The sequence below is a fragment of the Cajanus cajan genome, chromosome 10, assembly GCF_000230855.2.
Source record: "Cajanus cajan strain Asha chromosome 10, NIPB_CcT2T_4, whole genome shotgun sequence".
Lineage (NCBI taxonomy): Eukaryota > Viridiplantae > Streptophyta > Magnoliopsida > Fabales > Fabaceae > Cajanus > Cajanus cajan.
The window spans coordinates 41704752-41776840 of NC_138526.1; the positions used below are offsets into that span (position 1 = coordinate 41704752).

The 72089-nt window shown below is 31.8% G+C and overlaps 4 protein-coding genes across 8 annotated transcripts; 2 read left to right on the forward strand and 2 right to left on the reverse strand.

Annotated features, from left to right (window-relative positions):
* The first annotated feature begins 4004 nt into the window (after nt 1-4004).
* On the forward strand, nt 4005-20548 carry LOC109816517 (serine/threonine-protein kinase EDR1). 5 transcript variants are annotated; one of them, XM_083065920.1, is made up of 17 exons: nt 4005-4362; nt 6466-6863; nt 7922-8125; nt 8602-8790; nt 9070-9311; nt 9928-10035; nt 10258-10347; nt 11624-11719; nt 12132-12230; nt 15375-15492; nt 16939-17170; nt 18281-18404; nt 18504-18523; nt 18782-18938; nt 19784-20072; nt 20156-20228; nt 20317-20548. In XM_083065920.1, the coding sequence occupies exons 2-17, from the start codon at nt 6615-6617 to the stop codon at nt 20397-20399; spliced, it is 2373 nt and encodes a 790-aa protein (XP_082922046.1). In that variant the 5' UTR covers nt 4005-4362; nt 6466-6614; the 3' UTR covers nt 20400-20548. The 5 variants fall into 5 exon arrangements, with proteins under 5 accessions (XP_082922046.1, XP_082922045.1, XP_082922043.1 ...); XM_083065919.1 differs by having other exon boundaries at nt 10270-10347; nt 16882-17170; XM_083065917.1 differs by having other exon boundaries at nt 4006-4362; nt 16882-17170.
* Nucleotides 20549-24453: 3905 nt separating this feature from the next.
* On the forward strand, nt 24454-26949 carry LOC109816491 (trihelix transcription factor ENAP2). Its single transcript, XM_083065756.1, has 2 exons — nt 24454-25457; nt 26676-26949. Exons 1-2 carry the CDS (start codon nt 24581-24583, stop codon nt 26687-26689), a joined length of 891 nt encoding a protein of 296 aa, XP_082921882.1. The 5' UTR covers nt 24454-24580; the 3' UTR covers nt 26690-26949.
* A 9612-nt stretch (nt 26950-36561) lies between these two features.
* Nucleotides 36562-41223, reverse strand: LOC109816514 (protein LIGHT-DEPENDENT SHORT HYPOCOTYLS 10). Its single transcript, XM_020381560.3, has 2 exons — nt 40517-41223; nt 36562-36971 (listed from the first exon to the last, which is right to left on the reverse strand). Exon 1 carries the CDS (start codon nt 41071-41073, stop codon nt 40549-40551), a length of 525 nt encoding a protein of 174 aa, XP_020237149.1. The 5' UTR covers nt 41074-41223; the 3' UTR covers nt 36562-36971; nt 40517-40548.
* A 22696-nt stretch (nt 41224-63919) lies between these two features.
* On the reverse strand, nt 63920-70056 carry LOC145952502 (uncharacterized). Its single transcript, XM_083064873.1, has 4 exons — nt 67568-70056; nt 67193-67364; nt 64539-67093; nt 63920-64415 (listed from the first exon to the last, which is right to left on the reverse strand). Exons 1-4 carry the CDS (start codon nt 70054-70056, stop codon nt 63920-63922), a joined length of 5712 nt encoding a protein of 1903 aa, XP_082920999.1.
* Nucleotides 70057-72089: the final 2033 nt, after the last annotated feature.

A 72089-nucleotide genomic window follows, 5' to 3' on the forward strand; every position in this document is an offset into this window, starting at 1 on the left:
AAGCTTGAATGTAATGTACCAAATCATATAAGCTTGAATGTAATGTACCAAATCATAAGGTTCACCACTGTAAGGTGATGGTTATGGACCTTATGAGTTCTACTAAGGATGAAAATGAAGATGAACGAAGGGATTGCGAAAATGTGTCATTATTATTAAATCCTAAAAGACTATAAGGGTGGAAAGCTCAATGAGTAGATATACAAGAAAAATAAATTTCAAGTCATAGAAGCTAACAAATACCTTGTTAAAGAGAGTATTGACAATTATGGTTAAAAACTAAGAAAAACATATGGATAAGAAATAAAAGTGTGAAAGACTACACAATATACTTTATAAAAAATTCCTTTTTAATAAAGCAATTCTTATATATATATATATATATATATATATATATATATATCCGTTTATTTTAGGAGTAAGTTTATTTATTTAGACTTACTCTGTTAAATAACTTATATTTTACATCAAATTTGAATGATCTAATCATTAAATTTAAAGTTTTTAATGCGTAGATCAAGTTTACAAATTTTTTAAAAATTTGAAAATTATTTGATATTTTGTTTCATTAATTCAAATCAATATATAAAATGATTTTATGGTTATTCGTCAATTTGAACTAATAAAATAAAGTATAAAATATTTTTTAAAATTTTTAAATATTTACAGATTTGATCTATAAATTTATAATTTTAAATTAAACAATTGAGTCATTAAAATTTAATGTAAAACATAAATTATTAAATAAAAATAAATTTAAATTAGAGTAAACGGAACCTTTTTATATAATACTGATAATCATCATTTTTTAATTAGGTCATCAATGAACCATAAATACCTTGATGTAACTTAAGGGAACTATAAATACATGCAATGCATGTTTGATTTTATGTTTAAAGTCATTGGTTTCATGTCAACCAATCATTATAATTTGTAGCTTGTATGTTATTCTTCTTTATGTAAGGTTTATTTGCATAAATTTAACGAGAAGTACATCTAATAGAAAAACAAAATGGGAAATAAAATAGTAATTACTTTCTCCACAAATTAAAACTAACTTATACACAAGTTAAAATACCGGAACAAACTCCCAGTCGATGCTAAGGGGCAAGAGTGGCCTGAGCCCTCCTTCTAGCGCCAATAACCGTGACATACCGGAACAAGCCCCCCAGTCGATGCTAAGGGGCAAGAGTGGCCTGGGCTCTCCTTCTAGCACCAATGTTTCTACCGTAAGTCCGCTGTCATCGTTAGGGTCACCGCATCCGAGGTATTGTCTGCTTTGGCGCTCGTTGGACCGTCACGGTTTTGTCCTTGAAAAGGTGCCTCGGTGGGTTAAGGAGGAAAGATGTTTATAAACTACCCTTAGGATCGACTCCTAAGCGATGTGAGACTTTTAGGCATACCGGAACAATTAATAAAAGAGAATTTTTATAAATTGGTTATAAATAAGTTGATTTTAACTTGTAGATAAATTTATTTTATTTTATTTTCATTTTTCTCTCATTGAAATGTTTTTAAAGAAGTTTTCCAAATTGATAGACAGACTTTCATTAAAAAAGTCTATTTATTATGCAAAACCAAGCACACATGATTAATTTAGAATTCATCTGTTATACATTATTTTGTTTAGCTATTCATAGAAGCAACAATATACCTGGACCAACGCTGCCTGCCTAATTTTGAATATGTGCAGCTTCAACTTTACCACAAAGGAGAAGGAGTGTGGAGGTGCTTTATTCACATCCAACTTTCCATGTGGAAAATGACTTTGACAACCACACCCCACAAAAGGATATACTTATTATCTGCGCCAGTTTGTTGGCCAAAGCATTGGCACAACACCACCAATTTTCAGTGGCACCTATGCTTAGGACTCCAATTATTACACACTAAAGTGCCGCTATGAGTTGAACTCGTAAGTCAAAATCTACACATTCAAAAAATTTGTAAAAGGCAAAATCAAAAGTTAATTGTTCTGATGTGTCACTCAACAAAGATGACTACTCTTTTCCAAGTAGTTGCTTTGGAATTTATTCCCTTTCAAAAGATACAACTAAACATTGGTAAAGCTTAAAAGCAAATTTCCATGGGTTTGTAAGCAAAAATTCAAGAGAAAAAAGTATAATAATGGGTTTTGGATTCAAACAACACTATTTTTGATGAATTTTTGAAAATAAAAAAATAAATTAGAGTGATGAATACCAACATAGCAAAATGGTCAAAAAAATTAATCGCAATTATTAAACGTGAATTTCATAATTTTATTTTATTTAGTCAAACTTTACCGTTGTGATGCATTATCATATAACCAACACAGCTTGATGACTACGAAAAGTCTCAACAAAAGTGAGCATATTCTATATAGCTAATAGCTACTATTTTATGCTCTTTGATGGAAGAAAGGAAGCAAAAGCATATTCCGCACAAATTTCGTTTCCATAATGATTATGCGCTTTGCCTTATATCAATAAATTTCTACCATATACATATAACATTAATATAGGCTATTATTATTTTTTTATCCAAACATAGGCTATTCTCTAAAAATATTCTCATTAAATAATTGTTTCAATAAATATCTTCATGTAATATATTTACTCTAATTAATATATATATAACAAACAAAACAAATGAAACTAATTAATTAATTAATTAATTGTAATTTGTATAAAAAATTAGTTATTTGTAATTAATAATGTCATAATTAAAAAATTTATTCTAAATCTTACACCTTAAAACCTAAAATTCTAAACTCTAAACTTATATTTAATGATACTACTCAAAAGTCAAGGAATACTATTTTTAGAACATGATTTATAATATTAGTTGTTTAATAAATACTTTCACAAAAATACATAAAAGACTTATGAATAAATCCATAATAAAATTAGGATATAAAAAAATACCAATTAATACATTTAAAAATAGACACTTTTTTTTTTATAATTATGACAAAAATAAAACTCTTATTTATGTATTTTTCTTTTTTCTCTTTTTCCTGAAATTTTATTTCTTATATATAAGAACGTTTAATTTACATGTCAAGTGAATATTCGGTAATTAATATCATTAACATACACCATTTTTTTTATATTAAAAGGGAAATTTTATTAGTACGAAATTATACACTACATAATTTGTATAAAATCTTATGAAAAAAATCTATTGCGTAAAAAAAAAAGTTAGATTGTAAACTACTCATTATAAATTAAGGTTTACTAAATCTTAGAAATTGCCCTATATTATCATAAAGAACAAAAATTAATAGGTAAAGAAATGTAATAAATGATCGAAAAATTAAAACTATTTAAACTTATTTTATTTAATAAATTATATTTTATATCAAATTTTAATTATTTAATTAAAAAATTTAATATATATTTTTATAATTTTTTTAAAAAATAAAAATTATTTAACATGTTCTTTTGCACACACATAAGTAATTATAATTTTTATTAAAAATATTATTGATACGTTTTCATCGTATTTTTCAACATAAACTATTTATTTATTAACTATTTAACTAATATTTTAAGACATTGATTAATAAACATAAAAGGTCAAATATGACAACCAATAATTTGTTCCTATATTAGTTCCCCACGTGCGTTGCAGCTCGATCAAAGTTTGAATTGGTTGGAGTCCATTGACCTCAGGGTCCACCAAGATTTTACCTAATAGTAGTACAAAAAATTATTCTTATACACACTCTACGTTTTTGGCAGTATTTGTTTAATTATTATTCTTTTTTAGATAAAATGAAACATATAAACACAGTGAAAGAACTATTTATTATTTAAATTTCCAATCTCAATTGAAATTATGTACCAAAAAATTGTCAATTGAAATTAAAAAAATAGTATAGTGTGTAGATTGATAATTATTTATTTATGGAAATAAAATAAATTAAAAAAATAGAGGAGGGAAAAGGGTAGAGGGAAGAGGGTAGAGGGTAGAGGGTAGAGGCACAGAATAGAGGGAATAGCATAATAGTTTTGACGCGTAAGAAGTTGTGGATGTTGGTGAGCCAACCCTTTTGCTAGCTGGCTGTCGGGGAGAGGTCCCCAGATCCCTCTCGCACTGCACGTGACTCACCCCCTCCCTCTCTCCCTCTCTCCCTCTCTCCCTCTCACTCTCCTTCTCAACTCTCTGAAACAAAAACCGCATCATCGCTTTCTTCTTCCATCACTCAAAACCCGAACCTCAAATCAAATCCCTCTCTCATTTCCTCACACTTTCATCTCTCTCTCTCTCTCTCTTTCTTTGCGTAACGATGATTCCGCGGTATTTTTAGCTATTTCAGATTCAAATGCGATTGGACGCCACGCCAGATTCCAACTCGAATGCTTGGATCTGCTGCCGGTGATTTCGCTACTCTTTATATCTCCTTGATCGTTTTCTTTCCGCTTTTACTCCTCTTGTTGCCGCCGATTTCAGTTTTCTGTTTCTTTCTCGTTTCCGATGGCCTAGGCATTCCTCTGTCTCCTCGCATTGGATGTTCGATGCGGTTTTCCGAACGAATCGGTTTTTTATTTCTGTGATTTAATGTGAATGAAGTTGAGTCTGTGCGCGATGCGAGTAGGTCCTTTTTTGATCTGAATGTGTTGTCCATTGTTTTTGTGAGAATATCGGTTTTCAGAATTTTGATTGGAATCGTTGAATTGGAGGAACTCGGGATTTTGCACTGTTAGGTGGTTGAATTGAACTGTACAGGCATTCTGTTACGGAGTTTATGGTATTTGTTGTGAAACTGTTAACCGCTGCTGTGATTTTTCATGCGGAACTGGATTTATCGGAGCAAGCTTATTTGTTAGGAGGTTTCTGAGTTGGATTTCTGTTGTAGGAGTAACTAGTTCTGTCCCTGTGCTCCCTATCGAATTGTTATTGACTTATTGTTTTCTGTTTTTGTCTTTCTCGGTAATACTGATTAACTTGTGGAAATACATTATTAACCTAATACAGGGAAATGGTTCATAGCAAGAAAAAAAACTCGAGCTCTCCCTTTTCTTTGTTTAAAACAAATGTAGAAACCATAAAAAAGGGACAAGTATAAATACAGAAAGTGAAAACAAATCTGACTATGGGAAGAGAATTGACGTGGTCTTGAGTAGTGATAATCAATTTAGGTGGAAAAATGAGGATGGAGATTGTACAGTTTGTACCAATAGTACAGGTCGAAATGAACATACTTGAAAGAAGCAAGGATAGGAGAGAATCTTTGGTATATGAAATGAAGGGTAATTAGGAATACTTTTGGAGACTTTAGTTTAATGCCAATAATTTTCCTTTGGATGTGCAATGTATAGTATGACAACAAATTGAAAAGAGTGATGAGGGTACTCATGATATGTCTTATGCTTATGCCCTGGCTGGCGTTTAGTCTAAGGTAAAAGATTCCTTTTTGCTTCAGTGGGGTTACCTATAGCATTTTCATACAGACCATTTTTGGTCAAATATAAGGTGACTGAGTTACTGTTTGCCTTGTAACTCTAGAGGAATATATTATGGACTAGTAAACACCAACAAAAGTCTTATCCCATTAGGTGAGGATATTATGAGCTAGTAAACAGTCAGAGTATCTAAAACAAATTAATATAGAAATTATAAGAATTTCAATGTGGATGCATTAACATTTGAAGTTACAATTGTAAGTAATGAGCCTTTCAAAAAAAAAAAAATTGTTAAGTAATGAATACAGTGGAAATTTCTGTCGTCAGCACATTATACAGATGTGAACGACAGATATTTGTCTTTCACAAGAATGGTTTGGTATATGAATATTCCTGTTACACAGTATAACTTTGTCCTCACCTCCAATATTGAAGATATGTTCTGCCCTTTGATCTAGATATTTGATTTCTCATACATGTCTTTGTCATTATCTGCTTCATTGATTTAGGGGGATGTATCATGGTTGTTCCTTTGTGTTCCATTATTAATGGTGGGAAGTGTTGTGTTGGAAATGGTCTAATGGTCGCAATAGTCAACTTTAGTCATGTATTTTCTGTTTCCTTCTGAGTGGAGATAGGTTTCATTTCATAATTATGGGTTCAATATCTGATTTATAGGTGTCATATGAATAATGATTTGTTGGAAATGTGATAACTTGCACAAAGAGTCTTACTCTTGTATTATGAATGGTTTGGACTGAGATAGACATTGCTTACTTGTGCCTTGAGTTTACCAGTGATAATATCAGTTCTGAAGTTTATCTCCTAGGGTTGGTGCGGGGATCATATAAGTGAGTGATGCATCAGTGTCATGGGATTCATGCACGATAGAGCTAGGCCAATAACAAATTTTCTACTTTTATTTTTGTATAGTAATTTTTTTGGCTCTTGGTTGTAATGCTTAAGTTTCATGTGTTATGATTTTGAAAATTTTCATTCCTTTTTTATCTGCTGTTGTTTAAACATATCTTTTGCATTTTTAATATGCCATATCCTTGTTATTTGGTTCATACAGGTTACATGATCTCCAGCTTGAAGCAGTTGGTGTTACTGAAATATATATTTCAATGATTTTGTATTTTAAGAACTACCTTTAGCTTGGATATGTCTCTTATGGGTTAATAATTGTGGCGAAATGGTTTTTCATTCCAAATATATAAGAACATGGAGGAGACACGAGAAGATGCAGGGCCGGCAGAGCAAGGGCCATCTAATGTGTCGTGGTGGCCTTCAGATTTTGTTGAAAGATTTGGATCTGTTTCTTTGGGTTCTCAAGATGAGACCTTAAGTAATAAAGAATCTCCTCGGCATTCTGACAAGGATGTTTTATCTTCTCAGACAGCATCACAAACTCTCTGGCGCACTGGAATGCTTTCAGAACCAATACCAAATGGTTTTTATTCAGTCATTCCGGTGAGGATTGATTTATATATTACTTTCTTAGTGCTGCAGATGTCTATTTGCTAATTCTAGAGTTGCTAATAATCTTTTGTTGCATACAATTATTGATGATAAATTATACTTTAAGAGAGATATATCAAAGTTGTAAGGTTTTGTATTTGCTTTTGCTTTGTTGCATATTCCAAAATCTGCATTCTAACATTGATTTATTCTTTTATTGTGTTAGTTCCTGTGCTTGTTTTCTTTGCAATTTTTAAGCATGATAAATTCCTGGTATGATGCTTGGAGTAGTTCTGTTTTCAACTTGACTTCTTGAATTGAACATATAACTTCAAAATGATTTTCATTTAGGCCAAAAAAAATGATAAACTGACAATTATGTTTCACTAATTGAGAATAATTGAGTTGAGTTGAACCTTTTATATACATGGAAGATCAAATGCCCATTTGCAATAATTTAATTCTCTTTTGGTATTTTTTTTGGGTATCTTACAATGGGAGGGTTCGAATCTTGACTTTGGATATGAAATAGACTATGTTGGGAGAGAAATACTTATCTTGTGTGCGCTTACAATACCCATATTGTTGTTTAACCGAACATTTTAAATGTGTTGATTACTGAGACCAAAGTCATCTCTTTATCTTGTGCAAAGTAGTTGATGTTTATAATATCATTAAGAATATAATAATTTTATGTTGTGTGGAAAGGGAAATTCAGTATAATCTGGAATTTGATGTTAACAACAATAAATATATATTATGTATTTTATTTGCAAGTGTTATTCTGTAAATTTTCAGAATGTGGACCCAATCTAATGAAATTCATGGCTGGGAGCTGATCCTATTTCTGCATGTTCTGTTAAATATATGTGTTTTGTCATGTTCTTATGGTTATGTAGCTGTACCAGATAATTTTTACTTAGTGTTAGAGTCTTACTATGTGTTTCAATAACCTTTGCTCATTCATGGATCTGGACTTGTGTTGTTGATGGTATCCTGGTTCTTGGTGTGTGACTAAAATGATTTTCCTATCACACTCTATTTTCATTAATTAATTTTATAACATGCAGGAGACAAGACTCAAAGAACTTTTTGATAGTATTCCTTCATTGGATGAGCTTCATGCTTTGGGTGGAGAGGGTTTTAAGGCAGATATCATTCTTGTGGATTCAGAGAAAGATAAAAAGCTATCCATGTTAAAGCAATTGATTGTGGCATTAGTTAGAGGATTAAACTCAAATCCAGCTGCAATAATTAAGAAGATAGCTGGATTAGTATGTATTTTACCATATCTTATTGTGTAGCCATTGTTTTGTATACAAGGATATCCTAACATATTGTTGCTTATTGTCATGCTTAGAACGTGGGAGTTAATTTTTTCCTTGTACAAAATGTATTTTACAATTTTGATGCATATTGTTTCAGCAAATGTTAATGATTATTTTCCCATACAATTTCTACAATAGAAAAGGTATAAAATTTTCAAGAAACATGTTTATTTTGAACCTATTTAGCTGGGCTGTATTAATATTATTTGCTTTCTGATGTTAGTCATGGTCAGCTACAACTTTGTTTTGAAGAAAACATTTCATTATAAATATTATTTAGAAGTCTGTTGGTGGGCATTACCGGGATAAATCAATTATGTGTGGCACCTTTCTTTTTATTGACTTCATTTATTATTTAGTTTATTTTCTAAGCATAGTTAAAGATGTTTTATGCTTATTTTGACCTCTATTTCTGAAATTAGGTTTCTGATTTTTATAAGCGGCCCAATGTGGAAAGTCCAGCAAAAGCTGCACTAGATGAAACCTCTCACTTGTTTGAGAATCGAGGAGTCCAGATGCTGGGGCAAATAAAGCACGGTTCTTGCCGTCCTCGAGCTATCTTATTTAAAGTATTAGCTGATACTGTTGGTCTTGAAAGCAGGCTCATGGTGGTAAGCTCTGATTTCTGTTGATTGGCTCAGTTGCTCTCTGCAACACTGTCTATATTTGACTGCCAGTTTACTAATATTTGAATGTATTTACTAATTTACAATGCATTTAGCAAAATAATTAATGGTGAACTAAAGTCTCAATGCTGTATACTAGTTTGCCACTCTTTTCTCACCTAGTGGGATAAGGGCTTTGTTTGTCGTTGTTGTTATTCAATTTTGTTCATCATCATAACTAATTTTATAAGGATATATATCTTGTACTACCATTCTCTTTATCAGGGCTTGCCAAATGATGGGGTTATTGAGTGTCAAGACTCTTACAAGCATATGTCTGTGATAGTTGTATTAAATTCTGTGGAAATGCTGGTTGATCTTGTGCGATTTCCGGGCCAGTTGTTACCACGATCAACCAAGGCAGTTTTTATGACTCACATTTCTGCAGGAGAGAGTGATTCAGCAGAAAACGATTCTTGTGATTCTCCATTAGAACCAAACAGCCCCTTATTTGGGGTTTCAGAGAGGTTAGATCCTAACAGGTTTAAAAACTGTTGTTATTGTTGTTTGGGCTTGATTACACTTTTGTTCCCTTTAAATTTGATTATGGTCGCCCTAATTTTAATTACAACAATGTTATGGTGTCGTTAGTAAATTGCTGCAATAATGTTGGAACACTTATTTCCTGATGTAGTATTGTGGCAATTCATCTCCAACTCAGCAAATTCAATAACAATATGAGTTATCATATCATGAAGTTTTATGTCATGTTGGAAAATGGGACGACCACATCAGCATCAAACTGATGGGGACATGATTTTATCAACTATCAAATAGAATAACATTGTTGCAATCAAAATTGAGGGATCAAAATTAACATAACACCGGGATCAAAAATGTTATAAATCCATTATCTTTTTTTTTTTTTTTTTTCCTTTTTCTTTTGATTATGCATTTGCCAAATAATTGTCAAGTTGATCTTGCACTGAACATTTGATCAAATACAACTTTTCTGCATTCTCAATAATAAACAAATTGTGAGATTATAGGTACAAAATTTTTAGACCTCTATCTTTATCTCTTTTCTTCCGGTTACAAGAGTTGTCATTTGATTGATATTGATTTCGTTTTCCCCTCTGACAGTGCTGAGAAGGAGGAAAACCTCCAATTCCATAGAAGATTTGATGCATCTTCAAATGTATCAGGCATTTCCTTGAGAAACATGATGTTACGATCAAATAGCAGTTTGAGGTAATACTTTCCATTGCTTATCAGCCATTTTCCATGGTGGCTTTTTCTCATTGTTTTCATTTCAGTTGCAGATGTTCTATTTTTTTCTTCACCTTAGATTTTGTTATATTAGTGTTTTTTTTGGCGTATACTTGGTGAAACTTTTTGACTGGAATCTGTAGAAGATGTACACTGCTAAGTACCGACTGTTTCTTGTTTGAATGGTTTTGCCAATTATCTCAGTTTGTCTCATAGTGAACCCAACATTGCCACTGCATTTGGTCGGCGTAGTCGGAGAAAGGTCATTGCTGAACAGAGGACAGCTAGTTCAAGGTTATTCATAATTCCTTCTTGTTTTGAAGTGGTGTGGGTTTCATAAGTTTGGTTTAGGTTCAAAAAGCACGATCTATTGATCTTAGTTTTTGTTACTTTGTTGATCATGATGCTTAAAACTTATCTTTTTGATTTGTTTGATAAAGCCTTTAACTTTGATGGCTAATTGAGTGTTTTCTTGACCTTGGTTTGCACTTCTCTTGGTTTCTGTCTGTATGTGAAGGTTTAGAGTCAGGATGAGCTAGAGCCTATAGTGTTTGACACTACTACAAGGCATAGCTGTAGATATGGTTGGCAAGAACAACTATGGAATTTTATATGAAATTGTCCTGTACCCAATTTGATAGGATAGATTTGCTGATTACTCTTTCCAAATATGGAATGTTTGTTTCTCATATTATATATTTTCACAAAAGTAATGGTTTTGGTCTGTGAAATTTACTATTGCTCTATCATAGATTTCTTCTTCACCTTTGCTTGGAATTGACGTTGGTTGCATTCTTCCACTACCCAATGATTCTTGGAAGTAACATAGTTGAATTGACTTGACATATTTAATTATTGATTTTGATTACACATGAGGCTCTTTGTCTGGTCAGACTGAGTGAAATTCAGTATAAGTGTATCATAGTTATTTGTGATAGGAAGAAGATCAAGAACAAGAATCATATCAGGAGAAAGTGATCATAAATTGCACATGATTATTTGTTATAAAGAAATATTTCTTGTCATTAGTATTGGCAGTTTATCGGTAGAGACTTATTACTCATTGATAATTTCATGGCTTCAGAAAGTTGATGTTTGGTCTCTATAGTCTTCATAGAGTATTTGGACTTGTAAAAGTTATGAATTTATGACTAAAGACTTTGCTCTTTTGGGTGTGGTACTAGATGACTACCCTAATTCTAAACATGCACTAGTACTTCATGACAATCATTGGATTAAAAATAGTTTCTGAATATGTATATGTATCATTTTGAGAATTTAGTGGCGAGGATATCTGATAAGAACTAATTATTCTATCATAATCTAACAGAACTCCTAGTACTAATTTAAGGGCAGATGCACTTTACTTGTTCACTCTAGAGGAGCTTTTTCATTAATATTTTTGGTTAAGACTTGGGGCATGCCAAGTTTGTCTTTCAAATTGGTCTATGTATATTATCCTTTTGCATTTAGTTGCAAAGGATATCTAAACAATCTCCAAATTCTACATACTAATTTTAAAAACTTATTCTCATCCTTCTCTTCTGTTTGAAATATTTCTGTTTTGCAGTCCAGAACATCCATCATTTCGAGCACGCGGACGGTCCATGCTTAGTGGTGATAGGACGGCATTTAGAGATTTTTCTGATGACCAGGCCACATCAAGGTTTTAATCTTTATTTTATCCCTTAATATCTGCTTTTGCTCTGTTATGTAAAGTTATAGGGCCTTGCATGTTTTTGTAAGTATACCGTGTCATTAATTGCTATCTGCTTTAATTATTTACTAGGGAGAAAGAGGCACTCTGTGCCTCTCTGTTAAAAAATATAAAAATAATATTCAAAATGATAAAGTGATAGTGTGTGCTGATGTTAACTTTATAATAGTGGTTAGTTGTTTGTAGATTATAGATTATAAATTTATTGCTTTTGGGTTCTCCCTACATTCTGAATAAAAATCACTTGCTAATAAATTTTTGTTTACCAAAGCTTGTGTTGTCCTGTCATGTTTTTCACTTTCATTAGTATTTATTATAAAACAATTTATCGGTATATGTACCTGACTTTTATATTTCTCAGATCCAGCTATAGGTCAGATGGTGCATCCTCATCAGAAGCTCGTAGGATACGAAGAAGAAGCATCAGCATTACACCAGAGATTGGGGATGATATCGTAAGGTTGATTGTTGTTCTAAGATACTTCTGGATTTATGCTTGCTTCATTGTGAAGTGTGCTTTCCTTGGTATAATGTGTTATCTACTTTGAAATGTTTCAATGTTTGAGTGTGAATTGCCGAATTTCCATTTTCAAGCATTTGTTCTTTCACGTGATTCCTTCCTTTTGGGCATATGCATGCTCACATGCTTTCCTGAATATGTTAAAGATGATAGCTTCCCTGGATCATTCTGTTCACTGAACATATATTATTTTTGGTAGGTGTCTAGTTAATCAACTTTTTTTGTTTTTTAAAATATTTTTTTTCAGTTTTTTCTTTCATGTTATTTTCTACATTTGGTTTTACATGTTTAGAGAGCTTGATTTTTTATTTTCTCTTTTTGTTATTTAGCTTTGTTGGTTAACTGACTTTTTTGTTAACTTGAGACTATTACTCAGTTTCATTAGTAGAAAATGGTGTTGCAACCGCAGCCAAACTCATCAAGTAAGGGTTTTCTATATATTTATCTTAAAATCTCATGAATGAATATCGATGCGCCGGTCAGAACTGGTAGTTAGTATTTATGGAGGTTCATAAAACTTGGTCCAGTTGTAGCAAACATAACATCTTTTGGCATTTGAAGCTGGATGTGATTATTTGTGGAGCAATGATAACATCTTTTGCAAGTAGAAATTGGATGTTATTCATTTCATTTGTGGCTTTTTTGGGTTATCGTTCTGTACTATGATATTTTTCAATCCAGAGGTAAATGAATTGTGCTGTGATATCATTATTTAAACTTACCCTTTTAGAGGTTGAGCCTTGTGCAGGTGGGTTCTTACAACTGAAACAGTCTCTGCTATTGGGGAGGGTTGATTAATAATACATTTGACCTGCAGACCTTTAAATGGTGGAAGCCTTTTTCACCGGGCTGCCCTTTTTCTGGTAGTTTTTGGCCTAGCTTGTATTGTATGGGCTTCTCTTTATTTCTCTTTGAAAGGAGAAGCTGGGTCAGCAACAATTTTACAAAACTCTTAAAAATAGAGCTTCTAATGAAAGCTAATTGTCGGAGCTTCTACATTTAAGAAGATAAGCCTAAAAAGATGGGCCAAATACTACCTTACCCTGCCTGTTTGGATATGCTCTTCTTTTTTCTTTTTTTTTCTGTCGTATATGGAGCATTTGACTTGAATGTAATGCAAAGAGGTAATTCCTTCTGCACCCTTTTTCAACATAGGGTTTTGGTGCCCCTTAAAAAAAATCACCAATGACATTTGGACATGCATATTAGTTGTCCACGTCATGGTTACCCTTGAATTTTTGACCGGGTCTCATTAATCTGAATAGGGTGGTTGTGTCAGATTGATATTGAAATTCATGATTGCAATCTGCTGTTAGTGTTACACCCCCTTTGCAGGCACCATGAAATTGCAGTCTCCGATGAACCAAAAATTCTTTCTCAAAGAATAGCATAAAAAAACTAGTGAATTTTTTTGTTTGAAAGAATGCATCTAAACTTGGAACAAACTTTTACAGCCACCATTTCCTTCGCAGCCACCCTGAAATTGTAGTTTCTGATGGACCAAAAGTTCTTTCTCAAAGAAAAGCATGAAAAACCAATGTAAAACATGTAAACCTGAACAAACAACAGCAGATTTGCATCAACAAAATAATTCAATAAGCATCAATAGTGTAAACAAAGAAGAAATAGAGGAGAAACAAAAAATAAAAACTACAGAAAAATGAAAAAATGCTGGAAACCGCTATGAAGTCTCTGCAGCGATTCCCAACCATTATAAGTGGTAGTGTCCTTTTCTCCTCTCTCCTCCCTTTCTTTCTTGTTTTCTCTTTCTCCCATGTCTTTACTTTTTCCGCTCTTACTCACACCACTACCATTCCTCTCCTTCCACCCTCCTTGGTCACACCGCTCTGCCCAACTACATGTCTATATCTGCAATTTCAATTGCTGTGAAGGTCGACAAGTTTGATGGCAGAGAAAAGGAATCCGTCATTGGTGTTTCACAAAGCAAAATGTGAAATGAAAGAGGGATTCAGAACAAGGACAATGAAGAAGTCTTTTAAGGGGAAACAGTGGCTGTGAAGGGGGTGTGACGGTGGATTGTGCGGATAGTGGATTTCAAAATCAATTGGATATATGCTACTCCATTTGGGTTAATGAGACCCAGTCACAAATTTCAAGATAACCCTGATGTGAACAACTAAAACACGTGTCCAAACATCATTGGTGCTTTTTTGAAGGGCATAAAAACCCTTTGTCGAAAAAGGGTATGGAAGGAATTACCATGCCGAAAATCCTAGTTGCAGACCAGATATGTAGTTCCTCATTTATGGAACAAACTTTGTCCTATTGAAGGTTCAAGGACATGGATAGGTCACTTGGGGGGGGGGGGGGGAGATAGTGGATGATTCATGATTGAACCTTTGACATTGTCATCGCATCCAAGTGAGCCCGTGCTAATTGAGCTAAAAGCTTATTAGCAAGTGTTTCCTTTACCTGATGTGAAAGGGATGCCAGATGTTTTTTTTTTCTTTATTGTTCTTTGCTTTTTTTCCCTCTCCGTTTTCAGAGGAATCCATACCCTTTGTGTCATGTGCATTTTTAATTCTTTATAGATTTTTTTTTGTGTAAAATAATAATGCATTGGGCATCCAAGTGAGCCAGTGCTAATTGAGCTAAAAGCTTATTAGCAAGTGTTTCCTTTACCTGATATGAAAGGGATGCCAGATGTTTTTTTTCTCTTTATTGTTCTTTGCTTTTTTTCCCTCTCCGTTTTAAGAGGAATCCATACCCTTTGTGTCATGTGCATTTTTAATTCTTTATAGATTTTTTTTTGTGTAAAATAATAATGCATTGGGTCTGAATCGCTTGATCAGTTAAACTTTGATTTTATTTTAAGTTCAAAAAGAATTAATTTGATATATTGTTGAGTGGAGACTTGATTTTTTTGTTTTCCTGGTTCTTGTTTTATGTTAAATAACTAACACAAATAATGCATCGTTGTGATATGCACCTGTGTCAAGTACATTAATGATCCTTCCTTTTCAATTTCCTAAGTTATGTTATCTTATTTGTTTAATGCACTGTATGTTTGCTGATAAGCAAGTTGTTTGAATACTGTGATAACCCAGGATCTATTCACTGTAGGGCTGTACGGGCAATGAATGAAACACTGAAGCAAAACCGTCTCTTGAGGGAACGAGGGGATGATAACTCATTCTCCCATTCTCCAAACAATAGCAGTGATGCAAATCTTCAGAAAAATGTATGCATTATTTTGGTAACAGTGGAATATGCTATTATTTAAACCTTCTGCCCTGTCTTTGTCTTGCATTTTTCAGCATCTCATCAAACAACTCTTTATGGCTTGCTTCAAAATCATGACATGTGCAAATTACATCAGTGGCTGGAAATCTCATCTTAAGAAAATCTCTTCTCTGCACTGATATTTCTTGATTTGGTTCAGCCTTGTTTTCTGCTTTATTACTTGTAATATATATGCATCAATATTGATTTCTCGTAATTCTCCTGTTTCTGCTTCATAACCAAAAATATTTTATTTGTTAGTCCATTTGTTTTAAGGGTGAGTACTATTTGAGAAAAACTGAAATATGTTAGGGAAGATTATGTGAAGTATCCCAAACAGTGGCAGCGTTGAAGTAAAATGGATTATACAGTATGTGCAAGAGATGAAATTTTATCAGACTTAATGTGAGAATAAAATCAATAAGGTCTTGATGTTGGGAAAAAAGGGTCAAAGATGATCTTTAGGGTGAGGTTTAAAGGGTCAAAACTCAAAATGGTGCCTGTTTTGGTGGTGTGAGCAGCAACAGCCAGATAGATTTGGGTCTGAACTCTGATAGGTTTTAGGGAAAAATTGAACAACGGTGTTTGGATCTGGTGATTGTTGGTGTCTGCCGAAACAAATTAGGATCAGGTAGAATTAGAATAGAAAAAATAAGTAAAACAGTAGGAATGTAGATCCTAGACATCACTCCTATGGTTTGATTACATCACACAATCATGAAAGCAAGTTATGCTGTCACAATTAAAGTATTTTTTTATGAAAAAATGCATTACAACCATTTAAAATCGACCAGTAATCTATCGCACATGATTTATAATAGAATCCTTTCTCTATAAGGATTGAAACTCTATACTACTACGAAATCTGTAACACCTAAATAACAGAACAAAGCCCATATACAACCCTAGACTAGGAAATAAAATCACAACAAAATTGCCGCCTATAAATATAAAGTGGAATTAAGTAACACCTGTTAACTCTTCAAACTATAGATATTTCATAGTTGTGATCTAAGCCTGAAAATTGAGACAATTTGATTTTAAATGTCACTTTTTTGGACTAGGATGTCCTGCATCAGGTTAGCATATGGCTTCCAACCCCAGCATGTTAAAAATTCATGGTTGTATTAAAGTTAGTGACTTGTGAATCATGTATAATTTTGATGTTGATGGTTATAGTATTAACATGTGTGGCTTGGTCCAAAAAATAATTGGATTAGTTTGTTTCAAAACATGGTTTTTCTTTTTTCCCTCGTTTTTTAGAAGAGGGAGAAGGGTTTCTTTGCTTATTCAGTTCAATTTAAATATATTCCAAGCTCTACATGTGATTCTCATTCTGCTATTACAGGTGGCAAATTTCCACCTTGATGGTCATGATGAAAGATCTGCTTTATATTCTTGTCAGCGTGACCAAGGAACTTCACAAAAGGCAATGTCTTTACCATCTTCACCACATGATTATAGAAGTCATGCTTCTGAGAGAAGTGGACCATCGAGATATGGAGTGCATGATGAAATGGAGTCAACTTGGAATAAAGTACTGGAATCTCCAATGTTCAATGATAAACCTCTGTTACCATATGAAAAATGGAATATTGACTTCTCTGAATTGACTGTTGGAACTCGTGTAGGGATTGGTAAGTATTACCTCAGTTATTAAAATTGCACGATTTATGATCTGCACACATAATAATTTTAAATCATTCATATGCTGTGGATTTCTATATTTCTGTGTTGGGTTGTGACAGATTTGATCAGATGTGTCTGTATGTTTGTGTTTTAGTGACTGATCTGATCCAGATCTCTGACAGCCAATGGTAAAAAACTGGTGTCTGAGAGCCTTAAATATTGTTCTTCCACTTGAAAGAAATGGATGGTTCTTTTCTTTTCTTCTTTTATATCAATTTCAAGTCTTGTGTTTGTCCTTGTCCAGGAATGTGGATCTCATTAGGTGGTGTTTGATATATTTTCATTCTCAACTAAAACACTTTCCTTGAAACGACATTCCTAGCAATAGGATTTATGGGAAATGTTATAGAATGTGTATGATTAATATTCAATTTTCCTAGTAATGATACGTATACTGGCAATTTCCATGGGAAAATTTATAACTTTATAGTCTTTTAGCACAGAAAATTTTATTCCCACTGGTGTTGGTGGAAATTTGTTCTCACCTATTCACAAATTGACATTTTCAATACCCTTTTATACTCGGGAAATATTTTTATTCTATTTACTAAATATGGGAAATTTTTATTCTTATATCACTTTCTAATGTTCATACATTCCTGTAACAAAATGTCACTTAAATTACAAAACTGGCAAGTTTCTTTGCTGATTGGCAAGTTTATAAAAGTAGTGTAACAAGAAGAGGTGTGGTGAAGAATGATGGTTGAGGCATCTGATTGCCTTGGGTTACAAAACCTTTGGAACAAGCTCTTTTGTATGTTTGGTTCCCTTGGGGTTTAATTTAGCTTGAAACAATTAATTTTAAGTTTCTGTGTAGGTAGAAGAGGGGAATATCTTGAGTTGATTTGCTTTATTATGGAGTTTATTTTTTTAGTTGGAGTGTAATAGTGTATATGTAATACAATTTTTAAGTGGAAATGCTATTCAACTTTAGAAAAGTAAAATTGTCTTGGGCATGTTTGAAGTTTATGGTCAATTACTGTTTCAAGGGAATGTTCTTGACAGATGATCTTGTAAAGAAATAGTTGCTTGACCATTGATCTATTGTTCTTTGTCAGGTTTCTTTGGAGAAGTTTTCCGTGGCATATGGAATGGCACAGATGTTGCAATCAAGGTTTTTCTAGAGCAAGATTTAACTGCTGAAAATATGGAAGATTTTTGCAATGAGATATCTATTCTGAGGTATCTTGTCATTCATATGCTGTTTGTTAGCAGTTTTTCTGTTCTATCTAACATTTTCTGACTCTTTCTCTTTGAATTTTGGTATTTGGTTTCCCCCAGCCGGCTCCGACATCCCAACGGTATTCTCCAAGATCCTTACTATTTACTTCTGTAGTTATGACTTTCCCATTGTTCTTGAACATTTTGTTTTCTAGATATGGTATCCAATAGAAATGACTCTGAATTGTTCTCTTTTATTATAAGTATTTATTTCAATAAAGTCTTCCTTACTCAAAAAGAATGAGAATAAAGTTATGCCTACTTTGTATGAGAAATTTCATGTAGCTTTTTTCCTTTGAATTCAACTGTTGTTTATCTAGTAATGAAATTTTATGCAGTTATCTTGTTTCTCGGTGCATGCACAAAGCCTCCACGCTTGTCAATGGTTACAGAATATATGGAGTTGGGATCATTGTATTACTTGATACATTTGAGTGGTCAAAAGAAAAAGCTTAATTGGCGGAGAAGACTAAGGATGTTACGTGACATATGCAAGTAAGTATTCTGGTTATTCATACTTTTTAAAAGTGTGCGAAGAATCCAAACCGAATTGAATCAATCTAAAACTGAACCAATCCAGATAATAAAAACCATTTTGTTTTGAGAAAAACCCAATCCGATTCTTTTGCAGAAATAGTTCGGTTAACCCATCTATATTCTTTATAAAGTGAAATCAGTTATTTTCAGTTTTATGAAAAAACAGAGCCATATATAGTATAAACTATAAAGTGAATAACTAAACTACACCGAACCTATCCAAATTAAAAAAAATCCTATCCGTTTTTTAATAGAAATCAAATTGATCCACTTTATAAAAACTGGTGCAATTAATCAAATCATTTTTATATAATGGGATGGATTCGATTTAGTTTTGAAAAAAATAGATCCATGAGCAGCCCTTTATTTTTTAGAATCTTATCTGTTTTAATTGCCATTTATTGCTGAACGGGTGTTGCACATTAATTATGATGTCGTTGTCTTCCAATAAATCAAAAATTTCCATGCCCATTTACTTTTACTTGAGAAATAGCTGTCATTTTTTGTTAATAATGTTGCATTCTTTATTTTCTGTGGATTTGGTCACAATTAATTATGAATGATTATTTTATTTTATTATTTATTACATCTTAAAAAAATACATTTATTGTTAATTTGTTACCTGTTTTGATAATGATTTAACGAATGAATGATGAACACTAAGTACCTTAGATGAATACCCGATTCAGTTATAAGCCTTTTGAACATTGGTATTACCCCATTTCAAATGTTAATTTGTTCCATGATGCTGGAAAAATTAGACGGTTTCTCAATATTGACGAGAACAACTTGCTTGTGTGTAGGGGTTTGATGTGCATACACCGAATGAAGGTTGTTCACCGTGATTTGAAAAGTGCAAATTGTCTGGTGAATAAGCATTGGACTGTGAAAGTATGTGATTTTGGGCTTTCAAGAATAATGACAGATACTCCTATGAAAGATTCATCCTCGGCTGGAACTCCAGAATGGATGGCTCCTGAGCTTATTCGAAATGAACCATTCACAGAAAAATGTGATATCTTTAGCCTTGGGGTGATAATGTGGGAACTTTGCACCTTGAGCAGACCATGGGAAGGCATACCACCTGAGAGGGTATTTCAACATATTATCTGTTCATGTTGCGTGATGGTTTCTATTTCAGCCATGTTCTTTATTGAAAATTTTCCATTGATCAGGTGGTTTATTCCGTTGCAAATGAGGGTTCCAGATTGGAGATACCAGAAGGCCCTCTAGGCAGGCTGATTTCAGGTCCTGCAACTTTCCTTTATTCCTTTGGATGTCAGAACTTGCAACGAACTGCTTTAACTTAATTGCTTCGTTTTTTTTTTGTCTGCAGACTGTTGGGCAGAATCTCATGAGCGGCCAAGTTGTGAGGAGATTCTTTCTCGTTTGGTGGACATCGAGTACTCCATGTGCTGAAGCAAGATCTTTTGTACATAGAAAACGTTGGGTAGAGTTGTTACATTGTATTATCGGCTGATGTTGTGAAAATTATTTGTGAATTTTGTTCTTTTTCGCAGAACATGCGAAATATGAATCAATACTGTTGTCTTTCCCCTGTGCTGCAACTCGTCTCTTTCTGGGGCAATGAGAAAGATGATCAATCCGTCTCTCGAAACATAGTGTGCAATGACGGGCACAATCCGAGTGTGTAGAATCGTTATTCCCAACTCAAAAATTGGATATTAATCTCGCATTTGTATGTATAAAAGTAAGGTAGGCGAGGAAAAAGAAATAAGCCCAAGAACTAGAATGATGGATTAATTCTACACGATGATGAACAATCTCGTTTGTTACCTCCCTAGGTTGTTGTGTACAAGTTTCTTTTGATTATTATCACAATTAAGTCACCAATTTTTTTGCCGCCTATTCAACGTATTTCAAAGTGGCGGCATAAACTCAACATCATCTCTGTATTCATGTACATCCGAGTGTAGCGGTGCATGATGATCATCTCTCAGCTGTACACCCCTTAGATCTGGTATTTTGAGAAAAGATTCATGAATTGCTGGAGTTTCATTGGAATTCACATCTTCATCTTCGATTTTCATTTTGGTTATTGGTTGAGATACATTCTTGGTGTAAAAAATAAACTCCTTACAATGCCATTCAAAAAGAAAGTTTCCCAGGTTAAATTTCATGTGAGGAGCAGTCAGTACTATAGCCCCTTGCATCACCATAAATCAATTGTATCAAAGATAACTTGGGATGATAGGCTAGAAGCTTAGCATGCTGGAGTTGAATTCGTTCTTTAGCGGTTTTGGCTTCCCTCTGTAATTTCCTTCCGCCCGAACACAAATCCTTCTTTTAGATTGGGGCAATCCTTAAGCCTTGTAATTGTGGCTCTTGACTTCAACTTCCAATACCCAATTTGCCACAAGTGGAGCAGCTTCAATTTTGGGAACAACTCTCTATAGGGACGGTTCCGTGGAGAACCAAAACCCAAAAGGCAAGTGCCCATAATTCAGGTCAAGAAAGGGACCTAGGAGAATGGCCGGGGGAGGACATCCATGCGTCTGAGAGAACTTCATCCATTAGTGTGCCAGTAATATAGTTGATGAGTAGGTAATAAATCGTAAATTTGTTACGGAATGGTAAAGCTTCTTATGATGACTCTTGTTAGGGTTGAGGTCGGACCTTAAATAAAGATATAAAATCTAAGATTGATTTGACATATTTAATAAAAAAGTTAAATTTAAATTTTTATAAAAGCTTATTTATTTTTATAAAAAGTTAGATTTAGATTTATAAAAAAATTTGTTAAACTTATAGATTAGTTTATTTATCTATATGATGCATAATATATATATATATATATATATATATATATATATATATATATATATATATATATATATATTACCTTAACATTTTCATTCTACTTTTACATTCTTTATTTAAGTAAAATCAAGAAATTAAAAATAGAAACTTTAACAATTACATCTTTGTCTACTCTTTTCACTCCTCCTTATAGTTGGTTATTTAGGATACTTCAAATGAGATTAAAAAATTTTTGAAATTTTTTGTGTGGATAAGATTATCTTTTTTCATTACAATTTATGCATGAGTGTATGTTAGTGTATAAGGATATATATGGATTATCCCCTAGGTAGTTTTTATTTTTATTTTAAACTCTAAATTTTAATATTAGTAATAATAATAATAGATTAAACTATTTTTTGTCATAAATTATATAAAAAAATAACTTGTACATGTATTCAAAAATATAATTGTTAACTTACTTAAAATTAAATTTATTGACCTAGTTAACATTGTTAATATAAAATAGTCTTTTAAATAGATTCATATATTAGATCAGACTTTTAAAAATGTCAAGTTAGATTTATGAAAGTTTATACTAAATAATAGGTCTAACTTAGATTTTAATTTTATAGAATAAGTCTGACTTATATATTCAAAATCTAACTTAACCTATTTTATCTCTAACAAGTTAATGGAAATGAGTAGTAAAGAAAGTTGAAATGAATTTCTATTTTCTCCCTTTCATTTCTAGAGGAAGTTCTGTCCTCAAATTCGTAGTTTTTACTAGCAAATTTGATGGTTTCATTGAGAGGGTGTCATGGCTGATAATGCACGACCCAAGCTAACCTTTGATTGAATTTAAGAGGCAATTGCGAAGCTCACCCATAATTGAATCAACATAATTTTATAAAATTGATTGAATATAAATTTAAATTTAAATTTAAAGTAACGTAATCTTTTATTCTGCAACAAATATTATAAAATTGATTTTGACACGAAATGTTGTTTGAAAATTTTAATTTTTTTCTTTTCCTTTTTAAAAACATGTGTAAATTTTTATATATTATATTATAAATAATTTAAAATATATGTATTTAAGTATTTTGGCTCCTTCAAAATATTTTGGAAAGATCTGTTAGTGTTCATCACTTACTATCAATTCTTTTGATAAGATGGGTCCTATGAACTTGAAAATTTTGATGAAGTTAGAAGTTCCATGTTTTGATGAGACAAATGCAACGGCTTGAATTTTAAGATCACATAACTCTTTGATTTCCATGAAACTCTAAAAGAAGGCAAATCAAGGTGGCATTATTACACATGGATTGATCAATCGTCAATTAGTTCTAATGGATGTTTGGGAATAGGATTTTCACAAGGATACCACCAAATACTAATGTGTGAAAAATTTACCTAAGATAATGTTAAGAACCCACTTGGGACATTATGAATGAGGCATTTAAGTCATTTCTTTAGCAATTTGTAATTGTTTCTTTTAATGATATTTTGGTGATTAACAAGGAGTTGGATGATCATGTTAGGCATTTGAACCTAGTATTTTGAAAGTTGTAAAACTAGCTAAATACGCTTTTAGAACGTTTATGCCATGTGATATTAGAAAGGGAAAAAAAAAGAAAAAAGAAGTGGAGCTTGACATTAAGTTTATTATTTGGGATTCCCCCAAACCAAATTGTGTCAAACTGAATTGTGATGGTGCATTTTCTCCTCAAACAGGTTATGCTGCAATTGGAGGAATTATTAGAAATGAGGATGGTAATTTCATAACCGCTATTGCTTGTAATTTAGGTCAGTGCATGAAAGTCAAGCTTTGGGCTATCAAACATACTCTACTTTTTGGCTAGCATCAGAGACTTCCAAGATGTGGAAGTGGAGTTAGATTCTTAGCTAGCTATCCACATGTTGCTTTATTACCTTCCTTCGTAAGCACAATTTTTGTCATGTCTATTGGGAAGCCATTGCCTTGTTAATACTCTCTTTAAATTCAGATTGTCTATGCCTATTTACACAGAAGTGAAGTTTTTTTTTTAATTTTTTTTATGTCACTTTGGATTTTCTTCACCTTCACTTATTGGCCGATTCTTCGACAATTTATTTTAGTAGGTAATTGCTTTTTTTGGGTTTGTTAATTTGCCTTGGAAGAAAAAAATATATACACCACCAATCAAGATAAAATGTCTCATTTATTAGTATCAAAATTTTTATTTAAAAAAAACTTTATTGTTTATTTCATATTATATATTATATAAGCATGCCACTGTTGTTTTTAATCAACTAATATTTGATCTTCTTATTATATTTATATAGTTATTTTAATAGGTAACAAAAGAAAATGAATTGCATAATAACGTACTTCAGAATTGTTAATTTTTTTTTAATAATATTTCAGAATCTGAATTCCAGATATTTACATATTTCTAACCATACGTTCAAGACATTAGTTTTGAAAAAAAAATGACAAAAAATACAATAACGTGCAATGGAATGTGAAGAAAACCCGAAAGTGTAAATAGAATCCACGTTGTTCAATTAACTGAACAAATTTGGACCAGTTCAGGCCCAAACTCAGAACCTGAAGCCCAAAACATTCCCCCCTTTTGTCCAAAAAGCTGAACATGGGTCGAACAAATCGAAAATGATCTGGGCCCACAAACATTCCCTAACAAACCAAAAAAAAAGAACAAAACAGTGCTTCCCGCACGTTAATCGCCAAACGTCGTAGCACATAGGCAAAGGTTCCTCAGACGAACGAACCGAACTCACCGTAACACCAAACACCACCGTCGCAGCGCCACGCTCCATCAAGCGCCGCGCGCATCATGGACTCCACCGCCGGAGCTCCGTCCCTCGCGGCCGCCCCTCCGTCGTCGCGCCCGTCGCCGTTCCCCGGCCGGGAAGACTGTTGGTCGGAGGAGGCGACGTTCACGCTCATCGAGGCGTGGGGCGAGCGCCACCTCGAACTCAGCCGCGGCAACCTCCGCCAGAAGCACTGGCAGGAGGTCGCCGACGCCGTCAACGCCCGCCACGGCCACGTCAGCACCAAGGCGCGCCGCACCGACGTCCAGTGCAAGAACCGCATCGACACGCTCAAAAAGAAGTACAAGATCGAGAAAGCTAGGGTTTCCGATTCCGGCGATTCCGCCACCGCCTGGCCGTTCTTCCGCCGCCTCGATTTCCTCATCGGCGACACTTTTCCGGCCAAAAAATCCTCCCCGCCGGCGACCTCCTCCGACCGCCGGAGCACCCCTCCGGCCAAGTCTCCGGCGTGGTCGCTCACTCCGGTCCTTCCTCGATCCGGCTCGCAGAAGCCTTCGCCGCCGTCGCCGGAGAGCCCCGAGGAGTCATTCTTCCGGCGGAATTTCTCGGTGTTTGCGGCGGCGGCCGCGGCGGCTGCCGCCGCGGACAGTGAGAATTCGAATGGTTTGAAATCTAGCAGTGGGAGTGAGAAAGGGGTGATGAAGAAGAAAAGAAGAAGGGATTGTGGTGAATTGGGGTATAGAGAGGTTGCAGAGGCGTTGGTGAGGTTTGGGGAGATTTATGAGAGAGTTGAAGAACAGAAACAGAGGCAAATGGTGGAGTTGGAGAAACAGAGAATGCAGTTTGCCAAGGATTTGGAGTGCCAGCGATTGAAGCTCTTCATGGAAACGCAGGTTCAGTTGCAGAAAATCAATCGCTCCAAACGTGCTTCTGCAACTGGTTAGTTAGTTTACTTTTTTTCCTCTTTTCATGTCAATTATACTGTTTGACTATTGAGTATTGGCTGTTGCATTGCTTAGTTATTTATAATGTGCTCTTGTGATTGGTTGTAATTAATCTGTTTACTTAAAAGTAATGTTTTAGTATTATGTTGTTTTAAAGCGGGATGTTGGTTATCAGTTATATGATCCACTGGTATATGATATTTGCATGATACACTTTTACTGTGAATTGTGAAACTTACTTGGAAAAGTGTTCTCATTATGTTTCTTTTGCTCATTTTGAGTGCTACTTAGGAAGTAAATGTAGAGGTTTGGGCATCTCTAACTATGGTGGCATTTGCAATAGCTTTGTGTTTAACTTTTTGATTATTCAGTTGCTTCATTGCTAATAAGACACCTAAATACAAAAATGGTGTACTCAGGGTTCATTTAATAAAGAGCTCGTCCTGGCATATGCACCTTCATGAATCCAAAAATAAAAAATAAAAAGTCCTATGCATTAATGTATTTTGTCATTTAACATTTAAACTTCACTTCAATTATTCAGAGTTTTTAAAGAAAAGGCAAAGAAGAAAATGTGGCTATAACAAAGCAGTTTTCTATTATCTTAACAGAGGTCAAAACATCCATGTGTCTTTTGTGCCTAAGAACTTCTACATCAGGACTTGAGTCAAAAAGAACTGCAAGCCTATTTTCGTTTACTTTTTCTATTTTCGATACTTTTTTTTTTTCCTGCGGGGAGGGTGATTGAAATTTGGGAGCACTGCTACCCATGATTGAAGAAAACTAAGATTGTTAAGATTGATTGACAAATAACAACTGCTGTGTACAGTACTGAAATGATTAAAAAAATATAAAAAAAAACTTATCTGAAATCTTAATTTTAAGGTTAGTCATTCATCACGGAGTTTCATTGTAATAAATTTAACCTGAAAACTAGTCAATTCTGTTGTTTATTCCAAATTTGTTGTTAAGAATCTGTGTTATCAATCAACTAATTGCACCATAGTTATTTTTTTTTTGTTGGTTGTGGAATGAATTTGTGTGTTTGTGCAAATGTCCCCTTTCTATTAATTTCTGTATTATTAGATGGTTAAATCGTTTTGAGTGTTGGCATAGTTTTAGTTATCACCGAGGTGACTATGATTTATTGTCTTTGCCTTGTTGGTGGTACTCGAATCTAATCTGATGGTTATATTTTTCTGCCTCAAAACAGACAAAGTGTCATAGCAACCGCTGATGGTGATGGAGACTCCGACCGATTCAGAACAATACCAATATATTACCATTGGACATCCAATCATCTTTTTTTTTTTTCCTTCTCTTTTTTAATTAGAAAGGAATTTAGGAAAGGTGTTTTTACAGTAAGGTTCAAATTTGGTTGTGTTTAATTAGAATTTTAGTAGTGCATTACTTTTTTTTATGTGCAGGTAAAATGAGCAAAGATATTTGTGAATAGCTATTCAATTGGAACCGTCTTTTTTATTTTATTTGTGTTTATCTAACACTTTGTTCGTTATTTTCGCGTTTCTTTTATCGCGATAATTGGTTTTGTATATAGGCACTTATAGAGTACTTTCAAAGGTGTACATGTCCCCTTTATTTTGGTTTATTTATTATTCGGTGGATTTTCTCATGTTATATCACATTTAAGATTTTCAGCATCTTTTTATTCGGTGCTAAAGTTATTTAAGAACGTAAAAATCAATAAAATTTATGAAGGTAATATGAATTTAGCTTTTAGCTTTTTTTTATTTTAAGTTAAAATTAATTTGTCTAATAATATTTTAGGAAATTTAGATGAGAAAATTTTTATAAAAATTTAAGTACATATGAATGAATTTTAGTTTATGAGAGAAACTTAGTTATTTTTTTAAAATATGTGAAAAAAAAAATTATTCAAACAAGAACTAAATTTACCAACATTGAACGATACAAGTTACAATGACTTGTCTTTTTTTTTTTTTTTTTTTTTATCTAAATTGTCCAAGTTCAAATTCTAACATTAGATATGGAAGAAATTATATTGTGAGGAAAATATTTATTTTATTTGCACTTGAAATTTTCGTGATGAAGATTGATTATTACTTTTAATGATGAGTTTTTTTTTTACCAATAACATAATTATAGAAAAAAAAAATATTAAATCTTACATTTTATTCCACATCTTTATATTTTTAAGGTTAAAATACACTTTTCATAGAGGTATTACAAAATAAAAATAAAGATCATTAGAAATTTTAGCAGTGTTGAAACGTGTGCATATATTATGTGTTTGATGTATCACATGCACGCATGAGCTGGGTTATAAGTAATCATGAATTAAGATTGGGGATATTCAAATGTTTGCTCTACATTTTTTTTTTTATTGAATTTTGTTGTTTAGTTTATTTCTCTTTTGCTCATGTGATGTTAAGTTTATTTCGACAAATTTAATCAACTCAGGATAAATATAATACGCTGGATAATATCTCATAAATTGGGCTTTGTTAATTATATGTTATATTATAAGAGTTTATTTAATCAAAATATTATTTAATAAATTTGGGTGGTTTAACATGTTAATGACATTATTTGAATTTATAAAGTCAAAAAATACATCACTAATTCGTAAGTCTTGTGATGGCATCATTTGAAAATTGATTAAGAACTTGATGTGATCGCCTTTAAAAAAATAGACCTTTCAAATTTATAAGACATTTTTTTTTTTTGTGTGTATATAACCAATAAAACAAATATATCATCAAAGCCACCTGCCTCTAGCCACCTTCCTCTATATATAATGATATGCATTTTGACAAGTATATAAATTGACATAATATAATAAAAAGGACAAAAAATTTTAATGTCAAATTTATAAAAACTTGAGTTTATAGTTGTTTAATTTATTATTTATACCAAATAGATAAATTAGTAAGAAATTAAAATTATTTAAAAAGAAATTGTTTAAACGTAATAGAATAATAGTAAAGTCTTAAATTATAATGAAGATCAATCAATAATAAAAGCAATTAGGAATTGATTCACTAACTTTTCCTATGTAAAATTCTATCAATTCTTCATTCAATTTTGTAAGTAAACAGTTGATCCAACAATTCACACGTGTATTTAAACCATAATTCTTTAGGTGAGAAATTATAAGTTGTTTAAAGAAAATCTCAATTTCTTGGTAAGTTTTGTTAAACAATCATATATTAAGGTTAGGAGCCAAACATTGATTAATGAGTCACACATGTATTTAAACACTAATTCCTTAGATAAGAAATTTTAGGTAGTTTAAGGAAAACCCTAATTCTTTGATAATTTTTGTTAAACAATCCTCCATTAAGATTAGGGATTAAAAGTTGACCGATGAAATTTATCCCAATTGCTTGATAATAAATGTCATTAATGTTTTTTCTAGATCGTAGTTTCAAAAGGGTTTTCAACCCTCAATTAATTTTAATAAATCATGCATTGAGTGATCAAACTAAAACAAACATTAAGAGCATAAGAAAAATAGGAAGAATTTACATAGTTTCATGATTAAGAATTACAACTCTAGATAAATCTTTGAGCAATTCGTGATTACAATGTTGATCTCACATAAACCTCTCTAATCTTTCTAAAATCTTATTAAGAAAAATTGTATTACAATCTGAACTGATACAAAATCCTCTAGAAACCCAAATTTTATAATAATTTCTAATGGGTTTTCAAGTTGGGTCCAATCACTCAAAGCTTCCATGTTGCTTGCTTTGAGTAACCAAGTTAATAAGTTAAAGGGTGTTCTTTGTCTTCACTCGCTTAGAGCAAATTTTTGGTAGCTTTAAGCAAATTCTTCTAACATGGAGCAACGATTTTGTGTTGCCTGTAGCGATACTTTCCCTTTGAAACTTATAGCTTACAAATCATTTTCTCCCGTGTTCCATTCTAACCAAGAAAAACATAAAAAAATACCTAATATTTAAACAATTAAAATTGAAAATTTTCTTAACTAAGTGTTTTGTGACAAAAACAAGAATTAAAAGCATAACGTAAATCAACAATTGCCTAAATTGAATAAAATACAAGTGCATATTTGACAATTATCAAGATTTATTGTAATTCCTTGATAATAAATGTCATTAGTGTTTTCTTTAGATCGTAGTTTCAAAAAAAATTTCAATCTCAATTAATTCTATGAAATCATGTATTGAGTGATCAAGTCAAAACAAACATTAACAATAGAAGAAACCAATTAACTAAATAATACTTGATGGCATCCTTACTTGCATGAACATGAGATGATGAGCAAAGGAAGAGGACGCCTACTCCAAGGATCAAGTTCTTCAAGGTAGCACAAGGTTTTAGGGTGGATGATGATGGAATGGACGAAAATGGAGGTTGGGTAGAAGGTGTTTGAGGAAATACTTGAGAAGGGTACTCTAGGGTTGGCTCACTTCATAATGATGAAGGCCACTTCTAGGGTTATTTCTCTCAAGGTGGAGATGGGAGGGAGGTGGCCGAATTAGCCAAGGGTGACTAAGGAAAGATATAAAGGCACAAAAGGCTCTCTTTATATTCAATATCCAAAGTATTTACAAGGTGTGGTGCCTAGGGTATTTATAGGAGTGGGAGGCATCTAGGGTTGCATTTAGGGTGCCAAATGCACACCAAATGAAACCCAAATTAATCCTAGATGCAACTTGGTAGCCAAGGATGGAATCTTTAGGTTTAGTTAGGCTACATCTAGGTGCATGATAAGACCATGCAACCTTTGCCCTCCACTTGGGCCTAAGCCTTTCTAACACCAAAAATAGGTCCAATAGCCACAAAAATATGTATAGGTTTTTGTTCCCACCCTAATCAAATACCTTAGCCCAAAAATAAAATCCTATGATCTAAAGCACCTCATAATACAAGGGTAAAATGGGAAATACAAAAGAAAATAAATCTTATGACTAAGATACCCTAAAATACAAGGGTAAAATTGGAAATACAAGTAAAATAAATTCTAAGACTAAAATACCCCAAAATACAAGGGTAAAATAGGAAATCAAATACAAGGACAAAATAGGAATAAATGCTATGCTAAGAAAATCTTAGGAGCTAAGGCCCAAAAGTGGGCTCACTCCTCCTATGTTTTTTTTTCAATACTAACTCATTCCTTTTGCCTCCTTCAATACATCACCTCTTGGACTTCTTGGCCTTAGTGTTATTCCATCAATACTTTTTTTGAATGAAAAAAACAAGAAGAAATTATATAGCTCTAGCAGCTACCTCAATCCCTAACAATGGAAAACTTAGTCACTCATAACTAAGGATTACAACTATATGAATCTTTGAGCAATTCATGATTACAATATTGATCTCAAAAAACCATCTCTAATCACTATAGAATTGTATTAAGGACCTTTTCAAACCTTAATTTTATAATAATCTCTAATGGGTTTTTGGATTGGATCTAGTCGCTCAAAGTTCAAAGCTCCATGTTGCTCACTCTAAGTGACCATGTAAGTGCATTTAGAGGTGTTTTCTACTTTCACTCGCTCATAACGAATTTGTGGTGGTTTGCGAATTCTTTTTGCTCTAAGCGACCAAATGTCTACTTCTAGGTTTGTTCTTTGCCTTGGCTTGTTCAAAATGGATTTCTAGTGGCTTTTAGCTAATTTCCATAGCTTGGAGTAATAATTCTAGTTGAGATTTTGGAGTTTTCCAAATTATCTTTTTCCTGAGATATTTCAACAAAGAAAAACATAAAAAAAATACCTAATATTTAACAATTAAGCTAAAATTTTAATTATTTATTGACTAAGTGTTTTTGTGGCAAAAAAAAATTAAATTCATAATATATGTCAATAATTTCCTAAATTGAATAAAATACATATGCATGTTACACCAAACTTAAAATCTTGTTTGTCTCCAAACAAATTAACTCAACTTTAAGCACAATCTTACTTAAATTGTATTGGGATCAATGAATATGAACAATTTCTTTTTTATAATTCTTTTCCAAAACAATCACATAATTTTTGTAATAACAACCATTGGATCCACACAAGTAACGCCTAAAGAAATTTAAAAGAGACTAGATCTTATGACACTTACAATTTATTTAATTCAACATACTCGTTCTCTCTATTGTTGCAATTTCAAGTGTAATTCTTTGGCTAGTGTTTTACTCTATTCACACATTTCAGTACCATCTAATTTAGTTTTAGTTTTCATCTTTCCTTTTGTGACTAGGCTAACAAAAATTTCATTGTCTTTTTGGAATTTAAAGACACCTAAGGTTAAGGAGACACATAATTATATTCCTTTTGCTTATCTTTTTAGTTCCTTCCAGATTTCCTCAAGCATTATTTTCAATTTCACTTTTGCACCTTTCTTTCACTTTTTATAATAAGTTATTATTATTATTATTATTATTATATATTTTTTTATAGAAGGGTGCTTACAACTTATTGTTAGTGCTTAAGTCATCATTAACCTTCCTAATATTTTTGTAGATGTAACATACTTTCACCAAACTTAGAATTCTTACTTATGTTGTGGGTATAGTGTATGCTCATACCAAATTTAGAACCTTTTCACTTATTTTTACTAAATTATTCTCCTTATTCCTAAATATGTAGGGTGACAATTACTTTTTCTGATAGGTTCAGTGTTTAGCTCAAAAGGACAAGTGTTAAAATAAAAAAATTTCAGGTTGACAAATCATATATTTATTGTGGAATAAAAATGAAAAATAATACAATAGAAAGCATAAAATATTTTTATAGAAAAAATTAATAATACAATAGAAAGCATAAAATATTTTTATAGAAAAAATTATTATTTATTAATTTGTGCACAAAAGTTTTAAGTAACTATTAAAAAGGTACAAGGTAATATCATGTATATTCGAGGGATCTTCCTTAAAACTAAGGACCATAATAAAACGAGGTGGAAAAAAAGTAATGATTTAAATATTAAAAAAATAATATATATATATATATATAATTTTAATATATATTTAAAATAATATAATAATAACAAAAGCAATATTTATATTTACTTAAATAGGCGGATCTATTAAACTTAAAAGACTTTTGAATGGGCCAAAGTTTAGTTTTTATAATAAAAATAAGCTTTTTGAATGGCCAAAAATGTTTGACCTAATATAAACTTGATATAAAGTAGGATGTATAGGATGTAATAAAACCTGACATTCTCTTCTACTACGTCCACTTATTGGATCTGATCAAAATTATGTGACTATGGTCTTCATATTAAGTGGGTTTGGACATGTGTGGGTGAAAGGAGTCTCATCCATTACCAACAAAATTATGAAGATTATGTCCCACCGTTGCCCCGTTTCTTGGATTTGGTCGGATTTTGGGTTCAGATAAAAACGGGTCGGATGCTTCCAGTTTGTGTCACCCCAACAGCCACAAATGAGTAGAGACAGAACACACTTTTATTTTATAAAAATCTTTTTATTTCTTATCTAATTTATTATAATTATTTATATAAACTGAATATAAATATTTTAAAATTAAATTATAATAAGAAAAATATTTTTTTATTATAATACAAATTATTTATCATAAATATAAAATATAATTTATATATTTAAAAAATATTTATGTATACTAATTTTAAATATAATTCGTATACTTAAATAGAATACTTGTTTATATATATAATTTATTATAAATTTTAATTATATAATAAATATGCATATATATATATATATATATATATTATACATGTTAAAAGACTGGTAGATTAATAATAGAACATCATGCAGTTCATGGGCTAGGCAAAATGTGTTGGAGTCATTAGTTGGTCATAGAGAAAGCTCCATATGAAACATGCAACTCAAAGACCTCTTCTGAGAACTAAAAAGCATGGGCCTAGAAGAAAAAAGAAACACTTGCTTTACATTATCAAACTTGGAAGAGTTCAAGTTTCCATCTTGTGTGAGGGTTCGACACAATACCCAAATGAAGGCCATAAATTTTGAAGAATACACACTTTTTTTTCTTTTATGATTTTTCAATAATTTTTTTAAAAAATAATCATAGTTTTTGTTGACATTATAGAAAACTTCACAAAAAATTGTAGAAAATTTGACAAGAAAATTTAAAATTTAATGGAATATTTTGCATGAAAAAAAAATGATGAGAACATTTCGCAAATACAAGTCATTATATAAGCTTTTTTTTTCTTATACTAAAATGAAGATATAAAAGTATAAAAAAAAGAATGGGTTTGAAAATATTTTTTTAATGAAAACATTCATGAAAAGGTTTGAAAAAGTTCGTGAAAACATTTCGCAAGGATTTTTTTTTTTTTTTATGATTCACGGAAATTGAAATTGGTATCAAAAGATTTACAACATTCACATATCTATTTCAACTAATTAAGCCAGAATTCATTAAGCATTATATTAGACACAATGATTGATGCTATAAAAAAAAACTTAAAATGCAATATTAACATAAAATTGTCTATAGAAATTATACCGTATGGTGGCTGACCTGGCCGAATACCCGACCTCTCGAACACTTGGGCCGAATACCCGACCCCTCGAACACTTGGGCCGAACACCCAACCCCTCAAACACTTGGCCGAATGCCCTAACATACCGACCACCTGAGAATCGAACGGAGTACGTCGGTATGCTCGGCCAAAACCATGTGCCTACTCCAAGATGATTTCAAAGAGCTTAATTAACGTAATGTATTGGATTAGCCCCCTAATTTCCCGGGGCCCAGTCCCTAATCACGGCCCAGTAAGAAGTCCTATAAATAGAGTCCCAACAAGGTACGTAACCAACTTTCAACTACCGCATTTATTACGCCGAGCACTTACTTGAGCGTTAGAGTGTCTTTACAGGCACACCCCCCCTTCACATCGGACTACCCGGGCAGGAACGAGAAGACCGAGATCCAAGATCCGACCCGCTACAAGGATAATTGAAGTGTGTTTCCTAACACAGGAACGGAAATAATAATAAAGAAAATGACTAAAATTGACTCTTTTTTCTATGAATTTTAGAAAATTCCGTAAACTGGTATGTGAACTTTTTCAATAAAAAAATATTATCTTATAATTAAAAAAAAAAGCTTTAGTATAAGAAAAAAATTGATTTTAATTAAATTGAATATGATATTGTGTTGAAACTGGTCCAAAGTAGTGAGCCATATTTTACTTTGATCCAAACGACAATGCAAATACCCGTACCACCTTTGCAATCCTAAAAGTTGCAAGCCCAATGATCGATGGAGACACAGTTTTATTTTATTTTATTTATTTATATAGTTTCAAAACTATTATCACAACACAGCAGGTTTTATGTTCTGAATATTGATCATGTTTGAAGTTTGAACAATGAAGTTCTTGGTAGATCAGAACAAACTGTGATTTTATTAATGCTCCAATAGTATACCTAATTTTGCTATGATTCCATATTAATTAAAGTAGGAAAACAAACTATGGAGTTAGTGATATACTCAAGAACAGATGGATAAAATGCATGAACTAACATTTTTAAGTTAATTTTTGTGCTTAAAACATTTTTCTAAAAACTGGGGTATTTGTCGTGATTCTCATGAATGACTAAATGAAAAACCTCCCACGTTCAATTGTACAACTTTATTTTTCTTTAAATGAAAAAGTCAGAGACTATAGATATAGATACATGAATTGCAATCATTAGTGCAACTTGCATCTCTCTACCTTTTCATTTATTCAAAATTTCCAAGTATATGCGAAAAGCAAAACTAATTACTAGTTCAAACTTATTTCAATACGATAAAATAAGAAGAATTTATGTTAATTTTTACTAACATATGTGATAAATAAATGAAATGAAAAATCACTGCAAAAATTTGAACACCCAAGCAAAGTCACTTTAATTTGTTCAATATGTCTGAGGTGATTAAAAAAAGGTGTCCTCAAGACTACAAATTAAGAAGTAATGCACTTTTTATTATGCAAAAATGCTTCTTTCAAGTCAAATTGAAGGTATCTGAAAAAATAAAAGTATAAAAATAATGCATAAATCGATTAAAAGTCAACAATCGATACTTATTCAATGCATATAATTTAAATTTTTTTATTTTATATATTTTTTTAATGCAATATATGTAAAACAAAATATATTTATTTTATATTATATATATATATATATATATATTAATCAAAGAATACCTTAATCACCGAATTTAAGATCATTATTTATCGGAGATTGGTTAACAAATTCTTTTTGACAAATTTTTATAATTAGTTTATTAAAAATTATTGAAAATTTTAAAATCACAGGTAGTCTCTTTAAATAAAGGGTAGATGTGATATCTAATATAATAATAAAGTTCATGTAATAATAGAGAATATATCACTAAGAAGTACTAGCATTTTCCCTCCCCCTATTCCCAAAAAAATATACCCATCATATTAATGGAATGATTAAATGACGTAGTGTGTCCCTTTTTTCTCATGCCAATATATATATATATATATATATATATATATATATATATATATATATATATATATATATATATATATATATATATATATATATATAAACAAGGTACAAAAATTACTCTAACTAACCCACATATATACCAAAATGTCTTGAGATTATTTTATAGGAATAGAAAGACGTTTGTTACATAATCAATACACCAATTAAAAAAAAAGCATGCTCAGTGAAAATATTATACATGCATATATAAGTTTCGGACGTTGATATACTCCAATTTTATTATTAGAAGCAAATTGATAACTAGGCCCAAAGATTATGAGTTATCTGTCCTTCTCCCACTCTGCAATCAATCACGAAATACACCTAAACTGTTATCTAACACCAAAAACGTTAATAGTAAATTTATGAGTTTCAGTAATAAATTTAATAATAAATAATGAGTTAATCATCCCATGTAAAATTTTTTATACTAGCAACCAATTATATCTTTTAAATTATTTTATTTTATTTTATTTTTATTAAATAAATAACTGACATGACACTATTAAAATATATGATTGATTGCCAGTGTAAAAAAAAATTTACACTAACAATATATAGGTGATTAACTCATAAATAATTTGTTAATTTTTATTTTATAAAATCTGCCTTTAACATTCATGCATGAGAACAAAGAGAATATGCTCAATGCATTTATTTTTCTAGATAAATTTAGAATTTAAGATCCCATGCATATTATTTGAACCTTAGGTCAACCCTATTCATCACATTTGGAAGAGTATATTAAAATACCTTACACTTTAATGGAACCAATCCCAAAAATACACATGACAAAGAGAACTAACTATATATGTATATATGCAACTTGAAGTTTGAATGCAAATTTAACTAAGGCATGAATAATAAATGACTATGTTGTTCTGCCAGGATCTTACAAACTCTCGGGTAAACAGAAGAAGAACATTATAAAGAGTAGCATGCCAACAAATCATCGATCGATATAAAAACCGAACCTTCAATAGACACTTCTTCCTGAAGATCGAGAATCTCCAATTTGATTGATGCTACATTATCCTGCAAGGACATATAATTAATCATGGCTTAATAGATATTCATTTATTCTTTGTCCAAATGAGGCGAATCTATCTCTCTCTCTCTCTCTACGTGACCTAATTGTGTTTACAATTCACTATAGAATACCCTTTCAATTAGAACAATTAATCATGTTTCATGCATCTCGAGTTATTACTAATTAACCAAAATAAGATATGATAAAAGAATACAGAAAAGGGTTTCTTCTTCAAATGGTGCAGCGGTTAGGATGCTTATGGGCCATAATAGATATTCCTTTATGGCTTTATCCCATCAATAAACTCTAACTGCTTTTGTTTGTTCTGGCACATATCATTTATGTACTTAAAGATTTCAAAAGAGATATGCATACTGTTAGGATTCAAACAAGTCCTACATCGATAAAATAATACAATAAATAACAACTTATATAATACAAACATACTTCAATGATTGAGAGATCTTTTGGGTAATAACCAAAAGCAAAACCGTGAGGGTTAAGACCCAAAGCGGACAATATTTCATCATTGTGGAGTATGTTTGTGTAATAACTTTATAAAAACAAGTCCCACATCGATAAAATAATACAACAAATAATAACTTATATAATACAAACATACTTCAATGATAATAATTGTTGATTAAAATTAATAATAAAAAATTATGATAAAATTTAATACATGTGTGATAAAACTTAAAATTAATTGTAATATTTATTGTTGATTTTTTAATTAACAATTAGTATTGTATTTTATTTTCTAAAGTAAAATCTTTTCACTTTAGAGAAATCAAATCCGACCTATAACTTGAATTAAGCTGGATAAAGATAAATATTCTATGTATATTATAAAGTTAATATAGAAAATCTGTTTGAATTTTTTTTTTATAATAAAAACTAATAAAAAAAAATCAAACGCATTAGTTAAGATAGATACATGAGATATTTTTAATTTATGGAAAAATTGTAATTTATTATAACTATTAATTACTTCTTTAAATTCATTTTTTTTCTTTTATGAATTTATTAGAAAAAGTTCATCTGGTTTTTATATCGTATTTAGATAAACTTTTTAATAAGTACTTATAATAAAGAAAAAAGAAAGGTTAGATAAAATAAATTACTTTTACAAATTAAAATTAACTTATATATAAATTTAAGTTAACTTTTGAAGAAGTTAGATAAATAAATCTTATAAATCATTTTATGCATTATAAATCAATTTTAAATGTCAAATGAAAGAGTTTGACAGGCAGAGATCTTGTTAAATGACTGACTCTTGAAAGAAACTTAATTCAATTTAACTTTTCTTGTCTTTCAAGAATATTACCCAATTGATCTATGACTTATAGATGATAGGGGGAAAAAGAATGAAGGGACGTAATAGGGAAAGATATAGTGAGGAACTCTGGATGCACCAACTAACTAGGCACTATCCACATATATGAGACTCTTTAATTATCCATGAAGAATGGAGCACAGGTGAAAATCTTGTTACTCTATATTATCAAAAATCTCAGATTCCCAACACAAAAGCTGCCGACAAATAGTTTTCACATACTTTGATCATAATACGTACAAGAAAAACCCTAACATGCCACCAGCTGCCACACACTGTGCAGACAAATAGCCGTACAAACTGAATATTCTCTTGATCTTTGCTATAACTACACATGATTTCTGTATGAATGTTGTATTATAGGAAGCATTATAGATGCTGAAGAATCCCTCACCAAAGTTTTACGTAGTTCAATAATCTAGATATATATAATTTATATGCTTAAAGAATCAAGTGTGCAGTAAGTTTTGACAAGTGAGTGGAATAATCACTTCAAACCAAGAGTTTGTCTTCAATGACTAATATATAACCCACTTTAGTGTAGAAAAAAGAAAAAGAAAGGTTCTCATTCAAATTGCTAATGAAATTCCATTTAAATAAACAACCGACAAGAACATGTGAGGTGATGGGAGGAAGCACAAAGCTCAAGCATTTGCCTAACCAAACAATAATAAGCAATTTATTTATTTTTGGATTAGCACAATAATAATTAAGCTTATTATAAGTATATACGAGACTAGTCACATTTTGAGGAAGGAATATATGGGTACTGTTTCACAGAATTAGATGCTAGACAACATGATCTGATCAAGGTACATTATCGACAGAAATTACATGTCTCCATTTCCTATTATATATGTACCTTGTCGCTCTCCAATAGAAAATTGATGACTGAAAAATAATATTCTTTATCCTATTTGTTAGTTTTTACTAAAGTGTTAATTTTCTATTAAGGGAATGAAAGGAGACGTACAAGGAAGACAAAATATTTGAATCGATCCGTACTTGACATGGTAATAAAACAAAGTGGAGAAAAAAGACATGTATATCCAGTCAGCCTTTGCATGGAAAGATCTTCTGTATCAAACATAGCAATAAGTGGGGTATATGGAGGTAAGGATGGTGGGAAATGTTTAAGGTTATAACATAGGATTAAATATATAATTAGCATCAGGTTTCTTCAACATTTACTCCAAAGAGATTCCATACAATCATGACTTTGTTAGTATTAAATTATGAATTAAAAACGCGTTACAAAAAGCATCAGTTTTCTACATTTTTATATATTTATAAATAATTTCAATGTTAAGTAGAACCTTAATCAAATGCTTTCAATCATTGGTCTATTTGATGCTTCGAAACTTAATAGAGAATGTCGTTTCACTTTGAACATTCATGGGACAGAAAATCTGCAGAATCTTAAAAGGGCAAAAATTTAGGGGAAAGCTAACCTGCAAATAACGAATATATAATTAAAGTTATACAGATCACACTGTTTTTGTTGCATAATAATTCTATCTTAGTGAGTATTAGAGCGTATGTGCGCGGGGAAAGGGATCGAAGCATATATAATCTTTCTAATCTCAATAATCACCATTATAAACTCACATTTGAAACCTAAAATTCAAACAACGTTGTTAAATCTTCTGTGTGTAGTTGTAATATACCTAACCAGTGTTTCATAAGCTAATTGCAATCCGTACAAGTATTTTTTTTTTTTTTTACACGAGGATCGGGTGTAAAAACATTACTTTTAACACAATAATGTTATAATGATAACTAGTTATCATTGCGATTTTGTTAATTCATATTTGTGTCTAGAATCCAAAATTATAAGTCCTGATTAATAAACATGTTTTTAAAAACTAAAATCACCTATTCCACATGCGTTACTATAGTAGTAAGTTTTAGGTTATGATATAACAAGTGATTCTAGATAACACTATATTTAATTACGATAAAATTTAGATATAATACTATATGTATTATTAGTGTTATTTTTTAATTAAAATTAAAGTTTCACTTCGATAATATATTCTATAGACCCAATAATATAAATTTATATGCATATTATTAAAGTGAAACATCAATTTAGATCGGAGAATAATACTAATGCTACTTATTGTACTGTTTTTAGGTTTTGTCTATTGAGTTAATCATCCTAAGCAAAGTCTATGATCATGAGTGATGCAAGCAAGATTAATTAATTACCATCTGATATCACTTGAAAGGGATGATGATATTCAAGAGAAGTGCATGGTGGAGGATGATTCATCATTTCCCTTGCCTTGATTTGTGCCCTTCTTTTTCTTCTTGTAAGGGATACCTCTAGCCTTGGCTTGGCACTCCCTAACCTCTTTAAGGTACACACGGATTGAGCCACTTGCAAAAGGGTTGGTCTCAGGGGACCCACCATTTTCCTCATAAGCAGCCCTGAGCCTCCCTATGAGAGCATCAAGGCTTCCCCAAGCCTGTCTAAGGGGGCAAGTGCAGGGTGCTGGAGGTTCTGGCTGGCCATAGAACATGCACCCTTGAAGGTGAACCTTGGTCTTCCCAAACTGGTCAAGATACCTAAGGAAATCCAACACATGGTTACAGTTGCACTGAGAAAGTGGAACTGGAGGCCTTTGGTTCTTCAAGTACTGACCAAAAGTGTTCCAATCTCTTCTCTTTTGAGACTCATAGCGGCTAAGTGTCCCTGGACTCTGTTGGTAATGATCTGTTGGAGAGCTTGATCCTTCTCCCAAATCCTTGCCACTTGAAGACATAGTGTGATGATGAATGATGAAGATCAAGAGGTTTGGCTTTTGTAGATTAAAGGGAAGGGAAAAGGGGAGGTGAAAGCTAGGTGAAATGAATAGGAAGCTAGGAAGATGGGGATCATGTCATTGGGCCAATGAGTAGACATTTTATGGGCCATCTTAGTTGCTTTCTATTCATCTTTTTCTTCTCTCTTTCATATTTATACTCCTTTTTTTGGTAGTGACATTAGCATTTAATTATACGTTTTCCCTATAATCATACAATTATTATTTGCCATTTGTCAACAGACACGAACCTTATCGCCTTGCTTTCTAAGCTTATTTACCATTATTGCCCTAACTAAATCAATCCAATAGGACTAGCTTCTAACAACCCACCTTTTTGATTGTTAAGTTGTACATCTTCCATATGCCAAGTGAAGTATATAAGTCAACAAAATAATACATAAAAGGGTTTCATTTATTTTTTCAGAAGACAGTGGGAGTTAAGTGCCAAGGCTTTTCTTTGGTTCTTTTTTTTTTTTTCCAACTTATCTCCTTATTTAGGTAGCTTATGTAAATTAATATTGTGAAAATCAGTTTTGTTTTCCTAATATATATAGTAAAATGCTTTCCATACACAGTCAAAAATTCAACTATACTCAACATATTTATTAAGGACACAATAATCAAGTTTATTTTCCATCCACGTGATCATAAATCACACTAAAATTTTGTTGGTTCATTACTTTTTTAAACATGGCAAATAGAATCTTCGCTTAATATAATTAGTGCAACTGATTAATTATAAAAGGGAAAATGATCGATTCTTATATACATACACAGACAGTATGTCTGTACTAAAAGAAAAATACACGACAGTATGTGCGACATCTGAATCGTTTATCACACATAAGCGTGACTTATTATAGTATTACTTGTATTAAAAGAGTATAAAAGTTAATATATATATATATATATATATATATATATATATATATATAAGGAGCATGATTTTGTACAAGAATTAATATCTGCCGTGTTGACGTTTGAGGCCACTGTGATGGTTTGTCATTGTTGCTGGAATGTCCATATATACAAACCCTAGCGTAGACTACATATATTATATTTTTGTCACATTACTAATTAATCAATATAGGATCTACAAAACTTATTTTCTTTAAATATATATACTTAAATAATTTTTATTATTTTTCTTTATCTCTCTTTTTCTATCACTCATCGTATCTTTATTTTTCTCCCTTAGCATAATGAGGTGTCCCAAAAACATTTATGTACGCAGAAACAGTTTTTATAGCAGGTCTTTTTGGGACAGTTCTTTGAACAATGGGATGGTATATGCCACAAAATATTTGGCCGTACCTCCTTTAGCACGCAAGATCTTGTCTGTAGAACTCTTCCCCATATTTAATTTCTTCTTTGCGTAAGTAAATGGCTTCGTTAGCTTCTTGGTGTACTATATATATATTTTTTTTTCAACAGTATTAAAAGTTTAAGTGAAATTTAAGTAAGAAAAAGTTGGGATAAAAAATAAACAAAATTAGATTTTTCGAATAAAAACATAAATTTACTATGTGAGCAACCAAATTGATGTTTATTCTTATCGAACGGTGTATTAGTTTATTTAGCTACATTTATTTCATGTTGAGTTGGATGACATTTTAATCAAAACCTCTATTGAATCTAAAGCTTCGGATAAGCTTTTACGATGAAGGAGAATCGAAAATATTAAATGCACAATTTATATTTAAATTAAAATACATGTTAATTGAATGAGGATCTAATTACACAATTTATATTTAAATTAAAATACACGTGAATTGAATAGGGCCAATAGTTTCATTAAATCAAGTATTATTCTAATTGCAGACTTTTTCTTTTTTTTTTAAAATAATAACAGGAAGCAATCCATAATCAGTGGAATTTTTATTGCATCTTGGTGAATTAAAATTTTATATATATATATATATATATATATATATATATATATATATATTCAGATTTTTTACTTTTACTTTATAATATTAGCACCATATTTTTATATAAAAACGTAATGATAATAATAATAGTAACATACAATCCATTTAAATATATTTAAAAATAATGAAATAAATAATATTAAAATCCCGTTATGAAATTCATACTCATCTTAATAATTATATATTTTAATGTTCTTTTAATTAAAATTATCCAAAAAAGTTTCATTTGATAAAAAAAATACTTTTAAAATAAAAATAATCAAACATAAATCAAGTTATATTAAATCTACTTTTAACTAAACTTAAATTTATAAAGTTAAGTTTAACTGAACTTATTTTGTAAACTGCAATCCAAACACACATGTACTATTTTGTTTTAAGTTTGTTCATAGTTTTTTTATTATTATTATTCATTTGAACTATAATGATATAAATAAGGGTTTAGATATTTTACAGTGAGAGGTTATATTGATTAAACAATATTAGTAAGAGAATATACTTCAAAAACTAATGTAAAAAGTTACAATTATCAATATAAAAAATTAATAACTAAGATTTGAACAATTAAATAATATATATATATATATGTATATTCATTTAATTAATGATAATCTTAATGTTCATTTTTATTCAATGTTTTTAACTTTCTTTTTAAAGTGAATATCTTTGAACTAAATCTTCAAATAGTTGTGAGTAGGAGCCTTTTTCTCAATGTTCAATTTATTGTAGCTCATCATTTCCCATTTCTGTAATGCAAATAAAAGATTAGGTAAGGCACGTGATGAAATTTTGGAACTAATATCCTAGTGTGGCATTTTTTAACACATATAAAGCAACAGATTAATTCTTTCTTGCCATGATTTAGAAAAGAAGGAAGTTAAGGTACTCATCAAGTTTATTTTATTTAGAGAGTACACATCAATTTGATGGAGATCCAAAATCCGAGCAATCTTGTGAAATGAGGGCCCCATTGATGCTCTTGGTCAACAAATTAAGTCAAATACACTAAGATTTCATTCCATATTAAATATTATCAGTGAGTTATATGAATTGATTCAAATTAAATTACTGTTTTGTCTACAACACCTTTTCTATTTCCAAAATATAAGGAGGTAATACAAGTTGTGTTTTAAAAAATATATCAAATTAAAAAATATATATTTGTTAACAAAATCGTTCAAAACTATATATTTTGAAAAGAAGAGACAGTCCGAATGAGGTTTTGAAAAGATCTTATGAAATATGAGATGATATTCTAACACAAAATTGACCAAAGAAGAATATACTTAAAAATAGTTAGAAAAAAACTTTTATCCTTTTTGATAGGAGAAAAAAGGAATAAAAGTAGGAAAAAATTAAAACTAAAAAAAGATTTATCCATTATATATCTGTGTGAACTGACAAGATATGCAAAAGCAAGGCATTCAAAAGTCTAATCACCATTTTCGGGCAACAGGTACGTGCAGAAAAAAACCAACCTCCCAATCTCTTGAAACTTCTAACAAAGTTGGAATTTACATGAATTAAACCATAAGCCCACCCAACAAAACAACATATAGAACCAAAAAGTACACGTCATGAATTTGTAACCGATTGAGTCCATTGAAAAAGTACATCAATCTTGCATCGAAATGAGCATGCACAAAATTATTAGGATATCACACATTCACATAGTTTCAACTTTTAAGTTCAATACATTTTTATAATTTTGATGAATACACTATTAAATAAAGCCGCATTAACCAACTGCTTCATTGGATATAAACAAGTATCCTTAGTCAAATAGGGATTGTTATACTCTAAATAAAAATCCCAAAATAATGGTAAAATAGAATTCGGTCTTTTTTAGATTTGACTTATCATTAATCAAATAAAAATAAATTAAATCAGGTTGGATTATCAAATAAAAGTAGATTAGATATTTTGGTCTATCCAAACTAAAGATAGATTGGTAACCCAACTAATATAAAAAAATTGAAGAAATAAAAAATTAGAAAGAGACAATTTGACCAAAACCATTTCAAAGGAATAGAGTTTAACCATTCAACTAGATAAATTTAATATTATCAATTCATCAAACATGAAAAATAAAATTCGAACAATAAATCCTATCTTAATTGATGTGAGCAAAAATAGTGTGAAATTGTTAATCATAAATGATTATTAATGTTGTTTTTATTCAAATTATTATTACATTCGTCGTAAGTTGTAAGAGTAATAACTTTATTGTCGTCTTTAGATCTCATAAAATTTTGTTATGGAAACCTTAGTCATAAAGAACACACATCATTTTCTAGTTTTAACTTAAATTGTTGGCATTTTAGGAAATATTTCTAAAAAAATTTATATAAACTTAATATAAAAAAAAAAAGATGGATAAACAAGTTGGACCACAAACCCTAATCTATTTTATCATCCCCAACCAATGTTACAATTATTAGCCATTAATGCATAAGTAGATCCCCTTCCCCCACAACATGCGTCTACCATTTGAAGCTGGCTTCCATATATAATGCACAATCAAATAGGGTTAAGAATTTGTATTATGGGTAAACTTGGTTGTAAACATGATGAATCATATATTTATAAGCTCGAAGATAGACCTCCACATGGAAAACAAATGTTGATGAACTCCATAATTATTAATTTATTTGTATTCATCGATTTGAATAACTCAATTGACATATATCACTTTCGAATTATCGAACCCACCACATCTAGAATGTTACAATTGAAAACTGAGGTATTCCTGCAAATGCACTGAACCCACTGAATATTGTGGGGACTGACGTGTCTTCCTTCCACTGAAATAAATATCCCAATACACAGCACCGACACTTATGAAACAATAGTCAGAACACTAGCTCAATTTTCCACCCACACACTAGCCACACCACCACCATAATAATTTTTGCTACAAATACTATTCACATTCACCTATATCAGCTCGAATTCGGTCAGAACACGTTGAGAAAGTTTTTTTTTTTCTTCATATAATGTATTTAATGTAATTGTATATTAACTATTTAAATTCGAGACTATGCACTGATTAAAGTTAAATTGATTCACGTGCTTGTCGATAATTGATCATACGTACTAATAAATATAATCGATTTTATATATTTTATGTGTGATTAGAAATAAGTAAATAAACCTAATTATTGATGTAATATATAATATTACTTACTTACTATAAGATAAAGTTAATTACTAACAGATATTTTATTAACCTTGTCACATTATTTACTTCTAATAAAAATTAATCATTATTAGATATTTGAATATTTCTATAACATTAATTATTAGTTAATTATGTACTAATAATTGTATTTAACCAGTAAAATTAACCGTATGTTATAACATTCAATAACTTTATGCACTAACTATTACCACTTGTAAGATAAAGTTAATTATTATTAGATATTCGTAACTATGTAAAATTACATTTATTTTACTATTGTGGAAATAAAGCTATACAACAACTTATGGAACTTTCCAACACCTAAAAAGGTAATAACAAGTTTTATTTGGAAAATATGATTAGACAAAATTTCATCAAAAACCATCTTGGGTAGAAGGGCTGTTTTACTACAAGGTGACCAACTATTGTGTGTGTATTATGTAACAGTGAGACTAAATCTACAAATAACTTTTTTTTTCATGTAAAGTCTCGTACTCTATATGACCATCATGATACTTTTAGTTTGACACATGTACCCTTTTACAATGCTCTAGCAAACCACACTTTTTGTCCAATCTAAGAATGACAAAAAAGAAAGAACATATAAGTAAGATTTAGAAGTTCTCTGGATTAAGCCTAACTCAACCTTACAAAATTGACTTGTAAAATGAGGGTTGTTTTCTACTTATATATTATTTAATTATCTAATCTCTAGTCGATGTAAAACTTGAATTTTTTCCAATACACTCCTTCACGTTCAATATTATTGGGCTTGATACATGGATAAATGGTAGGTGACCCTTTTTTAATGATCTAAGATTGGTGGGACTTGAATACACCATTTCATACCCATGGTGCATGTATCAATGGTGGGTGACCTATTTTTAAGAATCTAGGATAGCTCTTACCATCTTAGAATAGTGGATTAAGCCTAACTCAACCTTATAAAACCAGCTTGTAAGGTAAGAGTTACTTTTCATTTATATACTATTTAATTGTCTAATCTCTAGTCAATATAGGACTTGGGTTTTTCCAAATAAGTTGATTTGGTATTGCACAATTAGGTCAATATGGATACATCAAAATCAAATTTGCTTTTCTAACTCTCAGCCGAACAAAGAGGGAGATTGCGGAAATGATGGCCAAGGTTAGGAACTTTTTAAGTGGTGATCAAATCATGTTTTAATTGCGCCATATTATAAATTTTTGTTAAATACATTATTATGTAATTAATGGGCGATTGGGCGGAGATACCTTGTACTCCACCTTTTAATAATTTTTTTCTAATCCAAAAAAATAATCACAAATTTAGCGGGACGTTGCTCGTTTTCCTTTCATTAATTATGTTTCTTTAAATTGACTAAAAAACTGAAAACTGTAGTGCTTGTCATCTACTAATATTTATTCTATAAAAATAAACTAATACTTAAATTAAAGAAAATTAAGTCAAGCATTATTATGTAATGCTAAATTTATTAATGTTTGGTCAGTAAAAGTTATGTCTCGCAAGTCTAGATTAATTTTTAATTATCAATTTTGAGATATTGTGTATATATATAAACAAAAAAAAAAATACTCCATCATTTTGAGAAGAACTCACATAAAAAAAAGTTTATTATTAACCATAAATATTAAAAGTATTTAGTTTGAAGATTTTTGTCATTTTAATATAGTTATTTTTATTTACATAAATGATCAAATTAATCTTTGAAATTGTATGTCACTCTCAATTTAGTTTCTGATTCTAATAAAACTCAAAAATAGTCCTTGAAAATATAAAGCGACATTGAGTTACAATTTTATATACTAAAGTGATATTAAATTACAATTTCAAGAATTAAAATAATATTGTATTATAGTCATATACTACGTGGTACATATAAGCTATGTGGCACACCCACATAACATATGTCACTCCATATATATTATCTACTGCATGTATGTCATATAATATTATTGTGTCATGTATGTACTTCTGTTTAAGAAAATGGATCTTATTTAACAGAGAAATTCAAAAGTAACAAATTACATTTTTAAGGACTTTTTTTGAGTTGCATTAGAATCAAGGACTAAACTAAGAGCAACATACAATTTCAATGACTAATTTGATCATTTACTTTATTTTTACTTAATGTAACACTTTTTTAGTCTCTTAAGCAAAAGTTATTCTATATCTACAAATATTTAATAATAACATTAGAATTTTTTGTTTATAGATATAATTTACAATATGTCAAAATTGATAATTAAAAATTAATTTATACTCACGAAAGGTAACTTTAACTAATAAAATATTAGAGATTATTTAAACATTTTATAATACACTTTTATATTTAAATTATGGTTACACTAGTGGAAAATCAGTCTTTTACGTCACCGTTTTCTCGTCGGTCATAAAAACACCCAATATAAAAAATATGTGGTAGCATTTTTTAAAGTAATCTAAACTTTTTTATGTCAGACCAAAGGGGTCCAATGTAAAAATTAAAATCTACGTAAGATATGAAGTACAACCTGCCGTAAAAAAGTTGTTTTATTCCCCATCACTTTCATTTCGTGCACGCAAGTGTTTTTACATGTTTTCCTCTAGGGTTTTCCTCTGGCGATTTCTGGCGATGACAACGACAATGGTGACGACAACGACAATGGTGACGACAACGACAGTGAGCGACGACGACAACGGCGAGGAAACCCATTTTTGATTCTGAACCTATCTCTCTGATTGGGTTGAAGCATTTAGGCGTTTTCACAGATTGAGGTTAGTGTTTTCATGCGTGTATTGTTCTTTTTGTGTAAAAATGTTGTTTTACTCCTGCACGCGAGTGTTTTGACACTATTGTCCTCTCTAACGGTTTTCGACGACAGTGGTGATAGAGCTTTGGACGTTTTTTGTTCACGACGCACGGCGGCAAGACCCATTTTTTATTCTGGACCTATCTCTCTGATTGGATTGAAGCATTTGAGTATTTTTTGGACATGTTTACGGATTGAGATTATTTTTTTATTTATCTATCAATCATTTTACGTCAGACGTGGAGATGTCCGACGTAATTTTACGTTGGCTAAAACACCTGACGTAAATTTACGTCTCCTGTATTAACATCAGACTTTTTTCCGACGTAAAATATCTTTTTTGTACTAGTATTAGCTCATATAATTGAAACATGTTGTCTAATCTTCATATTCTTCAAGAAAACTTTAGATGCAAGAAATCTAATTAAATTTGTGTTTGATGTTGAGTGCTAAGCAAAGGGTTACATCTGAATTCATCTCGAGCTCCGGGTCCTAATGGTGATCAAGTTTCAATACTTCCGACCAGCTTTGAAGAGTCACGACCACCGCCTTTGTTTTTGCCAATGTTGTCTCCATCTCATCGATCATCTAACCATCGTCATCGTTTCCAAAGGTGAGCCTCGTGTTTTTACTCGTTTTCTTGTTCAGTCACTGAAAACTTCATGGCCAAGTTTTTGGATTGTGAGCAATATATATCGTGGAAAACTTATGCCAGCATTGCTCATGGTTTTCACTTAAACAGCAACTCTTGGCTCTATGTTTCAAAAATTCGTGGGAATCTAATCACAATTTTTCAGCTTTCAGTTTCAAAGATACACAAATGCAGAGTTTTATTTTGGGTGTCAACCAGATTAATCCGATCTAATTTGTTCTCAACCCACTAAAAAAAATTAAGTTGAATTCATTTTCTTATTAAGTTGAAAATCTGGATTTAACTCAACTCAATTTGTGGTAACCTTTGGAATGGATTGGATTAATCTGCTAACCTATTAAAAAATTATAAATTTTTTTTACTTTATTTAACTTAAATTTTATTCAAAAATTTTAATCAAATATAATAAAAAAATGAAGAAAGAATATTATAAAATTAGAAATAAATTAAATAATTCAAATGTTTAGCAAGACATACAGTAAACATTTGTTTCAAGATATCAAATTGCTTTCTTAGAATTGTAAACCTGGAAATGTAACATTTTTATGTATGTTAAAGTTTTAAAAAATCATTTATACATATTTTTCATTTTTAGATTATTTTCTTGCCATGTTTCTTACCTTTTTATTTCTATGTAAAGGGTGTAGGAATATGATATTCTCGTAAGAATACCAAAAGTTACATACACACATTTATAACCTCTATTTTTAATTAATTTTTATTTAAATTATTTAAAAAAATATTTCAAGAATATTATGATATAGCTAAACACATTTTCTAAATAAATCGATGGATAACATTCCGGTAAAAATATTTTCATGAATACAATTTGATACTTTCAATCAAACATTTAATAAATCGGTCAAAAACAATAAAATAAGTCAATCAAAACTAACATTAAAAAGTAAAAGTTAGAGGAAATTTCTACTATCGCCTAGCTCACTTCCACTTACTACCATTATTATCTAAACTATTGAGGTAAGAGAGAACAAACTATTCTCATACAAGATTGAATCATGAAATAAGTAATAAGAGTTTGTTTTTTCTTGTACGTGTGGTAAGTGATGCCGAAATTCAATTGACATCTCTCTAGCTTTCTTTCCTAATTTCATAATTAGATCTCTTTGCTAATAACAACTCATCCTTTTTATAGATAGATACATGCACTTGCTTGCCACTCATGCTCTTCTTGAACTTGCTTACAATAATGGCTAAGTAGCCCAAAGATGACACTGAACGTGCACCTTGTCGCCCTACATTTTAAACAATTATGACGTTAAATTGTTGCCCCCCTCCCTTTTGCACTATAAATTAAGTCAAGCTTTAGCTGCACAAACTCACCAGGTGAATATTGTCACATCTAACATGTCACTAGTGACGAGAGAGAGAGAGAGAGAATATCCAAAAAATAATGTAACAAAATGAGAATACGAAAGAAAAAGCTCCTTTTAACATCATAGTCCTGGAATTTAGCCAAACACGTACCAATTACGGTATCATTATTTAATTAATGTTGAAATTCATTTCAAGATATTTTTCGATTAATAGTAAGGAGTTTCGATTATCAAGAGTGTCTAACTAATACTACTATAATTTCTCTTATTACATGCGACTTTTCCTACGAATTTTTCATAAAAATTCACAGGAAACGTTGTTCCTGCAAATTTTTCTGCGAAAAAAATGCACAGGAAAGTTTCCTGCAAAAAATTTTTTTGCAGGAACGTCTCCTGCAAAAAAAAAAAATCGCAGGAAAGTTTCCTGCAAAAAAAAATTGCAGGAACATTTCCTGCAAAAAAAAATTTCGCAGGAAAGTTCCCTGCAATTTTTTTCGCAAGAAATTTTGAAGGAATATTTTTTACGAAAAAAATTAAAGAAATTACTATAAATTCTATCTATAATTTTTTAACTTTCAAATGCTCACAATGAATTCATTCGAAACATTTGTTTCCATACCTCCAACATGTGATACATAATCTTTTAAATTCTAAGATTGTAGATTATAAGTGTAACACTCAACCATACAAATCAACTTGTAAGGTAAGTGTTGCCCCAACTTATATACTCTTTAATTGTTTTATTTTCAATCGATGTGGGACTTGAAGTTTTTTTAAAATATTAAACTTTTAAATTTAAATATTTTTTTATTTTTCCTGTGGATTAAAATTTGCAGGAAAATCCGCAGGAAAAGTTACCTGCAAATTTTTTCTACCATTTAGTATATATTACTTGTGAATTTATTTTTGCAAGAAAATATGCAAGAAACAAAATAAAATTCTTACAATATTTTCTGCAAATTTTTACCATAGATAACAATTTCTATGATTATTAAAATTGTAACAAAATTTGTAAGAAATATCTGTAAATTATTTTTTGCAAATAAATTCGCAAAAAATTTCTGCGTATATTTTTTTGCAGGAAAATTCACAAAAAATTTCTGCGAATATTTTTTTACAAGAAAATTCGCAAAAAATTTCTACGAATATCTTTTTGTAAGAAAGTTTACAAGAAAATAACACTTTTATAGTAGTGGTACCATTTACAAACTTACATGTTCTTATAACATGTAAGTTTATTGACAAGAATGTCTAATCTAATAAAGTTGTTATAAATCTTTTAATATTGAATTTCATTTTTATGGATATTTGTAACGTGGAGTATAACACAGAAATGAACACTAAACAAAAGCAGGGAAAAAAAACCGCAACAACACACATTAGTTATATTATTTTGATAACTATGCTATTATCATGGAAGTACCCATTGATTTCATTTATGTCAGTTCCCATTGATTTCATTTATGTCACAAAATTTAGCTTTTCATCTTCAATAAAGTTGATCATTTTAATCACGTTTTTTTTTTAAGAATATTTATTTATTTGAGTTACTATTAATGAATATAATTTTGTTTTATGAAAATGAGTTGAATATTATCGGACATATATTTTTTTTCTAAGTCCATTTTATTATGTGATCTATTTTAGATTTAAGAATCATCATATAACTATATCTAATTATTGGGTCAAGCCCAATAAACAAATGTGTTAAACTTTTTATGTGGGATCTAATTGATTTAATATTGGTTCATGATATTTAAATCTCCTTTTTTAATAAGTACACCTCTTTTCTTTTTTTTTTTAAAAAAAAAGTAAATTCCTAAAATATCTTTAATCTTTTTTTTATTCTCTATTTTTTAAATTTTATACTTCTAACATTTAATTTAGCATTTTTCTTTCTTTTTCACACACCTTCTTTCCCCTTTCAGTTTCCATAAGTACCCTTTCTCTCCTTTTTCATCTATTTCAATAATTAATTTTAATTTTTTTAGTTTTCGCATTACTTTTTCTTCCTCTCTCCCCTCTTTCGATTTTCTCACACACCAAAAGATGAATAAATGATGCATAACAACATTGTAGACACGTATAACTTCCTTGAGAGTATTGAAGATGTCAAGTCACATACACATTTTTTCTTCGAGCTGCTCTTCCCCTTTCAAATTTCGGGAAGTCAAAACATTAATTTTAGTATCTCAGAAAGTATTTTCTAAAATACTAAAATTGGTATTTCAAAAAGTATTTTTTGAAATTATGTCTTTTACATACTTTCAGAAAGTACTTTTTAAAATACTAAGTTTAATATTCCAAAAAGAACTTTTCAAAATTATGTAAAATGACACACTTTCAAAAAGTAATTTTCAGAATAATACATAAATTTACTGTTTGGAAAAGTATTTTTCAGAAGCATGTAAGAGACATCATTTCAAAAAATACTTTATGAAATATTAATTTTACTATTCTGGAAAGTAATTTTCATAATACTAAAATTAATGTTTTGAAAGTATTTTTTGAAACATAAATTTAATGTTGAAGTTTATGAAAGTGTGAAAGGGATGGAAGTGTTCGAGAAAAGAAAATGTGTATCTCGACACCTTTAACACTATCGAAGAAATTACACGTACCTACAATATTGTTGCACATCAATTCTACAACTCAAGTACATGTAAAATCTCGGAGGGGAAGTAAGTAATGTGAAAATTGAAAGAATTAAAATTATTTACTAAAATAGGTAAGGAGTGGGGAAAGATAAGGGATACATATAAAAACTGAAAGAGAAATGTGTGAAAAAGAGGATGAAATTGTTAAATTGAACGTTGAAGATGTAAAATTAAAAAATTAAAAAATAATTAAGGATATTTTAGAGAGAAAAAATTACAAAAGAAGGACATATATACTAATAATAAAAGGAGATGTATATTTCATGAGCCATTAAATTAAAAATACAAGATCTTATTAGGCTTCAAAACTTGAAAATGCAGGATTTTATTAGGCTCCTATAATTTTGTGAGTGTTAATTTTGCTCCATCCAAAAAATAATAGTGACAAAGAAGAGTTATGGTGAAATTTGTTTTTTTACGTATATAAATGAATACATGACTAACATTGTAATAATAAATTCACTATGAAAACATTGAGATGTCTAAATTCTCGTATTTATCCAATATATAATTACACCTCAAACCATGGATTTATTAGGTATACATTAGCTATATGCTAAGATTGTATATCTGTGGATGATTCTTGTGTTGCATCTGGTTAGGTTAAATATGCAGTACTTATGCAGTAGGCATGAAGACATGGTACAACCAAAGCCTCAAAACAGGGAGACTGTCTAGGAGTACGTGGAGAAAAAGCAGTTTGGCTTTAATTTGACATAGAAGCAAAAAGGAAACAGATATCTTGAGGCAAACCCCAAGTCAAATTTCATTCAAACCATGATTTCATATTCCATACTATGTTTTCATATTTGTTCTCACACCAATGGTCCTTTTCTCATTTTATTTTTGTCAAGTTTGCATAGTTATGGGTCAGAAATGGCAATGACAATATCGTTATAAACCAAAAAAAAAAACGTCGATATATACAGTATAACACATAAAAATACGATAAATTTTAAAATCTATATGATACAGTATGTTTATAATATAATATATGTAAAATGAATATGAATTTTAAAAGATAAATATTAATGCAATTAAAAATTTAAAGTGTAACCAAACATATATAACAAGTTCAGAACACAATATTTAGGTTTTACACGTGAGACTTGAGAGACTGTGAACCGTCAGATGAAGTTGATATGATGGTTGACTATAGTCAAAACACAAGTGGAGCTTTACCTAAAGCAAAGATTTAATGTACTTAATTAGAAATATGACTAATTAGACCGAAGCACTCATGTGAGGACGTAGATGAAGCGGAAATGAGAATGTCAAGTTAAAATAATTTCAATGTCGGTAAGAATCCAAAGTCTCGAAAATCATAAGAGATTTTTCACATGGTTCATTATAAGTTGAAATTTTAAATATATGAAAATCTTAAGAGATTTTCTGCATGGTTCATTAAAGTTGAAAATTTTAAACATATAATGGTGGTCCTAAATATGGGTTGATTGATGAGACAATAGTCCAATACATTTTATTAAATAGTAACGTATTTATTTTGTTAAAATCTTGAAATCAAATGGTGAATCTTCAATTTTTTCATTATGAACTTTTTTGTGATGTGTAATCATTGTTGATCTATTTTTTCAATGTAAAATATTTTCTAAGAATAACTCATAATTTCATATGAATGTGTTGTATATTTAATTTTTTTTAGCGATTACGTGTAATTATTTATGTATTTTACACTTTTAAGTTTAGTATTTAAATAATTATAAGAACATCATTTTTTCATTTCATTCAAACACCAAAAAACTCAAATTTGACCTTGTGTCATGTAATAGTTGGTGGGGATCATAAACATTTGGTGATTTTAAATTGCATAATAATTTTTTTCATCCATAAAAATTGAGTCAAACACCTAAGATCAAATTCAAAAGCATATTCAATCAACAACAAGTGAAGTGTATATAAACAACCTTAGGGCTAGAAATGCCTATAATATTAAGCCTCACAAGCTCAAAACATAAATGTTTTAGACCTTTTTACGCATGTGCAGATATTAGGATTTTATTATAATATTTGTTTGATGGGAATATACTTTATGAAGGGAGGATGTTTGTTTTATTGTTGTTTATCGGTGATTTGTACACATATCTCTAGTAAGATATTATTTACTTTAAATTTTTACTTTCATAATTTTATTTTTTATCATCACCTAAAAATCTTTCATCAATAAAGTATGTGTGTATTTTATAAACTCTTAATTATATTTTTTTTATATTGTGAGACCTTATTTATATCTCAATAGTGTAATGGTAGATCTTGTCAAAAAATATTGAGAGGCCAAAAGACTTTAAAATGTGTTTAGATGAAGAATTTGAATGAAGTAATTCAATTTTATTTTTTTTTGAAGAATTTTAAATGTCTTAGAATAAAATATTTTGTTTGCATGGAGAAATTACAAAAAAATTTGAAATCTAAACATTCGTGAAATTCTTTGAAATAGTAAAATTTTAAATTCTTAAAAAAAGGTAATAATTTAAAATTCTTTATATATTTTTTTATTATTTCACCTATATAAAAAATATCAATAATTTTTTATTATTATTGAATATTCAAAATATTTTTTAAATTATTAAATATCATCTAATTTTAAAAATATTAAATATTTAAAAATTAATTAATATTTATTTCTATAAAATTTAATCTTAAAATCTCTCTTTCTCTTTCTCTCTCTTTATATATATATATAATCAATTTTATCATGATGAAAATTAAAATATGATATCCAAACTAAAAATTTTAAATTTTTTTATCCAAACACACTATTAATTTATTTATAATATAATATTTAAAAAAATTAAGGGGCCATGGCCTTAGCTTCCTACTCTTAAGAAGCTAGCCCTGGCAGTGCAGATGAGAGTAAGCCAATATCAGTATGACAGTATGACCTCCTTCACACGTGTTAGAGTGCCAGCACACATCACACATTCACACATGCAGGCTCTAAGGCTCTAAGTGTGTGAAGGTTTAAAAGTGTCCGTACTTTTAAGGGGTGTTTGATGAATTTTCTTGGTTGGCACTAGAAGCTGTGATGTCCTTTGAAAATAATTGGGTTAGATGATCTGAGATCCTCGACCCCACAAATCCCTTCTCCCTTTTTTATGATTGTGAAGGCAGTAATACTATCCCCCACCTTCCCTTATGTGTGATGCCATGCCACTGCTTCTATCTCATCATATTCATCATGCATGTGGCCCTCCCTCTCCTTTTTCTTCTTTGCCCGCCACCTTCCATTCAATCTTTATAGCTTTTGCTTCCACAAAGGACAACTATAATTTTCTATCACTAATTTTCTTACCAAAAGAAAAATATATACTATGATTAGATTTCTTTTGTCTCTAATTAAACATAACGTTAGGCTCCTAACTATATGAACTTTAATTATTGAATGGATAGGTCAGAAGCCATTCACTGCCATCAAGCAGCCCACAACCCCTTCTGATGCTTTTTTTTTTATATATATATACATGAAGGAAAAAAATTTGTTTCTAATTTATGCATAAATTAGTTTTAATTTATGAAAAAAGTATTTCATTTTTTTCTATTTTTCTTTTTATCCAACAAACATGTAATATATATATTCTTTAATGAAAAATAATGAAATGAACAAGTAAGTCTGTTTTAAATTTAATATTTACGTAAGAAATTATTGAAAAAAAGTAATCTCATCATAATATGAATAGAAAGATATTTAGTTTTAGACATTATAATGATCCTTAAAAATTTTGATCTTTCAAACATTTCACAAATATTTGTTCATTTCCATATTTTTTTTATTTCTAAACGAGTCTATAAAAAAACATTTTTTTTATATATTAATGATCGACCCCTCTATGGTTTTATATTTTATTTGGTTCCTCTAAACATATGAGTTTCTCTTTTAACCTCTCCAAATATCATAAGTTTCACATTTAAATCCTCCTAAATATCATAAATCTTCCATTTCATCTCCCACTAATTAAAGAAATCAAATAGAAATATTTTGATATTTAAAGAAACCAAATTAAAGAACATAAAAAAAAATGAAAGAGATTATTTGATTATTTATATATGTGTGTGCGTGAAGACATAACTAGCTTTAAAAATTTTATTAAAAAAAAGTAACTAAATGAAAAAAAAAATTATGAATATATTTTTGTGGAATCAAAAACATGATACAACGATACTAATAATATATGATGAGAATTAATTTTAATTTTGTGCAAGAAAAAATTTGTGTGCTATTTAGTAACAAAATTCTGATGAAGGTTTTAATATATATTAACCAGTATATTTTGTAAGGGGGAAATCTTGTCCTAACTGAAAAAGAGCAACTATAAGGCTCGTGACAATTGATGGATGACAGCAGCACAATATATACTACAGTAAGGTTGCATTATTAGCATGAAGAAGTGGAAAACGATGAATAACTTCAGAATTTTGTCAAATACATGCACAAAATGTCACTATTTTTGCAGAATTTTGTTCCCCATGTCAAGACTTCTTTCTCTCCTTTTCTCTCGTCTTCATTTTGAGTTTGATATCATCTCTTGACAGAAGATAAAACCCAAATTTATTTCATTTAAATTAATATCAATCTTTAGTCTAATTATTGGAACAACCATGCATGGTCTTAATTTCTATTATTAGTCTAGCTACTAGCTACATTTAATTATTTTGCAAATAGGCTCGCCTGTTTGAAGATAATCTATTTTTCCATTCCTTGTCCGCCATGAGTGAGTGTGACGGCTTACACTTTATTTGGCAATGAAGTAAAATGGAAAAAAGAAAAAAGATAAATAAGTTTTGAAAAAAAAAATGTAATAGGAGGTATCATAACACACAACACTTTTTAATTTGTATGTCAGTATGACGATTATTATAATTTATAATGCTTATGATGTTATATGTGTATAGGATATACTTTTTATCACCCTTAAAATAGATTTTCAATTTCGGTTTTTTACTTATCATAAATATAGATAATATAAAAAGTCTTAATTTTTTAAGTTAACAACTAACATTAAAAAAAAATCTTTTTAGATTAATTATTATTTTTATGTTTTTTTATATCTTTTCACATTTTGTTATCATGCTCTTTTCTTTTTATTATTATTTATCTTTTATGTTTTATCGTTGCAATCTTTTTATTAGTGCAAAAATTATTTTAAAATCGAGGTTTTAAGATCAGTTAAGAAGTAATCGATCTTAATAGTGATGCGGTGACAATTTTGTAAATAATATGAACACTTTTATGATTGTTTAAATTTTAACCGATCTTAAAAATACTTTTAAAATCGGTTATTTTATAACCGATCATAACCGATCTTAAAAGATATGTCTAACATGATTTTTAAGATCGGTTACAAAATAACCGATCTTAAAAGTGGTATACAACATCAGTTCTTTTAATACCCGATCTTAAAAGTTGTATCAGACATAATTTTTAAGATCGGTCATATTAAAAGTACTGTAACTATTTATAAAACACTTCCCCTTGGTCATTCTTCCTTGCATGCGCCTCCCTTGCTCGACCTACCTTGCTCCACAAACACAAGCCCTTGCATCTCCATCTCTCCCGTCAGTCATTCTCCCTCACGCTCGCTTCCATCACTTCACAAACGTAGCCCCTCGTGCCTTCGTCGCTCCACATATCGATCTCCCTCGTGCGATCTCCCTTATTTTGTGAACGTAGCCCGTTGTTCCTCCATTGTTCCCCGTTAATCATTCTCCCTTGCTCTGCGAATGCAACCCCTCGTGCCTCCGTCGTTCCCCTTCGATTGTTCTCTCTCATGCGCGTTTCCCTTACTTGGTCTCCCTTGCTCGACAAATGTAGGCCCTTGTGCCTTTATTGCTACCCCTTTTTCATTCTCCCTTGCACATGCCTCCTTCTCTCGGTCTCCCTCACTCCATGAACGTAACCTGAATGCATATTTTTCATCTCTGACAATGTTTTGCCCGAAGCAACCCTCCATTGGCCACCATCGTTCTTCTTAAAAAATGATACTTTTAAGATCGGTTATTTCATAACCGATCTTAAAAGCTGGAGTTTTAAGATTGGTTATTAATCGATCTTGAAAGTCCAGCTTTTAAGATCGTCTCTTTTAAGATTGCCTCTTGTAAGATTGATTCTTTAACCAATCTTAAAAGTAAAAAATAATTGATCTTAAAAGTCTTTTTTCAACTAGTGATTTTCTCTTGTTATTGCTGTAGCAACCTCGGTCGCGACGGGACGGCGAAAAATAAATTGAAAAGAGGAGTCGCCACCAATGTTATTTTTATATGGAAAAACATTGGAAAAACCATAAAGTAGAAAACAGTCTACGAAAACCAAATTTTGAGTTCGGGAGTCAATTACGTGTGAGGAAGGTATTAGCACCTCACAACGTTCGTCCTAAGACGATTACCTTTAATTAATTAAACTAATTATTTATAATTTATAAAAATATTTATCTCACTAAAATAATCAAATATTTTTTTTTTTTGGCTCGACAAGATTTAATTCTTGCTCCTACGTATCTTCATGTATAATGAAGAATCAGAGTCACGTAGTTCTTTGTGGAAAATATTTGAGTGTTGACGTTTTTTAATTAAATATTATTTTAGTGAAATATAGGATTCTTGAACCGTCACAGCTCATTCATCCTAAAAATATAGAATTGACTAAAGTGTACACCAAAATCAATTCAATAGAATTATAATTAAAATTATTGTTATAGATGTTATGATCTTAAAATTTCTTGGTAGAACATTTTTTATTTTTACTCTCACTTTTGGAAAAAAAAATTTAAAGATAAGCTGTCACAACTTACTTTGAATTCCAAAGGTTAAAAAAGATGTCACATCTAATTAACCATTCCTTTAATAAAATTTTGATATAATAACTTCAAATATTTATATTGAATATTGTAATATTATATTTGATTTTTAATCATATTTTAAATTTAGTTATTTTTTATGATAATAAGTTGTCACAACTTATATCCTTAAGTTCTAGGATTAAATGAATATCACATTCAAATAATCTCTTTTTTATAGATATAATTTATATTATATATTAATAAAATATTACTGTAAATATTATTATTGTTGTTGGTTGTTATAAATATCTAGCACCTTAAAAAAAACTAACTTAATCAATAAAATCAAGTAAACTAATTTTGTTAAAACAAGAAATAGATATTATCATCTAAGATTAAAGGGATACCACATAAAAATAATTTTTTAGAGAAAATAGATATTATTAATTTTTAAAAATAAATTATTATTATTATTATTATTATTATTAAAGTAACTATTACTATTATCCAAAGAAAAAAACTAATGTACATAAATAACAAAATAATTTAATCTACCACGATATACTACATTGTTTTCTATGGTTAAAAACCCATTATCATAAAATATTAATATAATGCATACCTTAAAAAATGTGATGTAAAAAGGAGAACATTGAAAAGAATGGAATAAAATAAAATAAAAATGGGCTAAGAACAAAGGAGGTATGATAAGCCTACATGGCTTGATGCAACGTGAGTGGGTGAGAAAAAAAAGATGGCATTGACCCACTTTGAGCCCACCATGGAACATGAAAACAAGATAGGACAAAAGAATAGGAAAAGAAAGAAAGAAACAAAAGGGGAAAACGAAAAACAAATGGGTCAAGCATTAATTCGTAGCAGCAGGGCAAAAACAGAGAAAAATGAAAAGGAAATCGCCTTCAGTATCGCTGCTGCTGGAAATTGCCTCCGGTGTTGGCATGCGGCAGTGCATGAAGGTTCTCGGGATAACTTATTCAATTGTATTTCCCTGGTAGTGTTTGTTAACCCATTTTATGTATCTCTTTCATTATGGCCAGGTTTTATTCATAAAATGATTTGCTGAAGTTTGAGGGGAAGGGTTCCGATTCCATAAATAAATTTTGTTTTAATCAAAGAAAATTGGAGAAAGTAATTGATACCTACACTATTTTAGTCTCTTGCTTGATCTTCCGCTTGAGTCCTCCGTGCTTCCCCTCGCTCCCTTTTCTCCGTCCTCCCCCTTCTGGAACGAATCCCCCCTTGTTTAGACATTTTGTTCTCTTTTTATGGCTCTCCCGCCCCCCGCTTTTGGCAACTGCCCTTTTGTTTTTTTCATTTTTTTCCTCTCTTTTATCAATTGTTTATAAGCACCGAAAATTTTTTCAAAGCTTCCGTGAAGTCTCCAACTGCTCCCTTTGATCTGTCTCTTTTTTTTTGCTACCAGCTTGCTAAGTTTGAAATTCTAAGAATTGTTTTACCGCATGGGGTCCCAAAACCAAGACTTTCTTACTAGTACCAAGACTTTGGCTTCATCTATTTGGCATTTTCTGAGTTTTTTATTTAAAAAAAAAAATTGGTGTTTACAGTTGCCCCTCTTTACTTAACTTTTACCAAATGATATGAATAACACGAGTTTTCATATCATAGTAGTAAAAGATAAGTAAAGACTTAAACTCCAATTTTGTCTAAAACAAAAGTTGCAAGTATTAGAGAAAAGATAATCACGATATTGTAGCAAGCAACAAAAATAGTAGACTCATGGTTCCAAACTGTTGGGAGTTAAGATCACGGGGGCTCGAATCACAAAAGAAGGTGAGCGCAGAGCTCGAAACATTAAAAGAATGAGCACCGAGGCTTAAAAGATTGATAGAGTGAGCATAGAGGCTTGAAAATTAAAAGAGTGAGCATAGTGAAAGATTGATAGAAGCTTGAAAATTAAAAGAGTGAGCACGGGGCTCGGAAGAACGATAGAGGTTTGAAAATTAAAAGAGTGAGCACGGGGGCTCAAAAGATTGATAGAGGCTTGAAAATTAAAAGAGTGAGCGCGGGGGCTCGAAAGATGGATAGAGGCTTGAAAATTAAAAGAGTGAGCGCGGGGGCTCGAAAGATTGATAGAGTGAGCATAGAGGCTTGAAGATTAAAAGAGTGAGCACAAAGACTCAAAAGATAGGTAGAGGCTTGAAAATTAAAAGAATGAGCACAGAGACTCAAAAGAATGATAGAGTGAGCACAGGGACTTAAGATAGAGTGAACACGGGGGCCCAAGCATTGATAAAATGAGCACAGGGGCTCGAAAGATTGAGAGTGAGTGCAGGGACTCGAAATATTGATAGAGGCTTGGAACTTTAAAAGAGTGAACATAGAGGCTTAAAAAGTAAAAGAGTGAGCACGGGGACTCAGACGATTGATAGAAGCTTGAAACATTAAAAGCGTGGACATAGAGGCTTGAAAAGTAAAAAAGGTGAGCACGGGGACTCAGACGATTGATAGAAGCTTGAAAATTAAAGAGTGAGCACGGGAGCTCGAAACATTAAGAATTGGGACAACAACCAAGTAAGTATAGGAAAATTCAAATTTAGAAATTGTAATAAACATTCAATCGGTTCATGATGTATGCATGACATGCAATGAAATGGTTTTAATGGAAAAATAATAACAAGATGAGTTTTGACCTTTCATCCCGTTATTATTATTATTATTTTTGCATCATTTTTCCAACCTTTGACCCCCTCACGAGCATGAGTGTTCAGACTGACCTTTTGTCAAATTATTGCGTCGCTAGATAAGCTATCTTGTCTGATAGTACAATTCAAAATTGTCAACATTTGTAATCTTCTCAATAAAGTTAGCTAGGGATCTTTCATTTCTTTGTGACTCTTAGAATCAATCATCGTAATTGAGATATTTTAGCCTATTTTTGACTTTATTTATTGGTTTTTCTTGCATCGCATGTTGCACTTTTAGCATATAATAATGAAATAAACACACAAAAATGACGAATGGTGGGGAATATGGGCTTTTATTGCTTCAAGGAAGAAAGCACAAGTATATGAGAGTGGAGATAAACAAAACAATGGGAGAGTAACATATCATATTTTTGGGGAAAGCAACACTAATTCCCCACATCAACAATTTTGAGAACCCCATTAATTGGCCTCTAAAGGTGTGAAATGCTTGTTGAGCATCTTAATGTTGCCTTGGCCTTCCAGTTTGCCCCGGCTTCGCACTTTGGTTGTCATATCTACTTCCTCCTTCTCCGCCTTTCTTTAGAAAAGTTGCATTTGTTAAAGTTTCCCCTTCAGTCTAATGGGTATTTCTTTTATTTTTTTTTAGACCTTAACTTTTGCATAGGCCGCTCTTTTCGAGTTTTCAGCCTATCAGGTCACTCTAAATTTTGCCTAAGCTGCCTTTTCAGGTTTTCAGCCTAGCGAGCCTTTTCTTTTTGTTATTATTTTGTGCTCTCCTTTATGCATAGTATTTCTTGACTGCATCAGAGTTTATCGGATTCAACAGATCTTCTCCATCCATATTTGTGAGAATCAAAGCTCCTCCTGAAAAAGCCTTTTTTACCATATAGGGCCCTTCATAATTCAGTGTCCATTTCCCTCTATGATCTCTTTGGGGTGGCAATATCTTTTTTAATACCAAATCTCCTTCTTGAAACTCTCGCGGATGAACCTTTTTGTCAAAAGCTCTCTTGATCCTTTTTTGATATAATTGACCATGACATAAGGCATTCAATCTTTTCTCTTCAATGAGGTTCAACTGATCATAGCGAGCCTGAACCCATTCCGCTTCCTCAAGTTTGGTTTCAGCCAATACTCTTAGAGAAGGTATCTCAACCTCAATGGGAAGTACTGCTTCCATACCATAAACCAGCAAATATGGAGTTGCCCCAGTAGAGGTGCGAACGAAAGTGCGATATCCATGTAGGGCAAAAAAAAGCATTTCGTGCCAATCCCTGTAGGTGACCACCATCTTTTGAATAATCTTTTTAATATTCTTGTTTGCTGCTTCCACTGCCCCATTCATCTTAGGGCGATATGGTGAAGAGTTGTGATGTTGAATCTTGAAACTTTCACACAACTCTTTCATCATTTTGTTGTTCAAATTGGTCCCATTGTCAGTAATGATCCGACTTGGCAACCCGTATCTACAAATTAAATCTCTCTTGATGAATTTGACCACCACATTTCTGGTCACACTGGCATAAGAAGCTGCTTCAACCCATTTAGTGAAATAGTCGATAGCAACAAGAATGAATCGATGCCCATTGGATGCTTTTGGTTCTATTGGACCAATCACGTCTATTCCCCACATTGAAAAGGGCCATGGAGCGGCCAATACATTCAAAGATGTTGGGGGAACATGAATATTATCTGCATAAATTTGGCACTTGTGACACTTCCTCACATGACTACAGCAATCAGCCTCCATGGTTAACCAATAATAGCCAGATCTTAGGATCTTTCTTGCCATTACATGTCCATTTGCATGTGTTCCAAATGAACCTTCATGGATTTCTTCCATGATTTCCATAGCTTCTTTAGCATCAACGCATCTAAGCAATACCATGTCATGATTTCTTTTATAAAGTACTTCTCCATTTAAGAAGAAACTCATTGCCAACCTCCTTAAAGTTTTCTTGTCATTTTCTGAAGCTCTAGGAGGGTATTCTCTGTCTTTTAGATAGCGTTTGATGTCATAAAACCATGGTTTTCCATCTGGTTCTTCTTCTATTGCTTGACAATATGCTGGTTGACCTTGATTATGTATTCTTATCAGTGGAACCTCTTTTCCTTGACTAATCTTGAACATCGAAGACAATGTAGCCAAGGCATCAGCCAGTTGATTTTCCTCGCGAGGGATGTGATGGAAAGTTATTTCCTCAAATTGTTCCATTAAATTTTTGATGTATGAGTGGTATGGGATTAATTTAGAATCCCGAGTTTCCCACTCATCTCTGAGTTGATGGACAACCAATGCTGAGTCTCCATAAACTTCTAACACTCTAGCCTTGAACTCCAAAGCTGCTAGAACCCCCATTGCACATGCTTCATACTCTGCCACATTGTTAGTACAATCAAAACCCAACCTTGCAGTGAAAGGGATTAATCGGTCCTCTGGAGTGATCAACACTGCCCCAATTCCATGCCCCAGTGCATTAGAAGCTCCATCAAATAACAACATCCACTTCTTTCTATTTATGGACTCTCCCTCCTCAAACAAAGCCATGATATCTTCATCTGGAAAATCATATTGTATTGATTGATAATCGTCTATGGGTTGATGAGCCAAATACTCAGCCAACGCACTGCCTTTAACAGCCTTTTGGGTTACATACACAATATCATACTCTGATAATAACATTTGCCAGCGAGCGATTCGACCCGTTAAAGCAGGCTTTTCAAATATATACTTGATCGGATCCATCTTGGACACTAACCAAGTAGTGTGACTTAACATGTATTGTCTTAAACGTCGAGTAACCCAAGCCAAAGCACAACAGGTTCGCTCTACCAGAGAGTACCTTCTTTCACAATCTGTAAACTTTTTGCTCAAGTAATAGATTGCTTGTTCTTTTCTTCCAGATGCATCATGTTGCCCCAGTGCACAACCCATAGATTCCTCAAGTACCGAGATATACAAAATGAGAGGTCTCCCCGAGGTGGGAGGTACCAAAACTGGAGGGTTTTGTAAATACTGCTTCATCTTCTCAAAAGCTTTTTGACAATCTTCATTCCATATCACTGGTTGACTCTTGCGCAGTAACTTGAAAATCGGATTGCAGGTTGCAGTTAATTGAGATATGAACCTGGCAATATAGTTCAACCTCCCCAAGAAACCACGAACTTCTTTTTCAGTACTTGGAGCTGGCATTTCTAAAATTGCTCTCACTTTGTCAGGATCCACCTCTATACCATTTTCATTAACCACGAATCCCAACAATTTTCCTGACTTCACACCAAAAGTACATTTGGCAGGGTTAAGTCGGAGCTTATACTTCCTTAGCCGCACAAATAGCTTTTGTAGATTTGTGATATGTTCTACCTCCGTCCTGGACTTAGCAATCATATCATCGACATAAACTTCAATCTCTTTATGCATCATATCATGAAACAAAGTCACCATAGCTCGTTGATAGGTTGCTCCAGCATTCTTCAATCCAAAGGGCATCACTTTATAACAAAATGTTCCCCATGATGTAATGAATGTAGTTTTCTCCATATCTTCAGGAGCCAGCCTTATTTGATTATATCCTGAAAATCCATCCATGAACGAAAAGAAAGCATGTCGGGCAGTGTTATCCACTAGAACATCTATATGTGGCAATGGAAAGTCATCTTTGGGACTAGCTCTGTTAAGGTCTCTATAGTCAACACACATTCGAACTTTTCCATCTTTCTTTGGGACAGGAACTATATTGGCAACCCATTGAGGGTACTTTGCCACTGCAAGGAATCTAACATCAAATTGTTTCTTTACTTCTTCTTTTATCTTTAAAGAGACCTCTGGCTTCATGCGTCTCAATTTTTGCTTAACTGGTGTGCATTCTGGGTTCAATGGCAAGTGATGCTCAACTATGCTAGAATCCAACCCAGGCATGTCTTGGTATGACCACGCGAAGACATCAGCATACTCAAATAACAACTTAAGCAACTTATTTCTTTCTTCCCCTTTTATAGCAACTCCTATTTTTATTTCTTTTTTATCATTTTCATTTCCCAGATTGATTACTTCAAGTTCCTCTTCATGGGGTTGGATCACCCGATCCTCTTGTTCTATCAACCTTTCTATTTCTGGTGGAGTGCTCAGGTCATTGTCATCTTCTTCAGCCTCATTAATGGGGTGATCAAAATCGTGACATGGGATATTAGCGTTATTATTTTTGGCATGGTTATTATTGAATCTGCAATTTAGGGTTGATGAAAGAAAATGAAGGTTGGAGCAATAAATGAGAGAAAAGAAAGATTAAAGGATAGAGAGAACATATGACAAAAAGATCAAAATGCATTTCATTCATATGATATACTGAAAGACAACATGCAAGCCCATTAACAAAAAGTCATACTAAAATCACGGGAATAATTGTAGAGTTTGTGTGACAATTACTTTGAAATTGAATTAAGAGTCACAGGAAATTCAATGATCTTCCAATTATGGAGCTCTTCACATGGATCACACGGACACACAAAGTTGGCGTGATTATCATCATTATCTTCCTTAATCATAGCCACTTGGTCTGCGTGCACAACCCCTCCACTTTGAAAGCTTTGATAAAGATGACAAATGGGAATCCTCTGAACTTTAGGCTCTCGATTCTCTAGACGAGCCAACCTTTTCTCTCTATTTTCTTCTGCCATTCTTCTTTTATCGGCTTGAGTAGGTTTGTACCCTAACCCCCATCGACCCTTGTTTTCTGGCAATTCTATTAATTTCGTGACTCCTTCCAAGCATGTTCCCAACCCAAGTCCTGGCTGATACCCTCCATTCATCATGACCTTTGCAACCATCATGGATGCACTTGATGGTTGTGGACTTCCCATTGGAGATTCAACATAAGCAGTACTAATTATTTCCAATGACTGAAACGAAGTTTCCAAAGCCTCCTCAGCTGCTTCAATATAACGGGTGGGAGCAGGACAACTCACCAACATGTCTTCCTCACCCGAGACAATCACTAGCTTGTCCTCCACAATAAATTTCAGCTTCTGATGTAAAGAAGAGGGAACAACCCCAGCTGAATGGATCCATGGTCTTCCCAATAAACAACTGTATGCAGGTTTAATATCCATGACTTGAAAAGTTATGTTGAAGGTGAATGGGCCAATTTGGACAGGGATTTCGATCTCCCCCATAACTTCCCTTCGTGATCCATCAAAGGCCCTCACAATCATAGAACTGGGTTTCATATGTGTCCCATCACAAGACAATCGATCCAGTGTTGACTTGGGCATCACATTTAATGAGGACCCATTATCGATAAGCACTCTAGCCAAAATGTGATTTGCGCATTTCACAGAGATGTGTAAAGCCTTGTTATGTCCCCTTCCTTCAGCTGGGACTTCATCATCTGTGAAAGTGAGGTGGTTATTGGCTGTAATGTTACCAACAATGCCGCCAAATGTGTCTAATGTGATGTCATTGGACACATGAGCTTCATTCAAGATCTTCATCAATAATTTTCTATGACTTTCAGAATTCATCAGCACTGATAACAAAGATACCCTTGCAGGAGTATGATTTAATTGATCAATGAGCTTGTACTCACTTTGTCGAATAAACTTAAGAAATTCTGAGACTTCTTCATCCGACACTTCCTTTTTCTTTTCCCCCATGACTTTTTCATCATCTCTCCTCTTAACACTTGAAACCTCTTCATTGATAATTGTATTTTCCTTTTGCTTATGGTTTTTTGTCAAGCCTTCTACTCTTAACTCTTCTGGAGTATAGACTCTACCACTACGGGTCATTCCACCTACTCCTGCGATATTTGTTACGTTGGTTTCTGTAGTGTCAATTCCTTCTTTTTGTTGGGCATTCACATATTCACTTTCTACCTTCATTTCGTAACACCATGGAACCGCCTTAGTGTCCTTGTAATGGAAAGGAGCTGGAATTTGCACAACAAGTGGCTTAAGGGTACTAGGTGTTGACGCGAAAGTGTTTTTTGTGAAAGTGATTACCAGTGGTTTTGGAGTAGTCATGCTGGACTTTTCGTTTGATTGAATCATTAATACATCCTCTTTTGTACGCACCTGGCTCACCTGAACAAAGTTTGAGTTAATCATGCCTTGTAATATTTCCTTGAATTTGCCACATTCCTCAATAGAATGTGTGGTTGTAGGGTGGAAATCGCATACTCCTACTTTGCGAGACTCTCCCTTAATCATCCCATATTTGCACAATTCTGAAAAAATGAATCTCATGGGGGTTCGGATCTTCTCTACTTCTGTCACTTGTGGAGTACATTCTTCTTTGATAGCATTAACCGATGAAGTCCCATGACCTGGAAGTGGATTATTTCTTACATTCGGCTCGCTTTCCTTAAAGCTTAATAATCCTGCATCTATCAAGTCTTGTACCTTGTGTTTCAAACCCCAACATTTCTCAGTTGAATGGCCTATTGCCCCAGCATGATATTCACATTTGGCATTTGAATCAAAACCTCTTGGATATGGAGGTTGGACAGGCTTTATAGGAAGAGGCTCAACTAGAGCATTTTGAACCAGATGTGGTAGCAGTTCAGTGTAGGTCATAGGGATCGGAGCTAGAGTCCTTGGTTGATTATTTCCCCTTCTTTGAGCATTATTCACCATGGGAGGCGAAATTGCCGATTGATTTTCTTGGGGTACTTGAAATTGTGGTGGCGCTGTAGGTGGCCGATAAGGCATTCTAGATGGATAAGGTTGCGGGTATGGTGACAAAGAAACTGCTGCAATTTGTGGGTTATACATATATTGGGGTCTATAATTGGGTATGAAAGAAATAGGATTGTAGTTAGGTCTGACTGGTGTTGTCATCACTGCATTTGTTTCACCTCCTTTCCTCTTATTTGTGGTTTCTAAGGGTTTCTTGATGGTTGTGGATCCTGTTGTCATGTGTGCAATCTTCCCATTTCTAACTCTCATCTCAACCCTATCTCCAATGATGACCAAATCTGAAAAGTTTGATGATACATTTCCAATCATCCTGTCATAAAAGGGGGATTGGAGTGTATCAATGAACATCGTGACCATCTCTTTTTCCAATAATGGAGGTTGTACCTGAGCAGCTACCCCTCTCCATCGTTGGGCATATTCCTTGAAGGTCTCATTCTCTTTCTTTATCATATTTTGTAACTGTGTGCGATCTGGGGCCATGTCCATATTATACTTGTACTGTTTCAAGAAAGCCTTGTAGACCCCTAAAATTGTCCGGGTCGGAAATAAAGCTTGAAGACTCTCGAAGACTGAAGGAAGATCAGCCAGAAGGACTCCTGGAAGGCCCTAGGAGGGTTCTCTGTAGGTCTAGAGGTCTTAGAATAGCTCAAAATAAGGAAGTGGAGGGAATGAAGCCCAATACGACCGTACTGAACTTAATACGGCCGTATTGAAGCTTCAATACGGCCGCAGTGAACTCAATACGGTGTATTGAAGTTTCTGAAACTTCAATACGGCCGTACTGAAATCAATACGGCCGTATTGAAGCTTCAATACAGCCGCAGTGAACTCAATACGGGCGCATTGAAATTTCTAAATTTCAATACGGCCGTATTGAACTCAATACGACCGTATTGAAGTTCAAAAATTTCAATACGGCCGTATTGCTTCTGTAGGCCGTATTGCGCCTATTCCCTATAAATATGACGTCAATTGGACGTCATTCGACACTTTTTCACATAGTTTTAACCCTCTCCTTGAGTATTCTGGGGTTTTTGAGCAGTGTTCTGCCCTAGAAATCACTCGGAGAGTTGATCCGACGAAGTTCTTGAGCCCCGAGCCATTTTGCTTGAGGATCGAACCTAGTCGAAGGGAAATCCTCCGGATTTCCATAGTTAAAAGTTTTTAGGAAGGAGCGAGCGAGCTTGTAGAGCGAGGGAACGCCAAAAAGCTTCCCAGTTTTACTCAATATATAAAAGCACGCTTCAAGAGGTTTCTTCTTAAATCCTTCCTTTTACTGCTTTCTGTGTGCATATTTAAACTGTCATCATGTAGATAGTTAATTTATAATCGCTTATAATAAATAGGGGTAATTTAGTAATTTTACACTGTTATTTTAGAAATAATCTGTCATAGGGAACCCGAAAGGGGCGCTGTGGGGTGCTAACACCTTCCCCACGCGTAACCGACTCCCTTACCTAACTCTGGTTGTAATGGCCAAAGTTGATTTATAAAATCAATTGCCTTATCCCTTTTTCCAATGTTTTGAGTAAAACATTGGTGGCGACTCCACGAACCCTCCTTTTGCGAAAACCACTAATCCATGGAGGGTCCCGCTTGGGATTAATATGGATTGGTGAGACATTTAATAAATAAATTGGATAAGATCGACAAGGTCTCAGTTTGAGAACAAGTCGTTCTAATAATCCAATACATTTTCAAAAAACTAAAATAAAAGCGAGCTCGACCGTCTTCGCGACCGCCGAGGCCCGTTTGGGCCGGTGGCGACAGATGGCGACTCCACTGGGGAAGCTTCGAGAGTCAGTCCCATTTAGTGACAGATTGTTTTTAACAAATAATAGTTAAAATTACTTCATTACCCCTTGATTGTATGATAATATGATTTATTTTGTGGCTTTAAATAACTGTTGTATGTTTAAATTCCGCAATTGTTTGAAATACAAACTGTACACAAACCTTTGCACACAACAGTTCCCTCTATACCCGGGGGCATGAGTGATTAACCATAGGGAGTGGATGTTAGTACGGCCGGTTGAATGGGTCTATAGGAGCCTACGAGACCGTTGTCGGAAAAACATCACTCAAGGTGATAATCATGAACTTGAGTCCGACAGTGCGTTGGAGCTTTCCATCGACTTACGACGAGAGGAATTGGGTCCCTATAATGGGGGCACCTTGGGGGCCTTTGACCAAGTGAGAACAGTTAGATCCTCCTTGAATATGCACTTTTCTGCAGGAGACCCCTACCTCGT

Excerpts from the sequence above, each read along its gene's own strand:
- LOC109816517 (XM_083065917.1), top strand. The coding sequence starts at position 6,615 with ATGGAGGAGACACGAGAAGATGCAGGGCCGGCAGAGCAAGGGCCATCT. Across the intron at positions 9,312-9,927 it reads TTATTTGGGGTTTCAGAGAG|TGCTGAGAAGGAGGAAAACC; the intron begins GTTAGATCCTAA and ends CCCCTCTGACAG. Across the intron at positions 11,720-12,131 it reads GATGACCAGGCCACATCAAG|ATCCAGCTATAGGTCAGATG; the intron begins GTTTTAATCTTT and ends TATATTTCTCAG.
- LOC109816491 (XM_083065756.1), top strand. The coding sequence starts at position 24,581 with ATGGACTCCACCGCCGGAGCTCCGTCCCTCGCGGCCGCCCCTCCGTCG.
- LOC109816514 (XM_020381560.3), bottom strand. The coding sequence starts at position 41,073 with ATGTCTTCAAGTGGCAAGGATTTGGGAGAAGGATCAAGCTCTCCAACA.
- LOC145952502 (XM_083064873.1), bottom strand. The coding sequence starts at position 70,056 with ATGACAACAGGATCCACAACCATCAAGAAACCCTTAGAAACCACAAAT. Across the intron at positions 67,365-67,567 it reads ACTCTTAATTCAATTTCAAA|ATTCAATAATAACCATGCCA; the intron begins GTAATTGTCACA and ends CCTAAATTGCAG. Across the intron at positions 67,094-67,192 it reads CCCATGAAGAGGAACTTGAA|TATGCTGATGTCTTCGCGTG; the intron begins GTAATCAATCTG and ends TTGTTATTTGAG.